Source organism: Patagioenas fasciata, chromosome 2, assembly GCF_037038585.1.
Source record: "Patagioenas fasciata isolate bPatFas1 chromosome 2, bPatFas1.hap1, whole genome shotgun sequence".
Classification (NCBI taxonomy): Eukaryota; Metazoa; Chordata; class Aves; order Columbiformes; family Columbidae; genus Patagioenas; species Patagioenas fasciata.
Genome location: NC_092521.1, coordinates 119,417,724 through 119,487,066, shown reverse-complemented (window position 1 = coordinate 119,487,066; position 69,343 = coordinate 119,417,724). Strand labels below are relative to the sequence as shown.

Genomic DNA, 69,343 nt, shown 5'->3' with positions numbered 1-69,343 from the left:
TTTGCATCCTTGGTTGTGGATAGAAACAAACTCAAAATATTGATTGTTTATATCTAATCAAAAGGAATAAAACACCCAGATATTTTTTAGGACACATTGAAGTGGCACAGGGAAACCAGCAGAAGGCACTTTCAGTCTGAGCAAAACAGCCTCCTAACCTCATCCCAGCAGGACACAGGAGAAACAGAGCAAGGGGTAAACAAGACCCCAGCTGGGTAGCAAAAAGGGACGTACAGGACTGTGAAGGAGATTTCCTGGCCCTACTGCAGGCAGTGGAAATTCTGCCTTTGAGTTCAAAATGAACCAGGATTTCACACAAACACTGTTTAGCTTTTTCTGGGAAAAGTCAGAATTTGGACAAATGTTGTGATATCATTTATGCACTGCTGGGACAGTTGCCTCAGAAGGACAAGAATAAGGTATTTAAAGCAGGGATGTAAAACAGACTGGACACTCCTATCTATTTTGCATGAAAACCAAAGAAAAGAGAGCATTAGATTCAATTAGAAAGGCAATCCCACTTGTAGCAATCACTGTAAATGCAACAATACTGTAAATACAACAAATACCAAATTAGCATATTGGTATTTGGAATTCATTACTCCATGCTAACATTTAATCAGTTTAAATCTTTGTAAACTCTTCAACGCTCAACTGAAAAGAGCAGTACCTGCAGTTACTGTAGCTCTGGATGGGTTTCAGATTTAAAATATCATGATTGCTATATTTGCAGATAAAAAATATCACTGGTGGGATCAGAAATAAATTTCCATTCCCTGCAACATATATCTGTGAATGAATGCCCTGTCATATCTTGCTTTTGGGCCTGTATCCTTTTTCTTCTGCTGACAAAGCCAGCCAAGATCACTCTGCTGGTAAAACAAGAGACTGGGGGGAATGGTCTCTAACCCCCTTGAGGGTGTCAGTTCCCCCCCTTTCCTCTTCCAACAGATGTTCTGTCTTGATGTAAATCTATTCATATGGTACTTTGTATGTAGCAAGTAGGAAGAGAGTAATTTTTCATTTTCACAGTTCAGCACAACGACATTACCAATTGCAAATTTAATCTGCAATGTGGACTGTGTATAGCTCTACAGCTGAGTCACTGTAATGGCTTGGATCTGCTTTTGTAATTTTGAGGTTTTATTGGAAAAAAAAAAAAAAAAGGCAGTGAGAATGAAAAAAAAAATAAATAAAAGGACTAAACTGCCTCATTGGTGCTTGGCAGACACCCGAGTCTTCTTCTCCTGAATGAAGGATTAGTGGGCATTAATCCTTCCTGAAGGCAGTATATTCAACAAATTCCCCTGGGGAACATAGTCCACTGTGGCTATTGAGATGTTCTGCTTCAGAAAAGCTTGACAACTGCACTTGTCTAAATGCCAGGATGCCCGTAGCCAAGCAGCAATGGGCCAGGCTGCCCCCTAGGAGAACCATAGTAAGCGGGACCCCTGGACCCAGGGAAGGAAGGAAAAAAATCTGTTCCCTCCATGGCTCCCTCAGCGATGCTGAAGCTACAACGTCTTTGACCCATCCTCAAGAGACAGCCTGTCTTTGAAAGGACAAACACATGCATCAGCATCTCATGCGTGGGAGTGCAAGCACAGCACCTACAGGAACAACGCAGACTGGTAAGGGTCTCACAACAGTTAACCTATACCAATTTTGCATTCAATTTTCATGTCACTATATTAAGGCCTGAAATTGGAATTCACAAACTAATGGCAAAGTTAAGATTTTTATTTTCTTCTAATTGGAATAGGAAGGTAATATTGTGGGTGTTCAGGGTATTTTTTTATTAACTTCCCTGTGCATCCACATTTAGTTTAAATATATTGCTCCCTCCTCACCTTCAAGCTCAGATGATGGTATTTGTTGTTCAATAAGACAGATGTGGAAATTATTTATTACCTGATGAAATACTGGTGGCTGAGGAAATGCATTCATTAAAATGCTTGAGGGAATTTGTTTACATGCACTCATTCATTGTCAGTGTTAAGCAGACTAAATGTCTTTGACTTTCCTCCCTTTTTTTTTTTTTTTTATTTTCCTAAACAAGACATTTGGAGACATTTTGAAAGTTAATTTAGCATTTCTCAAATGTCACCCAAACTCTGAATGATAAGGTTTATCTAATTTCTTTTTCATCCTCCATCACAACAAACTGTTAGTAATGTACTCAACAATTCTCTGGGCCGTAATCTCTACAAATCGAAGGCATCTGAAAGCATGAGCCACGCTCTTGGTCATGCTAGAATAAATCCCACTTCCTTGGGTTTCTTTGGTTTCTTCAGCTTCATTATTTCCATGGAAGATAGCAACAGGGCAGCCAAATCCACCTACAACTCCATGTACTTACTAAGCAAGGATACTGAAAAAGAAGAGGTGGGCGTCATGTAACACAGCTTTTAGGCCAACATCTTGTTAGGTCATTTGGGTAACAAGTCTCCATGGGGTTTGAAACGAAAGGATTTTCTCACAGCTACTGAAGCCAACCTGAATCTGAGATGCCACGGTCACCAGAAAGATAACTATTTATTTTTGTTAGTGTTGTTTCTAGCCAGATCATTTCTGAGAACCAGTAGTGTTAGCATGCAGGGAGGTGGTGGGGACATACTGTGGAGGATGCAGCGGCTCTGCAGCGGCTCTGACACATCAAATCTGTACCAGGATCACTGCGAAGGTGCACAAATCTATGTGCAAAATTGCCTGCACCCTGGAAAGCCCAATGAGTCACCACTACCCAACACAAAACTGTAAGCACCAGGAGCAACCTCCTCATGCTACCCAAATTCCTGCCTCTCTCACACACAGTGGGTATCCCGTCAAAGTCTCAACCCTGTAGACACACAAAATGAACTGAGATTCAGCTCTGGCCAACCTCCAGAACAGAGTCAGGCCCTAATGCCACTTCGCACTTCCCAGAGTGAGCCATCTCACTTTGCACGGTGTACATCTGTTACTGATCCAATGCACCAGCCATCAAACTAGTTGACGGGTGTACTGCTTTGACCTAACCAAAACATCTCACCATGAATCTTGGAGAATGAATCCAATGCTGATGAACCACCACTGAGGATGAAGAGGTTTGGTCCAGAGATTTGTGAAACCTCTGTGCTGTGCAATGAAACTGTTACCATGCTTGATATTTTACACCTTTCAGTAGTTGAACAACAACAGATCATCACCGTTACAAGAAAAATGTCAGCCTTACCAGGATACACAGTGACCTTCAGCCTACTTCTTCCTCAGCACAGAGTGGGGGAAAAACACATTGTCAGCATCCATCCAAGGTTGTACCCAAGTCAGCCCACCTGAAACAGATGAGGACAGTCTATCAAACTCCATGTTTCAGTTATTTACATATTTGCCAGAAAAACTTGATTCTGAAAACTTTTCCCACAGTGAATTTCCAAACAATATTTCTTTTGTTGCTGAACGTGACTTTGCTTTATTTGGAAATACCAGCCACAGTGAGCGAGCTCTGAAATACCAGAGTGAAACAATAGCAGGAGGAGGCTGGAAAGAAGGGAAGGCATTCAATGTTACAGGAAGGGAAACTGCAATTTTCCAATCAGCTCAAGAACAAGGGTTCATTGACACTGTGACCAACTAGTGTTTCAATCAGCCTGCAAAGACTCTCATATAATTTGCTGATGAGCTCAGGCAAAGCCTTCCTGTTCTCTCAGTTCCTTGGCCTAGTGTTAACCACATGTGTACCTGTAGCTTGTGCTATCCACCTGTGTTCCCCAGGCACTCTCCACCCAAGGACAAGCATGCAGATGATGCCTGTTCTGTGTTTGTGGTGGCAAAGAAACAACCTCTTTTTTTTTAAGTCAGTACTAAGAAGACCAAATATATTCACAAAAATATGAAAGTGATAAAACAGCCTTACCAGGATAAGCGCTTTAGAGGAAAAGAGGCTGATAGTGTCTCTGTAATGATAATTACTTAAATAGGCATTTAAAACAGCAACATAATTATTCATCCATCACTGTAACTGTGCCTTGGAATTTCACAAAACTGATAGAAAGAAAACATCAATTAAGGGGTCATTGCAACATGTGCAGTTTCCACACAATGTAGTCCCTTACCATGCAAAAGGCTGATAAGATGGGCTAAGAAAGATGAAGAATTTGCCAGGGGGAAGTTAGACCTCAGAGGACGTGGATCTGTTCCACAACCCCTGAGCCACTCCTCTCCCAGGTGGAAAACCCTCGAGTTTGACAACTCAGAACTCAAATGACCCTTTTTAAACTCAGTAGAAATCATGGCAGCATGGTTTACACCCTGCTTTCTTGCTTTCCTCAGGTGCCAGGAAGGAAGGGAGAGGAGGAAGAAGCATGAATCACAGAACCACAGAATGTCGGGGATTGGAAGGGACCTCAAAAGATCATTTAGTCCAATCCCCCTGCTGGAGCTGGAACACTTAGTTGAGGCTACACAAGAATGTGTCCAGGCGGGTTTTGAATGTCTCCAGAGTAGGAGACTCCACAACCCGAGCACATTTCCAAGAGGACCATGTTGCTTCTCACTGGCTGCATTTTTCAAAGTAAGCCAAACACAACCCTTCCATGCAGCAGATCGATCTCTACCACCAGCACAGCACTAATTCAGAGGGGTACTTCAAAATATGAATATATTCCACCAATGACCTTTTCTACTAAAGGTCGTGCTACCATCTGGCAGACCTCATCCTTATGGACTCCCTAAGACATTTGCTTCAAGAGGGTAAGGTTTAAAAGGCATGCAGGGAAGCTACCTTAACATGGTGGCATGTGATTAACTGAGCTGTCTGTAACATTAATACCAAAAACATGTTTAAGGGTGTATTTGAATGGAGTCAGGCTGAGCACTGAGATGCCAGTTCAGCCCATTAGTTCCAGGTACAGGAGATCAAGCTGCCTGTGCCAGGGAATCCTTTGCTTGTCCTGCACCCTGCCAGCCCCACAGCCACAGCACGTCCTGCACCCACAGCAAAACAGCCTCCAGAAAGCAAGGGGAACACTAATCCAAGACCATGAGCATAAAGGCAGGAGCAGGGAGATTCCAGGCACCTCACTGAGAAACTCCATGTAGGGCTGAAGGAAAAGGATGACAAGCAGACATCTGCAGAAAATGCTATTGACCACGTCTGCCAGCCACAGTAGATTTTTTTGGTTTGCCACATAGCCTGCAGTTTACACGGGATGCTCAGATTTTCCCCCTCACCTTTCCTTGGGGCAGCAATGGATTTTCCCAGAGGCTTGTCGAGCTCACCAAGTAGCTCACACAGTCACTTGTGTTAATTAAAAGGGTACAGAAAGGGCCACTATCCAAGCTGATGCGCCTTAACCGACAGAGCAAGAGGGTTAGTCCCACTGCCCTCACCTCAGCTGAAAGTAAGTCCCCAGCAACACTGGCAGAAGCATGGCTGTAAAAAGTGAGTTCCTTTACTCAACTTTAAATACTAGATACATTTCTGAAGCAATTTCTGACCTTTTAAAATGTCATTTTTATTCATTCAAGCAATTTTCAATACTAAACTTAAAATGTTATTCAGAGGAATCCTTTGTCCTTTTCAAAATGCTGTTAAATTCGAGACACACAGATTTTTTATTTATATACCTCTTTTAAATTCTATTTTACTGTAGTACTGAAAGCAAAGTGCATAACCTTTGACTACACTTTGAATTTCTCTTTAATTGTATCACTTGAAGACTTCACACTGCATTGAGCTTGCTGTGGGACTCCAAGACCATTTCTTCACCTTCTTTGAAGTGAACTTGTCCAGAGGGAAGAGTCAGTGCTGCACTTCGCAGCCCTATCACAATTCAAACAAGAGCCCTGTGGACCTGAAACATTCCCAGTCATTTTCGATGCTGCAGGAGGTCATGGCAGAGCTGAGCCATCCCTGGGTGTCTGTCTGCTCTCCAGCAGACTGACAGTGCAATACTACGCGAATGCAGATGTGCAGTGTAATATTATGGATGCAAGCATGGCTGTGCAGATGCACGCACAGTGGCTTTTCATCTGTCTGAACAGGTTCCCAAGACCACCCCAATTTGGAGGCATATCTGCCTGAACATTCAGGACCAGCGCTGCTGCAGCTACTTCGCTTTTGACATCTGAGGCACTGAGATAAAAGCTTTATGCCTCTGCTTTTATGCTGGCTGCGATCTTTAAATCCCTGACTGCAGAGTCAATACACTCTCAAGCCTTTAACCATCCCATCCTCATTTGTACACAGGCAGCAACATCACGTCAAGGACCATCACGGTGCTGCAGGTTTCAAGCTTGGCCCTGAATGCTCCCTACCATTCTGGAGAAAAGAGAGGGGGTAAAATGAGCCTAAATCCAAGGAAAAACATAGTAAACTATTTCCAGAATGGTACAATTCCATTATTTTTGCATTTCCATTTAAAGTGAGAATTCTTTTCTGGGTTATATATTAGCATCTCATCTAGTTATGCAGCACACGAAGGACATTGTTTTGACATAGGACCTTTTACACTGAAATAAGCTAAGTTTCTGAAGTTACCTGAGGAAAACATTTAGAGAATATGAAAAGGCGAGAATAGTTGAGCATAATTTTCTAGAGCTCCAGTATGCACAATTATTAGAGATAACAGCATATCAAACATTGAACTGAAAGCAAAGTCCAGACATTTTGGATTATGACTGACTACCCTTTGATTAAAACTGATGATGTGTGTTCAGTCAGTTCTGTATTTCCAAATTCCCCAACAGGCTGAACTTCATTGCCGATTGATTAGAACGAGAGGAAATGCCTTTAAGTTGTGCCAAGGGAGGTTTAGATTGGATATTGGGACAAACTTCTTCACGGAAATGAATTGTCAGACATTGGAACAGGCTGTTCAGGAAAGTGGTGGAGTCACCATCCCTGAAGGTGTTTGAAAGATGCGTAGATGAGATTCTTAAGAACATGGTTTAGTGGTGGACTTGGCAGTGTTAGGTTAATGATTGGACTCAGTGATCTTAAAGGTCTTTTCCAATCAACACAATTCTATGATTAGCAGGTATTGTGCTGTGCTACCAGAGAGCAAACTGATCTCAACATCTTCATGCTCTTTCAGCCAGACCACTGTAATTCAGGATTTTGAAGTGCTGAGTGTCCTGGATGTACAAGGCTCCTTCAAGCCCTTATGTGTCCCTGCAGTGAAACAGGAGGGTACTGGGTCTGGCCCACTCAATTTGGGCTGCTACTGCGTACCAGGTTATGTTCAGTGCATCGGTCGTTATTTTTTCAGCACTTCAATGCGTGGTACAACAACAGCTAAAAGACTACAGAACTCTGGGACTCAGTCAAAACACTCTTTACCCAGGATAGACATTGCTGACCAGTGCCAGGAAGGACAGTCTGGACCCAGTACTTGTCCTTCTCTGTCACAAAGGTGGCATCTACCTACAGCTGTGCTTGCTACAGCAGCCCAACAGAACCAGGTAATGGAATCAAAAGACTTTCTCATACTTCCTACCAATCTTACCCTGAACTCTCTCCAAATCTCTGGCTGTTCAAGCTGAACATGAGCAAACTCAAGAAGAGAACTTTGGTTCTCTTGTGTTTAGCATGGCCCAAACAGTTAAAGGTCTCTCTCTTCCTCCTATGTGCAGACCTATGGAGAAAAGCTCTGAAATACAAGTACTTGCACAAGGTAGCCTTATGAACAATGAAGCCTGTCCTCCTAAGATTCCCCTCCCCTTACCTTTACCAGAAAAAACCCATTTACCCTATATCCTTACTACATCTGCACAGGCAAGAGACAATAGTGTTGTGGTTGGGGCAGGGCTATTCAGGCAGCTGGGGTTCTGCTGGTTTTGCAACAGGGAAGGTAATGCTGATCTCTGTTGCCTTCTTCCTCCTGTCTACTAGTTTCTTTGAGCTCTACCTCTCCAGCAAATTTCTTTGAACTTAGGCAGAAGCTCAAAAGTTTTTTGGTAAGGACTGACAGAGAGGGGACATCCTGGATGTCCAGCGTCATAGACACTTTAAACCAGTGTAAGGTGATCCAGCCACTGAAAAAAGCTGGTGTTGACTGTCTGTGTCTTCCTCCACCATGCCGTTTCTCCTTGGTTGTTCTAAGGTTTCCTGTAGCTGTGTGATGAATGAGATTATGTACTCAGCTGACAGGAAATAATTTTCCAGATGAGTTTCATCTGGACCAATTCCTGATCTGGTTTACTGCACTGACTTGCATGAAAGTTCATGCTAGCAGACTGGGGGAGAATGACTGCTTCAGTAACACTCTAGTTTACACTGGTCTGACACATTGAATTACAGCTTTAGCCAGACCAAATTCTTCCATCATTTAAAAATCACTGAGCCGAGAAAAACCTTAGAAGGTTGCATTTAAAATTCTCATACCTGTATTTTGCATTAGCCAACGAAGTTTCAACCAGTGAAGAGACTGAATCCAACTGCTAACAAAACAAAGCCTGAGGAAAATGGGCTCCTGGGTGCTGGAAAAGTAGACTAAAATCAAAGACAAGCCCCCAAAGTCACTGGAGTGGCACTTGAATGGCATCTGACCTCACGGTGACACGTGCTATAGATAAAATCTGATTGAACATTGGCATGTCAGCTATGCAGGTCAGCATGCTCCATGGGGACAACCCACAGCACAGTATGTGACCTTCCCAATCTTTGAGTGTGACTTTTGTATGGACCTTACTGGTCACCCACTGACATCCACCTCTTCATCACAGTTGTGAATCAGGTAGTCACACAGGAATCAATGAAGTCCATTTACAAAGTCTGCTTCCAAGGATACAAGCAACGTTCAGAAGGATTTGCTGCAATGGGTATCTGCCACTGACTGCACAGAAACAACAGATACAGCAAATGCGCTAAGTGTGAGCCAGCAAGAGAGTTTGGCTCATTTGCCTTCTCCCTTGAAACAGTCTGGCTGCTCACTTATTCTCTGTCAGCTCAGATGCCAATAGCGAGGGGCAGTCTGTAGTCACACTGTGCCATAAGGAAGTAAATATGAAAAGGTATCAAGAGACCAGAAACCAATGGTGTCTATACTGCTCACCCACAGTTGTATTTCCAGAATTTGTGCTTCTCTCATCCTTGGTTCTTCCTGAATGTAATCTGGCCCATCAAAAACAGATCACTATGATTCTGTAACATTGTCAGAAAACACTTTTTGGCTGTTTGGTGACTTTATCAGAGGAAGTTGCCTTGATTTGTGAAGCTTTCAGTAAAACTTGCATGTATATTTTCTCTATTGGCTTGTCACAGATTTGCAGGAGCAAGTTCCAGAAGGGAATGTGGGCATTTACAGAGCGGCAGCAGCATCAAAAACTACATCACTGTGGTTATTTATTTGTGAAATATAAAGAGAGGAGCACAGAGCAGATAACTTTCCTGTAGTGGCTTGCTCCGCACAGGTGGTGTTTAAATCCCTTCAGTTGCACAGAGTGGAGTGTTAGCTAGAACACAAACGCATTGGAGGAAGCACAGTGGTAACAAAAAAAGAGGGAAAACAGTGTGAGGTAATAGGGAACACTGAGGTCCTGTGCCTCACCACACTGACAGCAAAGATGACAACACCCATGTGCTGCCTGGGAGGGTCTAAATGACCTGAAACAATTCAGAAAGCATACCAGTACAAAGATAAATGAAAGAGTTAAGCTGGCAAGCAACAATGCCATGAAATAACAACCCCCACCACAAACAACTCAAATTTTGTGGTTTTAAACCCCCCAGACCTGTTATCTTCTGTTTCAAAAACTCTGAGATCAGTAGGGGTGATTGCATAGATTACACGTTCATTAAGCACAGCTTTCATGAAAATTTTCCAATTGAACTACTTAGCAGAATAACATCCTCCTGCTTCTTCTTCTGTGACTTGTCTCAATGTGCTTTAACAACAGTCTTAGAAAAAAAAAAAGCCTCAGAGCAGGATTATGGCAGCAAAGAACAATGAGCAAACTCTAGTCCTACATTCAAAGCAGAAGAGCAGCTTGAAAAAGTGCTCATTGAGGATCAGATAATTTTTTTAAAACTAATGTTGTGGCAGAGCCCTCCCCGCCGCCACTGCCCTGGGGGGATGGGGTTGTCACCAGCCTGGCTGAGAGGTGAAGCCAGAGACAAAAGAAACTAAAGGAGCACCATTAGAAGGTAACAATGAGTGAGCAATCGGACACACGCGTGCAGAGCTGTGGACAGTACATGCAGCCTATCACGTTATTGTAGAGCACAAGTTACAACCAATCACATTGTTGTAAGGCAAGTGGACAGGGCAGCTTTGCTACAAAGCTAGACTGGTCCGACAATAAAGCGAACTCTGTGAACATCACACTGGTGTGTCAGGTTCCGTGTCTCACATGGAAAAAGCAACAACTAAAAATCCCTTTCTTGAAACACTTCCAAGATCTACTGTAACTACAGATAGCCTGGAGGAAGCTACCAGGTCACTCATTCAAGACCACACAGAAGACAACATGATGTACTGACAGCAGCGATATCTCCACTTCGGTTCCCACCATTAGAGCACAGTATCGCATGCGCTTGGTAGCCTACTGTGGTGAGCACGTGTGCCACAGAAATGAAATACGATCTGCTACGAATAGAATTTGTAGCCAAGAAAGTTATTTTCAGACCCTATGAACAAACACAAATGACATGGGCTTTTTCTTTTCCTCCAACTGTCCTGTTACCTTGCGAGGTCCTGATGACGATAAGTACTCCAGATTTAACCTTGTAATAAGTCCAGGTTATTTTAAACTTAATAATAAATGAATTGCAGAGCAATAGAAAATGATGATAAGACTGCCCTTGTACAGGAACACCAGCTAACACGGACAGCTTCCATCACCTAGTTCATTGGCATAACCAAGAATTTTGATAGCATTTAGAAAAAAGTCACATTTGGAAGACACAACTTCTCGGTTTCAGCTATTCAATTTCACTCAATTCTATCCTGTTCAGTTTTATCCTATTTCCCAGTATTGAAGTGAAACAGCATAAGATGAAATAGAACACAGGAAAAAACCACCAAAACAAAAACAAAACCCAGAAAAAACACATTCCAAATACAGTGTGGTTCTACTGAAACAATGTTTCCTTTCTGCAACCCTGCTGCATCTAGACATTACGAATATTTACATTTTTCAATTTATTTCAATTGGAACTTTATTACTTTGTTACTTCCTCATGTGTAAGGACAATCCTACAAAACAATCAGTGCTGACAGTTTTCTTTCTAAATTCAATTATCAATTGGGTTGCACATTGAGGGTTCAAAGGAAGGTGATACATGCCACAGGCTCCTAATTCAAATATGTCTTTACAGTCCCTTTTTATTTCAGGCAAAACTTGAATGGATGAAAGAAATCTGCAACATTTCAAGTAAATAACCAAGACCTTGTTAGTTGAAAAATTAGTTACAGATTCTGACAGCACCACTTGTTGAGTAACATTTGATTGATTTTAAGTGTCGAGGGTAGTAAACTGTTAAGACTAAAATGCTGAATAAAGAAGTTGTGGAATTCAACTTGCTTTTGATCATCTTGTTATCATTTCTCCCCTCTCAAAATATTTCATCCTTTAAAATTAGGTAGTAACACAAAAATGGCCAAAAAGTATCAAAGCAATGATCTTGTACGCAGCAGCCGGTAGCCTGATAGCTGCAGCTAAATCCAGCAGGGATCTAGTCCAAAGGGTAAAGGTTAAGGAAAACATCTACTCCTAAAACTTTTATACAACTTACATTTTGAGTTGAATAGCCTTTAAAACACTTCATGAATATGAGAATTCCTACTCTGTTCAGCTTCTAAACTTGATTTTTATTATTTTCATAATCAAAAAAAGAAAGCAAAGCAGTTAGTCAAGCACAATCATAAAGCTAATTCAGGGTAAAACAGGAGGCATTCTGTTCTGGGGTAATTTCAGCCTTCGCTACCTTCCTTTAGACAAAAAAAAAAAAAAAAAAAAAAGGTTGATTTTTTAGAATTAGTTAAGTTATAAAAGCCAGTACTTCAGAAGAGGCTAGAACATTTTTTTCCAGAACTCAGGCAGAGCAAAACATTAATTGCCTGCAAATAGTGTTTGCTAACTGCATCCTAAGACACCCTAGGGACTTGTAGTCAAGAGAAGCTGAGCAACCAGTTGCTCAGTAACATAAAGATGATACGGCTCAGGTGTCCAAACACAGTGATAATTAGTAATGAAAGTAAGAATTTTGGGCACTGGCTTTGAAAATAAGCTTGGTCAAGCCTGAAGAATGAACTTGAGTGATTTGTTTCCTTCCAGATGAAGATCAAAAGGACGTTAAGTCTTCCCTTTAGAAGCTGTCGTCTTTCAGCCTCAGTATTATCTTCAAATGAGATCCAATAAGCATTTCCAGATTCTTCAAGCTGAAAGTTAGATCACATCCTTCCCACCAAATAGGCAAAACATGTGCTGCTTGCACTCGAGAATCAATTTATACATTTATAATCTTGATGGGGTAGAAGACCGGTCACAGGGATCCACCATTTGCATCCATTGTACAGAGTGACCAATATCTTCACACCCAACAAGTAAATGAGAAATTTTACATGAAATTAATTCCTGTGCACTTCTGACATGGCCAGGGGGTTCTTTAAGGCTGTAATGCCTGATCCACCATCCAGGGAAGCTGACTCAACATTCTTGCAAAGGCTCAGTTAGCATCGTATGGTATCTGTTTTATGAAATCACTGATCGCTGTTGAAATGCAGGCTGCCCTGCTTGAGTCCCTGGAGAGATACAGAAGCAGTATTATTCATTTATCTTGTAGGTATCTATTAACTCATGATCTATTGGCAGTAAATGTTCTATGCACACTGTAACAGGAAGTAATAAAGTTGTCAGACTAGTACATGATGAACTCACTTGAACAACTGACAATTTCATACATTATATGAATTTCATCAATATGGAGAATTACATCACAGGATCAGAAACAAGCCAACTTCCCAAGAAGGAAGGAGATTCTGCCTAATCCCATAAATCCTTCTACACCAACCCAACAGGTCAACTTAAAGCTCTAATATGTATACGTTACAATGTTTGACTTTGTACTGAAATAAAAGTGCTTATGTTGTATGGCTATAATTGAGAATTTGTTCATCGTAGCACTGAAAGGTGCGATTCCTGCACCGCTGACTGGTTCTCAGATTTAGGAGTTCCACATGCCATTTGGTATAGTTATTCTTTAACATCTGAACACTATTAATATTCAAACAGTAAAGTCTGTCACACCACATCTGCCATCCTACTCTTTCCACACAGTACACCAGTAAAGTTTATATAAAAAAGCACAGCTATCAGTTAGGATTTGGATTCCTTTGTCCAGCCACTGAAACGACTCAGCAGCATCTTATTCTTTTGGGTTTAAAAATATCACATTGGTCTACTGCAGTCCTTCACATTATGTAACTTAAGTGAAACAACAGCATTTATAGAAACAACACAATGTAGTCTGAAAACGCAGGTCCCAACCCATAATTAGTATTCTGTAATTATGTTCAACAATGCTAATTTCTGACAACCCTGTGTTTATACTCTTCCTCACTTATTTACTTTTGCTGAAGGAGTTTTCTTTACCTCACTTGAGGCAAGTCCTGTGTGGTGGAACTCCATGTCTCAATCATGAAAATCCAGGAGGTACTGACAGATTTAGTTTCATATTTAAGCTGAATTGTATTTATTAAATGGTAGATGAGAACGACGAAGCGCAAGGCAGGACTGAATAGGACTCAGCATCTTTGTTTCACAGAGGTGCCTCATTTGGTCTCCATACTATAAATAATACAGTTTGCACAGGTATCAAAAGGTTAATACGGAATTGTATAATAATTGTGTCCATAGTACTGAAGAAATTTATTGCACTCAAAGCAAGCAATATTTCACATTCCAACAGACAAATCTATATGATCCAATATTACTAGAATGTAATATAAACTGTATTCAGGTACAGAAGTATTCCAATCCTGTGCCTAAACTATGTCAAGGCCAGTACATATTAAAAAATGAACTTACTTGATCTACAGATTTATTGATTAAGATCTTACAAAGGGTAAAACACCTTCAATTGAGAGCTAACAAATCTCAAACTTCTGTCTTCTGGTTCAAGATGCAGTGATAAGCGTCATGCTAACATGGTGCTCTGTGTAAAATGTTGTATTATTAAAATTCAAATTCTTTCCTTTGGAATAATGAGAAAATTACTGAGACGACAAGAAATTACTGATATTACAAGAAATTCATAACATGATACAATTTAAGAATTGCCGTGTTTCTTCCCCACAATCATATATTGCATTTTTTTTTTTACTTCAGATTTTCCCATTACTTGATTTTATCTTCTTAACATTAGATGACAATTATTTGGGTTTAAGGCCAGTTCAAAGAGAGATAGCACCTTATTTTTCAACACAAGCTCAAAATTTACAGTGTTTGGCCATGTACTTAGTAACAACAGCCTCCTCATCAAATTGGGAACATTTTTACTAAAGTGTGTCTTTGACCCTTAACTTCTAAATGTTTCTTCATTCTACCAGCATTTGGGTTTCACTCTTGATTACCCACGTTTAAAAACTCAGAACACAGAATAATTTTGAAGTGCCTTCCAAGTTCACATTGCTTGTTAATGGGTATTTGACATTTTCTCACTGTCTTTTCACATATTCCTGCACTGAAACTCCAAATAAAAAGGAGGCCAAAAAGATGTGTATGAGTTCGGTTTAATTATCTGAAGCACTTCTGTGCATTGTTGAGTTGAGAGTTCAGCTTCAATCATATCTGCTGTGACAACCGTATTAAACTTCTTTTTATATAATAGACATAAGAGCAGAAATGTAACACCCATCAGAAACATAAGAACAATTTCCATCTCTTTATTTTTTATTTAACCACATAAGTACATGTCAACAATTGGCATAAACTTCATAAAAATACAGTACCTTTTTGTGCTGTAACACTAGTCACAATGTTTATATAAAGATTTTTTCCCCACTTCCTTGAATTCAATTAACATTTTAAAAAGTGACTTTCCAAAAGCCCTTTTTTTGTGAGTTTCCTTATAGAAATTTTTCCAAAATCTATTCTGTAAAAGTTAAAAAGCTAATGCATTTTCAGCCATTCTCCCTCACCCTATCAATAAAACAGATTTTAAAAAAATAAGTAGTCTTAGAACACCAAACAGTTGTTACACCACTACTTTATCATAGGTTCTAATTTAATTGACACTGTTATTGGCATGTTTCCTATAGCATCTAACATTGCTAGATGCTTCTAGGGCTAAAAAGACCAGTCACATCAATAGACTGATGTCTGAAAAAACCAAAAAGAACAAGTCAAAAAAAACCAAACCAAACCAAAACAAAACCAAAACATGAATTATATACAGAGAAACATTAGACTTTAGAAGTCTTATACTGCAGAATCACAATTACTGTGATACTTCCAATGGAGATAATCATACAAAAAGTCTATCAAGTCAGTAAACAACTAAAGGGTCCTTGCACTGGGTATCTGGGAAAGTGAATTCTCTAAATTGTTTATTACCTGTAATATTGGTGTGACACCAAGATGACAGAAAACTGCAGAACCAGTCTAATATTGTTGGAGCACTTACACCTACACAACTGACTATATCCATATCACAATTGGGTTAAAATTTTATTTTTCTTTAATGCTGATGATAAAATCCAGGCAGGAACTAACACATGGGGAAAGAAAATAGGGCATAAATTTTGAAAGTGATTTCTTATCAAGTTAGGCGCTGAAGGTCTAGTTAAGGCAGTGAAGGATTTCTTTTAGTATCTTTCTAAGGCTATGACAGATTTTTCCTGAATAAAGCATTTTCCCTTAAAAAATTTCATGTATATTATGCCAGCTTATTCTGAATGCGTAAGAATGCTAAAAATCCTTGGACACTGAGAAGCTAAAATATTGCTCACTGCAAATATTACCCTTATTAGTCTTTTTTTTTTCCAATATTAATAAGATTCCAAGAACATGCATCTAATAATGAAGTTTCAAGTCTGCCTACAAACTTTTCCACTTCAAAAGCAAGCTTAAAAGCATGTGTTAAGTGATCCCAAATGATGAACGTTCTTTATTCTCCCAAAGGAAAAAATATATTTCTCTCAGACATGACAAGTGAAACTACATGACTTTTAAGAGTATTTCTAGTATCACCTTGTCCAGAAGGGAGAAGGGTAATGAAAGTGACAGGAGAAATGTGATGCCAGACGCTATAGCACCATTCCTTTGTTCCTAGCTGCTAGCACCAAAGCTTTAAAGAAACTTGCTTTGCTAAGACATTCTGACAGTCCCATTTCACAAGATCATTGGGTTTGAAAATGCAGTTACTTTCCACAGCTACTTTTAACTTTTTTTTTTTGGATCAGTGTTAAATAAAATGTGCAAACATATAATCATTTGCATAGCAAATCTCAAGGGACTGACCCTGAAATAGAAATCCAAACTTTTAGGTTTAAGATTTTTCTATAATCAGAACTCACTTAAAATGGTAAAAAATAAAATACACATTTTTCCATTTTAAGTCTAGTAGAAAAGGTATTTCTGATTTAGAATTCTTACAGTTACGAGTTTAAAAAGCTGAAAGACTTTCCATTCAAATGTTATTCCTTTGGAATCTTCAAGATTCTGTAATTGCTATTTTCAAATACTGTGAAGAAATATGGCCTGGAAACCTTGCTCATCAGGGTACATAAAGGAATTTTGCCACTATTAGCAGGATCTTCAACATCCCAAATTTCAGGCATACTGCAACCGGGCCTAAAAAACATATGAATACAAAAAGAGAAATGAAGAAATGCTAAAAAAACCATACAGCTTGCTGAACTCTGTTTTATAGCCCCCCGTGTATATTTGATGGTGCCATCTACAGTTTTTCAAGTTTGTCTTTACAATAGCAATTCTTATCAGATTATAAAAATCAATAAATATAGTAATAATTTAAAAAATAGTATTGAGAATGAGTAAAATTTGTCTGCTTTTGTGGTTACATAATTATTAAGAATAAATTTGGAGGAGGAAGCATATAAAACTACTCAGATTAAGCAACACACATTACTGAGACCCTTAAACTCCCTATAAAATGAAGGGTGATATTCACGCTCCTAACATTTCTAAAGAAAACTCAGGAAATAAAACCCCTTTTAAAAAAAAAAAAAAAAAGTAATAACTCCTTGCTTTTTATTAAGGCACATAACCAACACCAATTCCCTGTACAGTTATATTTCTAAGTTAGAATTCCTGAGAATTTCCTAATTTTTCAAAGATAATAGCAAAGAAATAGAACAGATTAGTTTCATTTTATTCTAAATGCAAAGAAAATAAAACAAAAAATCCAAACTAACTGTGTTCTAATGGTCAACAAAAGGAAAAAAAAAAAAAAAAAGCATAGCATAATATTTTGGTGTTCAAACTATCTTTTACTCTGCACCTTTTATACATACCAGGCTGTCATTACACACATTCCACACACATCTGCTCTTGCCATCACAGAATCATGACTTGTTTCCTTTGTGAATCTCTTCTGTATTTTACAGTGAAGTTTAAAAATACATACAACACAGCTCCTCAAGTACACAAAGACCACAAGGTTGATAATGTGGGTAAAGTTAATTATACTTATTAATCTCCAGAGACACTGGACAAAAATGTATTTGGGACACTTTTAAAGCACAGACCAACATTTCAAAACTACTACTTGATATGAATCTTAGAATACCTACTTGAGCAGCATATCATTACTCTCAGAAAGAGAGAGGCTACTCACTTTTTTCTGTTTACACACAACGACTCTTCCAGAATGAAGTAATTTACTCCTAGTTTTACCAATTCTCTTTTTACTTCTTTTGCAGGTTTTCGACTGTACATGGAATACACTACTTTAGTTCTGGCCCTTCAAAAAGAGAAACGTAAAAGTTAGCTAGCAACATAGCATGAAAATGTAAGGTTTAACTTTAGATTGGACAGGAAAGCTTTTTATTTCACCAGACAACTAGACTAAAAGTTTACACGAATAGTGCCATTTGCTTTAATGTGATTTCTTCACAAATATGATTCCAAGAACAATGTATACAGTCCTTTGATTTTTCTCCAGCAGAAGACAACTTTGTAACAAGATCAATGGTTAACGTGAACAGAAACTGTAAAGATGTCAAAGCAATGAATTCACCATGTAATATTCACCGCTAGAAACAACCTTGCTTGGAATGGAGGTGTTCAGTAGAAATCATCTGCCCAATCTCCCCACAAAAGGTCATACTCATTACCCTCATTTGGACTTTTTAAAATGCAGAGTGCAAGACCTGATGTTTGCCTATGCTGAATCAAGCAAAATCATCACTTGTAAACCACAATCCTGTTTATATTCCCCAGTAATAACCTCCTTTTATTATGCAAAGCATGACATTGTTAACTCCTGCTCATTTTCTCATACTGTATCATCTCTAGCTTATTTTCCACAAACATGTCCTGTCCTGTCCTGTCCTGTCCTGTCCTGTCCTGTCCTGTCCTGTCCTGTATGAATAGAATAGAATAGAATAGAATAGAATAGAATAGAATAGAATAGAATAGAATAGAATAGAATAGAATAGAATAGAATAGAATAGAATAGAATAGAATAGAATAGAATAGAATAGAATAGAATAGAATAGAATAGAATAGAATAGAATATTTTCAGTTGAAAGGGACCTACAATGATCATCTAGTCCAACTGCCTGACCAATTCAGGGCTGACCAAAAGTGAAAGGCAGTTAATACCAGAAACAGAAGTAAGGACACAAGGCATGTAAAATTAATTCCCTCCTTTTCTCCTTTATCCCTCTTTATCTTGTTTTCTCATTTGGCGTTTTTTGAGTGGTGTTTTTGTTGTTGCTTTTTTGTTTTGGTTGGTTTTGCGTTTGCGCGTGTGTGTATGTGTGTTTGTTTTTTTTAATCAGTTTTACAAAATTACCCCAAAATGATGCTATGACATCAAAACTTTAAAACTAAATCCATGACCTTTACAGAAAAATCAATTTCAATTTAGAAAAATATCTTGATTTTGAAAACAGCAAAGTACAGAACTCAGTAATTCCATTACAAAATTTCAATTTCAACTAGTCTTAATATTTCAATAATTAGATATATTATAATGGAAAAAATGACAACCAATCACAAAAAGCTAATAGGAATAAATAAACTAGCTATCTTGAGAAAAAAAAAATCAAGCCTGTCTACAATGTCAGGAGTAAATAGAATGAAGAAAGAATACTACATATTAATTCAAATCCCATAATTATATTCTGATTTTTTTGGATATAAGTTTGAAGCTATATCTATCCTACACTATATCCTTTTTGATGAAGCCAAATCCTGAAGAAATACTGCATGTGTTTTCAATCTGATTAAAATAACAAATCAAGTTCTCTGGGATTTTAACAAATTTTACAATATAAAGTGATGCCACTCCTACTGTATATTACCAACATTAAGAGAATTAGTAGAAAATAAAAATAAATTCTCAACTTTGAAATTTACCTTAATCCTGCATCTTCATAGTGAGGATGATTTACAATAGGACGAAGTGTAGACAATTTAACACTTGCCATTGTAGGCATTGCTCCTGCAAAAACTGCATCTGAAATACAGAATGAAAGGCATGTTTGAAATGAAGAATCAAGCAGTAAAAGCACAGAAGCAATCTTCAAGTATCTAAACTGTACAAAAACAGAGGGTAGGGTACTCTCCTTGAAAAGGCCTTAAATGTCACCAACAGGAGATGCACTAAAATCACTTTTTTTTTTTTAAACCTGGAACTCAGTATAAGTCATTAGACAACTAAACATCCAAGAATGGAGAATAAATACATCTTATTTTTCTTGAATGGGCAGAATAACATATTCATCATGACAACAAGTTTTTATTTGTAACATCTTACACCACTGTTAAATGAGCAATAAAATCTCAGTCCACTTTGGCTTGAAAGCATTTTCCTGCTAAAAAGGTAACTACTTCTTTTCCAGCTAGTTTTCTGACACTTTTACTCATTTTAGTAAACAGATGAATGCAACCACAACATGCATAGTTTTAATTCTCTTTAGCAAAATGATGGTCATGGACCTATTTTAATTGGATTTTGCAAAACCACTCGTGTTGTAGAAATACTCCACTGGTGGCTAGAACCTCCAGACTGGTAACCTGAGGAACAAAGCAAGCTTTTGGTGGTTTTTTTTGTTTGAGCGTGCTTCTATATGGACAAATATATGTGACTAAACCATGGCTTTAAGATGGTCCCAAGGCAAAGCCATGGACAGTAGCAATACCTCTGCAGTTATTCACATCACGTTCTATAATTACATCTCACAGAAAATGGGGAAGATCATACATTATTAAATAGTTTACCTTGTCTGGTATTGACTTTTATCCACTCTAAAAGTTCCTCCTGTGGCAAATTGCTAAATTCTCCCATGATGTTCCACTGAGTTTGAAGGTTTGCTGATCCCTCTATTGCCATCAATGCTAAAATAGCAAAGACTAATGTTTTGGGCTGGATTTTACAGAAGAGCCATCCAAACAACTGAAACGCAAGAATTGATTAATTTCTAGACAACAATTCTGTAATATTGTACGCAGAACAATTAATTTTTATTTCTCTATAAGGAGCCTAATACATATTACAATATGAAATGTCTCTGCTATTGCTTTTCCGCTAAACTTCAGTGAGACCTCATAAGAAATATTATTGTTTACTGAATATAGGGCATTATATTTGTGATTTTACAATAAAAAGAAAATTAACATCAATGCAGCTTTTAAAGTTGTAGTTCAAATGTCAAATTCTGCAAGTAAAGATGATTCAATAGTGCTAGTTGCACTTTTACAGTATTTTGTCTCCTATTTACATCAAGAGTTTTTAGCTGTAGTATATGGATTAGAGATTGTACTGCGACCTTCTGAAAATACATCAGAAAATCAGACTTTGGTGATATAAAGTTAACGTTGCTTTATATCCCACTCTCCCTTTCTTGAAGTGAAAAAGATGGCCCTGGCATTTTTTCCTAAAGATAGCCTGCTGGAGGCTCTAAGCAAATACTCATAAATATGTGAAAGGGGTAATTAAAGAAGTACCAAATTTGCTATGTTTAGTTTGTGCAAGAACACTTTATCTCATCCATATCTGACCTAAACCATAAATAAGAGAAAGTATGTATTACCTTTCCCCCCGCCCCAAGCTATTGTTAATTAGAAGCCTTCACATTTCAAAAATATTAAACCTTCACTAAATAAATACATTTCATTCAGAGTATCTTAACCCTTTTTTTTTACATTAAAGCATGAAACAATAACAAAATTTTCTGAAACCTCCCACTAGGCTGACTACACCAATTAGGTAGTGTATGCCATCTTTGTTATAAACTAATAGTAAACTACTTTGGATTATTAAAACTCTCAAGCTAACTCTCCAAAAATACAGTGTACACTGCTCCCATCCTCAAAGGCTTCCCAAACACTCTAGCAAGAAGAGCAATACTATCTAGGGAAACTTCATGTACCAAATACACCTGACCACTGTGTAGGCCTGGAAGGATGAAGAGAAATTAATTCATTTTTATGCTGCTCTACATGAATAAACCACCTTCTTAGCAACAGTTGCAAAAAACTCACTTCAAGAACATGCTACAACTTTGGATTCTTTATTGAGTTCCATTGCTCTTCCAATTTACGAAAACCACATTGCTATCATGCTTTTATAAAAACGCATTTAAGTTTGAAGTATCTAAATTTACCACTATTTTCTTTATATAAAGATCCTAGAATGGACGAACATATGTGCAAGGCAAACGAAGCATTTATTTTATGGGATACTGTTCCTTATGTTTTTATATCAATTCACAGGTTTTTATTTATTTTTTTTCCATCAAATTAATGTATTAAGTCTTTCTCCAGCTATTTTTCTTAGTTTTCAGAATGTTCACTCATGACAGTGTAACTCCTCCGAACAGAAAGAGGAAATGTGTGGATGTAAACAATCACTAATTCTATTGTCCATCAGGTGCCACAAGCTGCAACACTGAGGTTACAGAAAGTACACAAACTCATTTAATGGGCTGAAAGAACACAACATACAAAATTCCTTTTCCATGTGCAGAATAATTTTGCCTGTTTGTTCATTTTTTGTGTTGAAAATGTGCATCTCAGCCTGACTGTTCACTAATGAAAGGATATATTTTGAAAAGCATCTGATTAAACACATTATCTATGTATAGCCTCAAAATAAATTAGTAATACTAACATGCCACCACAGATAAACATTCATGGGCTGCTAGAGGACAGTGTTGATTTCAATGACAATGAGATAACTAAATACATTAAATTTGCTTAAATCTTTCTTGCATCTGTAAACATAAATTGCTGCTTACTAACTTATTCTTTATGCAAACATCTGAAACTTACATAATGATAAATGTACTGAGTGTTAATCAATCATTTGGTTGCAAGTCCCATCTTCCCCTTCTTATCTCTCTCCATCTCAGCAATTCTTCTGAATCAGTATCACACATATTTGGCAGGGAAAAATTTAATGAAATATAACAAGGGCAAGTGTAGAGTCTTACATCTGGGTAGCAACAACCCCAGGTTCCAGTATAAGTTGGGGAATGACCTATTAGAGAGCAGCGTAGGGGAAAGGGACCTGGGGGTCCTGGTGGACAGCAGGATGACCATGAGCCAGCACTGTGCCCTTGTGGTCAGGAAGGCCAATGGCATCCTGGGGTGTAATTAGAAGCGGGGTGGTTAGTAAGTCCAGAGAGGTTTTCCTTCCCCTCTACTCTGCCCTGGTGAGACCGCATCTGGAATATTGTGTCCAGTTCTGGGCCCCTCAGTTCCAGAAGGACAGGGAACTGCTGGAGAGAGTCCAGCGCAGGGCGACGAAGATGATTAAGGGAGTGGAGCATCTCCCTTATGACGAAAGGCTGAGGGAGCTGGGTTTCTTTAGCTTGGAGGAGACTGAGGGGTGACCTTATTAATGTTTACAAATAAATAAAGGGTGAGTGTCATGAGGATGGAGCCAGGCTCTTATTGGTGAACAACCAACGGTAGGACAAGGGGTAATGGGTTCAAACTGGAACACAAGAGGTTCCACTTAAATTTGAGAAGAAAGTTCTTCTCAGTAAAGGTATCAGAACACTGGAACAGGCTGCCCAGAGGGGTTGTGGAGTCTCCTTCTCTGCAGACATTCAAAACCCGCCTGGACAAATTCTTGTGTAACTTCATCTAAGTGTTCCTGCTCCGGCAGGGGGATTGGACTGGATGATCTTTTGAGGTCCCTTCCAATTCCTAACGTTCTGTGATACTGTCAGAGTTTTCAACCTCAAAATACTACTTCTGCTTAGCAGCCAGTGGGACACAAAAACCTCCCTAAAACCCATTTGATATTTTCAGAAAAATACAAGAAAATGAGGCTCTTTCTTATCCCTTTGCTTGCTTAAGTCAGAGCAGTCTTAGAAGTGGTCTGATCGATAGCAGCTCAGCTGCCTTATGGACCAGTGCTTCTCTCCCGTGCTGAAGCCAGCCATGCATTCCCTGGAAGATTGCCAGCCACTCCCTACTAAAGAAAGTGTTCATCAGTCAGACCAGAAAAAAATCTGGCTTGTCTTTCACAGGTATCAATCAGCACCAACCTATGGAGTACACCCAACAGGCAAAAGAACTTTCACTGATAACAAGACAAGGGAATTGATCTTATTTTTACTTACACTGTTCATGTAATGTGGGGTACTCTCAAACACAGGTAGGTACTTCTCCTAAGGCCCAAGCCAGGGCCAGGATAATCACAGGCCTCATTATATGGGGCAGCTGGTGATTTATCTTCTGCACAGAACAACTGTCTGAACTGCACTAACCTAAAGCCTTTCCTTCCCTAGCATTCAAGACCTATTTCTTTCAAGCCTCCATGATGCTGCAAAGGAGGAAGAAAAAGTCACTGGACCTCAGCCACCTGGTCCAATAGGGGCAGGACCCAGAAGCGGTTATCATCTGCATTTTTAGCTTCCTAAGAAGCTTACTCTTGCTCTACAACCATAGGAAACACCAGAACAACTACAGGGCCAAAATGCAGTTGGAAACAGAGGAAATATTGATTAAATACTCTGAAACTGTCCTTCTTCCAATATTTACACAGCGGTAATGTGTGGCATCTTCTAAGATCCAAAACGCAACGATTACCAAAAGCACCAGCTTTCATTAAATGGCCTGATGACCTTAGTTGCAGTACTAAAACAAAAACCACAAAGATGCAGGATAAATTACTGTAGTGCTATTACTCAAATGATTTTTAAAAAGAAATTAAAAAAAATCACCAGCTGAAAACTTTTACTAGTTTGCCATGTGGCAGCTAACTTATTACATGGAAAAAAGCAAATGAGGCTACATATTAATAGAAACCATTCCTAGCAGCTCATCTTTGTCATTACCAGTTGCAAGGTACTTTTAATTATTTTTCAGAGATTATTTCTCTCCATACAGCAAAATAAAGCTGTTCAGATTTTTTTGTTTTTCAATACTCAGAAAGCCGAGAGGTCTTTTACTGTAGCGCAAAATACAGAAATAAGTGTAGTTCTAAATTTCAGTCACTGGAAAATTCTATAAAAAAAAAAATTCATAAGGCAGAAAAGTCCATCAATTTTATTCTAGGAACACACAGATAAAATAATAATTAATGACAAATTAACTTTGGACAGAATTAACTCATAATTGTTCTCTAGAAATTGCATGTTAGAAGAAAATAGACTTTCTTTTTCTTTCTTGATTCTTCAACTTGTGAAAAGCACCTTCATTCCAAATTACTCAGAGACACCTTGTGAAAGTTAATTTAGAAAAATTTAACCACAGTGTAACCGCTGTTACTTAAACAGACAGACTACTTAAGAGGACAGCAATACTTCAACAACAACTAAGAAAAAGCTGGGAAATATTATAAGAACACCTTGAAACAGACTGAATATCAAAAGTGTAGAGGAAATTAAATTTCTCTAAAGTCCCAATAGTCAGTTACGAAGTGGATAAAGTTACTTTTTAAAGAGTTTTTGACACATTTTTAGCATTTTATTTGTTCACTGTACAGATTCATTTGATGCTGGCAAACCCTCAGCACTTTTACCTATGACAAATAACAAAACAGGCATCAAGAAAGACAAGCACAACATTTAAGCTGACTGATACTGTGTAGCCTGTCCAGCGTTACCAAGAACTCTCCTTCCCTAAAAGAACGTCTGGGGAAGCAACTCTGCTTTCTGGGAAAAACAATATCAGGCATTATAATCTGTACAATACTGCATTATGCACAAAGCAGCCAGAAAAAGTTGTACATACACCCTCGGTTCTGGCACCCCAGATTTGGAGTACTAAACTTCGAAATGTTATTCTTTTATTTCTTCAGTTTTCAAGAACAGCAAACCTAACGACTCAGGTTTCTTTCTAAAATCCTAATTTTCTTCCCCAGCCATTGCTAGTTTCCCTACTCTATCGGAGAACATTTTTCTCTTTTCATTCCTCTCTATTATGTCTGCAACAATTCTTAGCACTGGATTCTTTCTCCCACTCATGCTCATAGTGATGATCTCCATATAGACATTTTCAAGAGTTCCCATCTCATCTTCCCAATCTGTTTTTGTCTTAGTAAGCCCAGCTCACTATTAATCATAATCTTTTTCTCAATATGGGATACTTAGTTTGTGTAATGTAAATAACACATTCTACAAAAATCACAGCATGGTTGAGGTTGGAAAGGACCTCTGAAGGTCATTTGGTCCAGCACCTCTGCCCAAGCAGGGACACCTAGAGCCAGTTGTCCAGGACCATGTCCAAGGATGAAGACTCCACAAATTCCCTGGGCAACCTGTGTCAGCACTTCGTCACCCTCACAGTGAAAAAGTGTTTCCTGTTCAGACGGAACGTCCCGTGTTTCAGCGTGTGCCCATCGCCTCTGGTCCTGTCACTGTACACCACTGAAGAGTCTAGCTCCATCCTCTTTACACCCTCCCTTCAGGCGTTTTTACACACTGATAAGATTCCCCTGAGCCTTCTCCAGACTGCACAGGCTCAGCTCCCTCAGCCTTTCCTCATATGAGATCTGCTCATTATGGCCCTTTGCTAGACTCTCTCCAGTATGTCCATGTCTCTCTTGTACTGGTGAGCACAGAACTGGATTTTGCTAGACTCTCTCCAGTATGTCCATGCCTCTCTTGTACTGGTGAGCTCAGAACTGGACCCAGCACTCCAGCTGTGGCCTCACCAGTGCTGAACAGAGAAGATTCACATCCCTCGACCTGCTGGCAACACTCCTAATACAGCCCAGGATACTCTAGCCTTCTTTTCAGCAAGGTTACATTGCTGACTCATGTTCAGCTTGGTGTCCACCAGAAGCCCAGGTCCTTTTCTCCAAAGTAGCTCTACAGCTGGTCATCCCCCAGCATGTACTGGTGCCTGCTGTTGTTCCTCCTCAGGTGCAGGGCTCTGGTGCTTCCCTTTGTTGAACTGCATGAAGTTCCTGTGATCCCATTTCTCCAACCTGTTGAGGTCCCTCTGGATGACAGCACAACCATCTGGTGTACCAGCCACTCCTCCCAGTTTTGTAGCAGCAGCAAACTTGCTGAGTACACACTATCCCATCATCCAGACCATCAACAAAGATGTTGAACAGGACTGGACCCAGTATTGACCATTGGGGTACTTTCAAGCTACCTCCCTGCCTCCTTCCCAGACAAAGGACTGCTTATACCCTACTTTTGCTGCAACTGCAAAGCTTCTAAAACAGCTATTTACACAGAAATTCAATCAAGTTCACTTCTCAAAAACACAGACACTGAAAACACGGAAACTCAATTCTAAGGTCTTTTGTATCCAGAGAAAATCTAGTAACTTTTCATGTTGCAGATTATTTCAAGCTAGGAAAATTAAACCTGAGTTATATATATGACTTTCAATCTTTAAGGCTTACATGTTTTCAACATGCAAGACTTCAAAACTATACTTCTGGAAAGAATTCATACACAAGAAATATGCAAGACAATAAGCTCTAAACGGCTGTGAAAACAGTGTAAAAAAAAAAGTCAAACACTGTTTGGGTAACATTAATAGATGATAAAAAACTCACAATGGCATAGAAGTGTTACGGTAAAATCCAGTGCATGTCTCCCTAAGCTCAAGCTCAGTATACAGCATATTAACTCATAATAATGTAACTGGACAAGTCACGTAAAATAAGACATGATTTGCGGAGAGGGAAGAATGGAACTCCTGTTTTCATATTTTTGATGGGCAATATAATCTGGTTTATTTTTTACACTCAGATTCAGCAATTACACACACAGAAAATTGCTTTGGGACAAATATCTGGGTAATGATGTAAGTACTGAGACAGCTACAGGATTGAAAAAAGACCTTACCTGTTTTGAACACACCAAGGAAGCCATAACACACAGATGTGGTGTCAAAAACAGTTTTAGCCTCATGATTAAAATCGCTAGGACACTGTACGCCAACAGCTGCAATGCATGGTATACCAGCTGCAAAAGAAAACACACACAAAAGCGTAATGTTCGCATACTTTTCATTTGTGTCTTAAATGCACAATCTCATTTTCAGTATAACTTAAATGATGAACTTGTCTGAAAGAGTTGAAGCCAAAGTCAAAATAAAGATCTTCACATTTCAGATAGTAATAAGGACTTTCTGTTATCTTTTTTCTCACGTGTATGTAGTATGCTAAGGTACAGAACAACAGGAAATATAAACATTAAAAAGCAAAAGGCATTGAAGAAATGGCTAGCTACGCAAAAGATCCTGAAACATAAACAGGCAATAACAACAAAATTTATTGTATAACTTCTTTATAGAATTGAGGAAACCTTGTTATTTTAACACCGAAATATAGCATGAAATAAGTAAATAAAACCATCCTTAGTACTCACACCACCACAGGCAGCCTGTTTTATTATTCTCCAAAATGGTTAAAAAACAGACGTATCACTCACGACTCCTAACATTAAATCTATGTTACTTGTGGAAGTGCTGTGGTAAGTCCTAGAAGCATTTTTGCAATCAGTGCTTTTATCTAACTGATTATCATATTTTGAATGGCATGAGATTTCTCTCATACCATAAACCAGAAATAAAATGCTATTAAAAAAAGTTTTGCATGTCCCTGCTGTCTTAATTGCAAATAAAGAAAACATGTAAGAAAGCTGCCATTCAATTACATTTTTTGCATAATTTTACTAAAAGAACTATGTGTAGAATTACTTTCATTATAGCGTATTTCAAATCAGAATTTCAACATTATTTATCATGTGAAGCCCCAGTAAAGGAACCAATCTCTTTCTACTTCTCAGTCTATATGGGGAAAATGGAAGGTCCAGCATAAGTTCAGTGCCCTTCTGTACTGCTACAGCAAAAGTCCAAAAGACTCCTCTCTTGCACTACCACCCCACTGTTAATTTGTATATTTTTTTGTTCAACATTCCAGAGCCATTCTGGTGTCGTACAGGATACAATTTAAGATGAGGGAATAAAAGATACAAATACTTACCTTCAAATAAACCATGTAACAGGGTCAAACCACTGTAACCTGTACTTCAATATTGAGTATTCATATTAACACACGAATAAAATTGTGCAGAAAAAAACCCTTACCTCACCATGGTTAAAACGTTCCTCTCTGGAAAAAAAAACACAAACAAAACCAAAACCAAAACAAAACAGAAAATCACATTATTTGTTTATGTACTACAAAAGTACTGGTTTTACTTTGAGGTCATCTATAGGGCTTCTGGACAACAGAACTAATCCAGTAACCATGGGTCAGCACCTGCACAGATTTTTTTTTCACCTCTATAACAAGCTTTGAAATATACTGCAAATCAGTAACTATCCTCCTCAATCCCTACATGTATCTGGAAATCTCAAAATTAATTTTAGTGGTTTTTTAATTACTTCCACGAACTATTTCATATATAGAACATCTTACTTAGAGAATGAAACTTCAGTAACATAGAAGAGGTGGAGTACTAGTACCAAAAAAAGAACCAGTCTTTTATTGAGGTACTACTGGATTCTCAGAATGAAATATAAATGTGAAAAGAGTCAAAATCATGTATGTGGGCCTCCAAAAACATCTGTGAAGACAAGATGCTGAATCCTGCTCACATCTGCTGAATTTCTGATAATGGACATCAGACTATGGAAAGCAGAGACCACTGAAATGATTAGCAATTAAAAAAATTAGGGGGAAATCAAAAAGATCTGTCAGGAAGTGACAACACTCAATTCGACAAATTGACTTGCTCAACAAGTGATGCCAAATGGCTGTGACAGGTAGAGCATGTATTACAGATATTTAGAAAATAAACTGAATACAGTTGGGAACCCTTCCTATAGATTAAACTCATATCTTTATAAGCTGGAAAAAAATAACGAGAAAGAATTTGCATTCACTATTTATAGGAGAAAAGTGAATAGGCACATAAACAAACATTGATTTAGGAACAGACCAGAAAAACAAATAATTAAACAGAAAATTTGGGGGTAAGAGGGTCAAGATGTCTAAAACTACGTTCAGCAGCTAAACTTAGTTTTAGATGACTTATAAAAATACCACATATTATATATCCAAGCCATTCTGTTACTGAACTATACATAATTTACCCTTCAGAAAGGACCAACATAACGCAGAATTCTGAATTATTTAGCGTACAGCAAATCAAATAAACTTCCAGCAGAAAAGTCAGTTTCACATAAAAAAATATATAAAGCAATATTTACCTTCCATTTTGGCCTGCCTTAGATAAGGCCCACATAACATATTTAATTACCTGAAGAAAGTAAGAGCCAACAAACAGTATGAATAAACTTTCAAAAGCATTCTAAAGCATTTTCAACATTTGCTAAATTAAATTACACCTGAATAATCTCATTTTGAGATAATGCTAAGATAAAGACATGCCATGTTTTAGCTAAAAATCCTTTTTGCGGATGTTTAATTACCCAGGCAGTTAGCAGTTATCCCATCTGTTCCTGTGTAAACTGTAAGTTGTTTTTATACAAATTAGACATAATCAAATTTACAAAAACAGTTATAAACTTCACTTATGGTACTCATCAGCTAAGTGACAGAAAATTTTTTGGCACTTAACATCAAAGCAAGTTTTGCCACTGACTCAGGACTGGATCTCTAAAAATCTATGTTAAGGGAATACAGAATTTTAAGCAAATACGTTTGAAAAAAATGTATTTAATCTAACTCTATTGGGTTTATGTGGCAAGGTTTTGGTAGCAGGGGAGCTGCAGGGGTGGCTTGTGTAAGAAGAGACCTTGGGCAACCCCTATGTCAGACAGAGTTTCAAAATAGATCTACCACTGACCAAAGCTGAACGCATCAGAGATGCTGATGACACCTTTGTTAATGAGATGTTTAAGAAAAGGTAAAAACGTTGTGCAGTAGCTTTAAGAGAGGAGTGAGAAAAACAGGAGAGTGACAACCCTGCAGATACCAAGGTCAGGGAAGGAGAAGAAGGAGGTGATCCTGGTGCCAGAGCAGAGATTCCCCCGCAGTTTGTGGAGAAGACCATGGTGATGCAGGTTTTCCCCCCACAGCCCATGGAAGACCATGGTGGAACAGAGATCCACCTGCAGCCCATGGAGGACCCCAAGCCAGAGCAGGTAGATGTGCCCTGAAGGAAGCTGCAACTCATGGAGAGCCCATACAGGAGGAGGATCCTGGCACGAACTGTAGCTCGTGGAGAGGAACCCCCACAGGAGCAGGTTTTCCTGGCAGGAGCTGCAACCTTGAAGGACTGTACCCCATGGAAAGGACCCACACTGGAGCAGTTCTTAAAGAATGACAACCTGTGGGAGGGACCCATTGAGACTGGAAATGAGGGGGTGGGGATAAGGGGAAGGTGTTTTTAGTTTGTGTTTCTCAGAATCCTACTCTATTTTTAACTGACAATAAATTAAATTAATCTTCCCCAAGATCTTGCTCATGACAGTAAAACAGTGAGTGATCTCCCTATCCTTATCTCAAGCTATGAGATTTTTAAACTCCTTTTTCCCCCTACACCAACTTCTTCCCACCTCAAAATAAATAGTGATTCTTTCAAAAAACTTAAAAAGTAAACGCAAGGTAAAGGTGATTCACTAAATCAATCACTTACCCTTTTGATGATCACTCCAAAAACCACCACAACAACTGGTAACAGCAGAGTCTTCGTGTATCTTACTGGAGTCTACAATAGAAATTAATTGCATAAATTGCTTTTCATTCACCTATAATTACTTCAATGGTCAGTTTAAAGAAAAAAAACATAAAAAGTACTAAATGTAAACATTCAACAAGAACAAAGCAAGCTTCAAGAAACTCAAATTTAAACTCCACCCTGCAATCACACTAGAGGTCATAATACTAGGGTCATTAGTAAATTATTTCCAGTCCTTTGGCAAGCCACCCAAAGACAAAAAGTAGATTCTATCTCATCTGAACATGATTATTATGGGTTGAGTAACCTGTTAATATAAACATTCTAAATTCATATCTAGATACTGATGAACTAAAACAAAATATACTAACGCCACATTAAGAAGCTTTGATGTTCTTCTGTAGACTAAATCTATCACACAAAACCCTTGCAGCTCTCAGTACATTTTTACACACAAAACCAGTCACTTAGAGCAACATAAAACCTTAAGTTTGCAGAACTGTAACCTTTCTTTTATCCCTGAGCAAACACTTCTTTAATTCAAGCAAGCACATTTCTTAGACCCAAAATCAAAACAGATTTATTTTTAGTTTACTGAAAAGCAATAAAACCAGTTAAATTTAGCTTGAGTTCATTAATGTCTCTAACTTCACGGGTAAGCACTTGAACTTATGACGCCAGTTGGAGATTATGGCTCCCAAGGTGTTTTAAGTTATAACTTAAGATAAAACAAAAAGTTCCCTCTTCCATAATAATCTATTTTGATCAAATTACCTCTTTTTCCATGAAGTCAAACTCTGCAGCACAGGTATACATTAAGGTATCAAAATCCTTGTAGCCAATAAATTTAGATTTTAATATTTTTCCTATGTGAGCCTGGTAGGATATACAGGAAAAAAAAAAAAATGTAGTAAGCAAAAACTGTTCTGTTTTCCACAACAAAGTAGTTTAAAGGCATATGAAAAATGTTTTTAATTAGAACATTTTCAATGCAGTTATAAGAGCACCAAAAATCTATTTCTGGTACATTAAATGAAATATTTGAGCATAACACAGATCAGACTGTGTTAAATAAAAAGCAGAAAGTAGCAGAAAAAGGGTGCTACCATTGCAGCTGGGTTCAACAAGAGTATAGTTTTGCATACTCATATTGTAAGATATGAGCTTCCCACCTTTTGCCCCTTGACACACATTTGCAGATATGGTTTAATAGCAGAATCTGATGACAAGGGGGTTGAAGTGAAGTGAGGAGCCCTAGCTACAACAAGTATTTCAAAACTGTAATTTTAAAAATTAGATTCAGAAGAAAGCAAACTAAGAAATTGAGTAAATAAAGAAAATATGTAGGTAGAAGACATCCAAAATAAACAAGGATCTATAAATCTACATTTAAAAACAAAGACAGAGCATTTACTAACTCAATAATAAAAACATTTGTCTTTTCACAAAGTTCAGTAATATCTCAAAGTGATAATATATAATGAATGAAAAAGTAAATATGCAACAGCTATACCCCATTTCTGCAAAAGAATTTCAGAAAAGTATGTCATTAAGATGCCAAAAATTGAAATATTAAGAATTAAGAGATTTTTGAAAGACACCAACCAGATACTCAGATATGAGAACTTACATCATCAGCTATTCCAAGCGCTAAAGAAGTTAGGTATTTCAAAGTGACTGTCCCAAATAACCAGGCACATCCTTCAATGACCTTAAAAAATATATTCAGAGTGAAATAAACATGTATTAACAAACTTTTAAATAAACATTTTCTTTTTAAAAAAGGCTTATTAAATTTAGCTACTAGTAACAAACTCTCCTATGTTACCATCAACAAGTACAGTAATTTTAACCAATTACACCTCCCGAATCTCAGTACACTGAGATGTTTTAAGTTCTTGTTTTGTTTTAATTTTCTCTTCTGTTACAGTTAAAATAATTTTGTGCAACTGGTTCACATTATAGCTGTACCACTGCACATGACATTACAGCAGAGGAGGTACCACAGTTAACTTTAAAAAGGGACAGCCTGCCAGTTCCATCTGTTTTGCACACACCAGTATGATTATTTCCCACCAAATGCCTTTCCATATTATCAGGATGTACTACTCTGATAGTTCAAACTTTTGGAAGAATTTAGTGATTTATAGTACATTCTTGGGATAATCTCAGGTTAGAACTTGAAGGAAATATACTTTTTTAGTGTACAATCACTACTTTTAGTTACATCATGTTTATCCCTGTACCAGAAAGATTAAATTCTTGGCAATCTAGCTTACTCTATCTAATTCTTTATAAAACCAGTTCAACTGAATAAAACAACCTGGTTTAGTATTTTTTATCTGGGACCAGCAGCAAATGCTTCCAGATAGAATGTAACAACAAAATGCAAACTGATCTCCACCCTTACATAAGCAGGGTTTTTGTGTGACCATGGCTTGCATTTAATTCTCGCTTTTAATGGTTGCAAGTGAACCTAAATACCTATGAGGTACCTAATCCTTTTCCGAATGCCTCAATTGTTTTCCTTCCACAATGTCTCTTCTCTCTTACAAGCTTATTGCTACTAGCACAAGGGGCATTAAATAAACTATAATTATATCCTACTGCTATATACTGGCTTAACCATATTTACCATTATTTTACAAGATGTAGAATTCTAACCTAATTTAAAAACTCAGCTATTTAGCAATTCTACATCAACAATTATCTTCATACTCTATTTAAATTTGATGGTACTACATTTGGGGTGAAAATTGCATGAAATATTTAGGATGCTGAGCTTATAAAATAAAATATTTGCTATTTTCTCTGCAGTTCCTTCTCCATGATTTCCATCATGTATTTTTCATTTTGATGTCTGCTCCATCATGAATTGATGTGTTCAGAAAACTTTTCATAAGAATACCAAGATTTATCTGCTGAGTGGCAAGCACTTATTTAGGATCAACTATGTTATATACATGCTTAGGGTGGTGGTGGTCTTTTTTTTTTTTTAAACTTACCATTTAATTCTACCCTTTGTTTCTCACCTTTTAATATTCACACCTTATCCCATAGAGCTTATTTTCTTTCTTTTATAGCTCCAGTTCCCCAAAAGAATTCTGAAATTGAAGTGCATTACATTCACCCATGCACCCTTATCTACACCCTTCAAAGAAGTCAAATTACATTTGTGAGACATGAATTGCCTTCATAGAAGCTGTATCAGACCTATCTCATCACACTGTGTGTACATATAGCCTTAAAAACTTCATCACTGTTCAAGTTTTTACTCTTTTACAAAAGTTAGACTTACTGGTTTGCACAAACACCTTGGATTTCCTTTCTAAAAACTGACATGAGATTTGTTTACACTCTAGTTTTCCCTGGTACCACAGCTAACGAGACTGGCAAGTTATACATGCTCTGCAGTTTGTTATAAATATTTTTTATATTCCTTTCTATTCTAATTCCTTTATAGTAACTGTATGAATTCAAACCAGTTTTGCTTAATCCTTAATTTTATAAGAATGTCTGTCTTAATCCAGGGAGTCTGAGTTGGCTACCATTTTAGTTGTTTTTACAAGATAATGTTATATCTTAAGCTGCAAGTTGCTTCTCATGTTTTCTACAGTGATCTGTCATAGTTTTGAGAGTGTCCTTTATATATGGACATGACTTCTACTGCCCTCAAATCCCACTCGCACACCCTGCACTGGTTTAGTCGGACCTGCTTCCTTATGTAACTGCAAGTTGCTTGCTGTCATTAGAAAAAATATCCTAAAAAATTATATAGGACACATTTTAGTGAATACCTAATGAAGCATCCTAATCTCAACTTCTGCAAGCAATGTTAGCCTCTAACTTGCCTTTTCTTAACTTGCCTTTTCTAAAGTCTCTTTTATTTTAAAGGGATTTTCATACTGATCTTAGGTTTTGTAAACATATGTAAGGTGTTAACTTAAAACTAAATGCATTGCAATTTGAAGACTATTTCAATTTTCTTATATAAAAGTATGTTTATGACCTTTTTCTTCAGCAATTTAAGATTAGATTCTGGGAATATGTACAGTCTAAAAAGTAGTTTAGATATACTTCTTGATTTTCAACTATTAAGAAACTAAACCAGAAGTTATTTCTGTATTTCAGTAAAACAAAAAAAGTCATAGTTATATTCTGAAATTCAAAATATATGAAATTCCTTACCCAAATATAGACTTCTCTTCTGCTGTTTTTCAAGACTTTTGGACTCAGTTCTAGAATTCCCTAATAATAAAATGAATGTGCATTTTCAGGTAACACATAGTAACAACAAGATACTCCAGTACCCCAGATGAGGGGTTTTATTTGTTTTGGTAAGCGCCTATTGTACCACACAGCTATTTATTAAAAAAGATGCTCCATAATTAATACAACCCGAAATATGATTGAATATATAATATTGTGACTTCAAGCTGTGCTGGCAAAACATGCCAACGTAAAATCTTACTGCAGTTTATATACAATTAATGGAAGACTATTATTCTCCTTAGCAAGGAAGATTCTGTACTAGACAGTTCCAGGCTTCTTTAAATTAAAGCCAATGGGAAACTGAATTATGTCTGCTTCCATAAATGACAAGAGACATCTGAAGCAATAAATAAATTACTGGCAGCATGATAAAAACAATTTTCAAACAAGGTAACAGAATACCAGGAGTGGGAGGAGTTACTGGCATTTCTGTTTCACATTATGTTCCTCATTTTATGACACAAGGACATCTCATTTTAAGCTAACGTGGACAATGTAATTAAGAAAAACTGAGAATGAGCTGAAAAGCTTTCAGAAACCCAGCCCATAAGTGAGACTAAGGCCACTATAAGTACCCAAATAACAGACAAACAAATATTTTTTCCAAAGCAGAAAACAGGTAAAAAGCTCAATGTACCTGTACTTACTATATAATTACAATAGCTGCTACAAGAAACTGGAGTGGGCTTATGACAAGCAAACTATACTACAGCAAATACCAATAGCTAAGGCAGTTTGTTTTTATAATAAGTGAGGAATTACCAAACTTTTGCTGATGGACAAAATATAAACAGAAGGAAACCAAACCAAACCAAAACAAAACACAAACATAAAACCCAAATAATACTAAGCTCACCCCCCAAGCTTCTAGGAGAGGTGAAAAGAATCACAAATCGAGATGATTTGTAGGATGCTAAACCAGATCTGTTCACATCATCTTATCTCCTATTTCCTATGTACATAAAACCTTTAAGAGACACCATATGGAACTGAAAGAGGTTGAGGGTTGTTTTTACCTATTTAAGGAAAAATTAAGATAGTGAATGATGAGATAATGAGTCCTCAGTGAATATTTTCACTAACATAAGTGGATGACTTAGCAAACAGTCTTAAACAATTTTTATGTATGTTTTAGTCATTTGTTCTAATTTGCAGCTTCACAATTAAGAATTTAAAACTCCTTGCTCATGTCTTTGTTTTACAATTATTCTGGTCAAAAATACATATGTGGTAAATATAATAATTTTTCTAAAAGAAGACAGCTATAAAAACAAGAGAACAGAGCCTTAACTGAATTTATCTTATGAAGAGGTCTCGGTGTAAAACCACAATTTTTAAAATTAGTATTTGCCCATTCTCCAAATGTCTTTAAGGTCTAATTCTGTTTATCATGTAACAGATTTATCAGCTACCTGGTAATGCAGCAGTTTCACATTTTACATGAATACATACATAACTGTACAGCATTACAGTTTCAACATGCCATACGGTTTTTTTTCTTAAACAACTTACCCAGATAACTACTAAAGATGCAGCATAATATGATGTCAATAACATTGAATTACCAAACATCAGAATAAAACACACTACAAGAGATACCTGAAAGAAGAAAATAAAAATCACTAAATTTAAAATAGAAAAGGTAAGAATAGTCCAAGTATTAAAATTACCTTGTGTCAACAGCTTTGAAGACACCTACTGCACAATAAGCACAAGCTGAATACTCAGCTTACAGAATTATCCTGAAAACACTGATTGTAAGGACTTAATGGCAACAGGTAGCCAAGTGTAAATTATGTTAATTTATGTTTTAAAAGTACTTATAGACAAAAAGATTTGGTTACAGCACTAACTCACATTATATTAACAGCTACATTTTTGAAGTTATTCCTAACTTTTTCCACCCTCCCCAAATTGTTGTATTATTTCTGTATCCTGTTTATTATCTTTCAGAATCCTGGACAAACATAAAAACATTGAATAAAATGTTTGTTGTCTTCTTTCTTCCAAACTGAGATTATATTAAAAATATAATCATCAAAGTCAAGGAAGCAGACTTCCGACTGTTCAATCATACCACTTAACCACTTGAGGCTGAAAGTCAATGCCGCAATACCACTTTTATCTGCCATCCCAATCTCCTACCGTGTTTTCTTTTTAACAGAAAGCAAAGCTGAATTACATTCTCTAACTTTGAGAGCAAAATCAATGATCAATCTCTGTTGTCTTCTGTACATGGGAATAAGGAAAAATAATGCAGTTATTTGTAAAACATGCAGGCTTTTGTACTCCCCTCCTCACATATTGAAGATCTTCATTTCCCACAGAAATGTAGGGGGGGAGCAAAAATTGAAAACACCACAAGATGAAGACTGGCAGCTTATCCAGCCTCATTAAGCTTTCTCTGTAGTATAGTGATTGTTTATCTATCTGAAAATAGTATTTTTATGACACTTTGGCACCAAAATTATGATATAGCTATTGACATAAGCCAAAAGGCTTAAGTATTTCATCCTGTTTCTGTCAAAAAATTACTACACCACCATGCTTATCTGCAAATTTTCCTGGCAAATCTGACTGGAAGCAAGCATTTGGTGTCCCAGGTTTATGTTTGAAATGAGCTGCACAGAGCCTACTACTGTCATTAATTTATCATTTATAGTATTTCGAAATACATTTGAAAACATATAAAATACAATTTGCTATAGCTCAAAGCTTCTTTCTTGTGGTAAACATTTTCTTTTTGCCTACTGAGTTTGCATAGCACAATTTTAGCAAAAATATATTTTTAAAGACATTCATGTTTCTTTGAAGAAATTCTTCACGTCTTCTTGTAAATTTAAAACTGTAATCTCACTTCAAAGAGGAAAACTCCTGGTAACAAAATTTGATCATTATCTTAATTTTAAAAATGAAAATTAGATGTTTTATGCAGAAACTTGCATGCCTTTTACTTGTCATCTCCACTCATTTTTGAAAATATAGTTTTTCCTCAAATAGTTTCCTTTGTCTTGCTTCCTAAGCATCTCCCCAAATAGTTAAACCACAACATCTTTGCATGGTCAAGACTACAGTAGTCTGCAAAACCCTATCTTAGTTGGGGTTCTCTTCTCCTTCAACAATACTAAGTCAATATTAGAAAACAGACTTTAACATGTCATTTTTTTATTTCTGCTAACCTATAGCATGAGATAAATGCTGCCTATTCAACTTTTTATTGCTTATCCTCTATTACTTGATATGTTTTCTTATCTGCTTTTTGAGATAGCATCTTCAAGTCCATGGAATGAACAGAGACAGAAAAGAGAGGCAAATATGTCTACAAATCTTTTAGGTCAATAGCATTCTTGAGTTCAAAAATTCCTGTGTGTCACAGGGACCCTAGTTTCTGACACTGTGACCTAAATACACGTAAGACCAAATATTCAAATCCAGGCCCCTCCATCCCTTATTACTGCATTTTTTTCAACCACCTTGCAACTAAGGAAAACACTTCAGACAAATGGCCTCTTTTGATGCTCTGACCAATTTGAGAGGACTGAAGCTTTTTTTAAAAAAGTATTACCATATGAGCAATGAGTATCTTCTGTAATTTGCAGGAGTCAATATAACCCATAATACACACAGCAAATAATGAAGCTATCTAGAATAAAAAATGAAAGAAAAGTTAAAACAATTTGCATTGATATACTTTTTCTAGCAGAAATGCATACAAAAAAAGTGTTTATTCAAACAATCATTAACTTTTACTTCTACTTTTTGCTAAGTACATGCTTGGGTATTTCACAACGGTTTCTTTCAAAAAACCTATTATGGTGCTCTGAATAATAATTATCAATCATACTCAAAACATTTAAGAAATAGGTATTCAGCTTTATGAAAATGCAAGTCATCAAAACACAGTACTAACACAACATCTTTCACTCTTAGTTTAGAAAAAAACCAACCAACCAGCATAACCTTATATTTTCAGCAAAGTATGGGAACATCCATAATTTGCTGATGAGGAAAATGAGATTCATTGATTAGGCAGTTTGCTAAAATTCACATGAGAAACTAAAGAAATTATGAACTGAATCTGCAATTTCAAATTTCAGGCCCAGCATCTTAAGCAGGTTATAGTTAAAAGTTTCTTACAACATTTTTCAGATTGTAATGGTTTCCTCTTCTGGAGTAAGAAAAATGGCATAACACAATACATATTGATTGTTCAAAGCTTTCAACTCAAATCAAGCAACAGCTGCTTCAAGTAAGTCAGACAAGGGAAAAGGTATGGAGACATAGATGGATTTCAATCAGCAGGCTATATTTCAATCAATTTAAACACTAAGAAAGTGGGCTGTATGACAGTATCCATTCTATGATTCTATCCCACTGCTCACATCAGTATTTACTATATTTCAACGCTAAAGTTACTCAACTGTCCAAAATCTCAGACAGTAAGGTTATGCTACTACTCACATGCTCATCAAAATTAAACAGCAAATCATGCAAAATCATGCCAGATACTACAAGCCATGCAAACATTGCTCCATTTAAAAATTTGGAATAGCCTAAAGAGATGCAAGATCAAAGCCTTTTTTATTTTTGTACTTCAATATACAAAGTTTTTTCCTTGTTCTGCAGTTGTTCTAATGTACCAATCTTAAGCTGGAGGCTATTTTTAAGGAAAAAAGTAAATGCTTTAGTCCTGGAAACAGAAGACTTGAGTGGTGTAACTGGTAAATTTTCAAATTTAAGACTAGAAAAAAATGGATGTGATAAATGGTATGAACGTTTCCTGAGAGCCAGAATGAAATCTGGCTAAAAGGAAAGCATTGGTATAGTTGTGAATTCAATAGCTGTCTATACAAAGCAGTCAACTTGCCTACATAAGATAAAGAGGCTGTTTAGAGGTGAATACCGTCTTACCTGTGTTAGAAGAACAAACTGAGCAAACTGCCAGGGAAGCATGAAAAAGATATTAGAAACACACAGTGCAATCAAGCTTCCTGTATTAATATTCGGAATCCTTGGGAAAAAGAGACAGAATAGGCATCAGTAAGTAAAATCACACAGGTATTTGAATATTATTGAAAAGTACAACAGAGAATACAATAAAAACACAGTTACCTTGGAAGTTAGCTAGCAATATTGATCAAGTACAAATAACACTACGTAAATTTAATATCTATTTTCCATCAGTTTCCAAAAACGGTAGTTCTGGTACTTAGTGTTTAACTATTTGATGAGTCACTCATTATCAAATAACTCCTCCTGGCAGCATGGCCAACCTATGTCATTGCAGTGGTCCACTTTCCTCTAACAACTCTACAGTCAGGTCACAACTATTTCCATTTAAGCTGGGATTACAATTATTCTCAGAACAGTCTGCATTTGAAAGTGACTTCACTGTGCTCTCTCACATTTCTTCCATATTTACTTTCTGCAACTTTCTGTCAGCAATCCTGAGGGAGGTTTCAGGGCAGGAGACAATGACAAATACATGAAGCTCATCTTCAACTGAAAACAGCCCATTCTCTATGTCCTGCTATACGTGTTACATATTTAATCCTGTGTTAGCTCTGAGTTCACTTCAGAAATATGTCATGTTTCAAATGTTACTAAATGGCCTCCAACAGATGAAGACACCATCATATTCTGCGGAAAACCCCAAACCCAACAGATTACAGCAGTCTCACCAAATTCTGTAGAATCATCTTCTTTTACAAAGCGTCAAGATTAATTTCTATTGGAGTCATGCTGAGCATGAGTATAATGTTTCAAGTAATACATTATACAAATGTGATAGAAGTGATAGAAATAATGGAGTATTTAAGTTCTAGTCTCTCTTTCAAAGATAGTTCCTATATTTCAATGGAATCCTGCTATACATAAAACTGAGCTGCTCTTGAAGAGAGAATTTAAACTGAGAAATAAAAAGTTAAGATGTTTTATTCCCTTTTTGAAACCTCACTCTGAAATGCTTAGATTAAATACCTTTTTCTAATCAGTAAGCAAGTTCAAGTACTATTTTGTGTACCAAGATTTGAAGAACAGGAGTGAATCTATCTAATCAAGAAGTGTCATAATTATAGGTACAGAATATATGTGTTCTGATAACCCTAACTTAAAGTGTAATTTCCTCACTTTTTGTTTGACCTCACAATTTAGCATTGAACGAACAGGTGTCTTTCTAATATGAAATATAGCAACGACTCTATGAACTGTTCCTCAAAAGAGTTTTCTAGACAGCATATATCTTTTCGTCACCTAAAAGACACAAATTAGTGACAAGCATAAAATATTTTTGGTTTAATCATCAATAACCACAAATCAGTATGACTTAATAAAGGAAAATCTGGGGTTACAGGTACAAAGTTCAGCTAAATCATAAATACACTGCAAATCTGATGCAATGGTGCTGATGGAAAAGCCCTCAAGTATTAACAATCATGCTTATTTTTCAAAATGGAGGCAAGACAGTGACTCCATCATGTTGCAAGCCAGAAACAAGCACTGAAAAGCAGGGCTAATGAACTCAAGAGCATCCCTCCATTAATGTAATTACATCGCTCTAAATCATTGAACTAGGTAATTGGACTAGTTAATTAGTTATAGAAAACTGCAAGAACATAGTAGCTTATGGGTGCCTATAGCATCCCCTGTTGCATAGCACAGGCTTATTCTAAGTGCAACCAACATACCACTCTCCCAGAGGGACAAAACCAATTGACGGAGTGTTAGCTTGTTTCTCATGGGAAGGAAGTGACATCAACGAAAAATTCTGATTTTTAGTTTAGATACTTATTTGGCAACACCATAATTCTGATTTTTAGTTTAATCAAGTCTTCAAGTTGCAAAGTCTTTCCTTTTAATAAGTGAGTAACACGACTGCAGTTGTACTGGTGCAGCGTCTGCAATGTAACAGCCACAGGAAAGTTTCTACGTTAATAATATCATTGCTACAGCACACAGAGGCACTTAAAATAAATATTTAAATAAACACATTTAAATAAATGTCCTGTGACATTCAATTTTTTAAATCACTGTAAAGCACTAAGCATAAATTGAGAGGTACCTGAGAATATAGGTCAAAAGCAACATCTGAAGCACAAGGAATGGGTATGAGAAACTTTCACGAAGAGGTGGAGTCCACATGACACGAGTGCACTAAAAATAAGAACTGGGTTAGATGATAACATTTGCTGCTACATTTCCATAAAACAGTGCATTTGTATTTTAAGATGAGTGACCACAGATACTTCAAAAAAGCAAAAGAACCAAGCTACATGAGATTTTACTCACAAACCTAAAAAATGAAGACAGAAAAGAGAAGGAAGAAGGATGCAGCTTCCAGACTTGAGGTCTATGATGCACTGTTCAATTAAAACAGATCACTGCTTTTCCAAAATTGAATGTGACAGCTAGAGAACATCCCAGAAAAAAAACAGGACAGCAACTTCTCGTCTTTGCTTCTGCTGAAATTAACAACTCATTCAGGTAACTAAAACCATTCTCAAATTCAGGCAGTGACTTGCCACACTTTGATGGAAAAGTGCGTGAGGCTCTGAGGGATAAACCAACACACTCATCATTATGCTAGAGTTCTCTATGTTATAAACATTTCACATTTCTAATAGCAACAGCACAGAAAGTACAAAATTTGAAACTGCCATTCAAAACAGGCCAGTAAAATTGAAATTGTGAAATTAAGCTCTGTAAGAGCTTATACTAACCTATAGACTTCGTTCTTTAACCCTAATAAAGCAAATAGTAATACAATGAAGTCAACAGAATAGCTTTTCATTAATTTCTTGAGGCCCATGGCAAATAGCTCAGTTACAACTGTCATCTCCAATGTTTACGTTCAGCTCTTTATAAAGTGCTTGCAGATGGCACCAACTATAAAAAAAATAATTACAGCTTTACAGGACAACTTTACAAATGGGTTCAGAATAACTATCAATAGATTTGCACTAAAAAATAGACATAGATTATTTACAACTACAGGACAAAAATGTAGTTCATCTTAATATGGACCATAATGAATCTATGGAAGTTTATAGGATGTCGATGCCAGGATGTTCCTTCTCCTTCACTTGCTATAATATTAAAAACATTTTTAAAAATATTTTTTTACCAAATAAGTCACTAGAATCAACATTGTACTTCTTTCTTTTTTTCATGCTATTTCACAAATGTTGCATTAAAAGAGTAAAATAAATGTGTAGAAATAGTGTAAAATAAATGCAAAATACAGAAGCCTATCACCTTAATCACAGTCTTCGCTGTCTAAAAGCATTCTGTAAAAGCAGCACCCCGATTACCATTAAAATAAACTTTTAATAAACATATATACACTTATGTGTTATTTTCAGCTGACTGCACAGGTGTGATTAATTTAAATTATTTTTATTAGCAACAAATATAATAATGATCAGTCTGAAGTAGTGTAGACTTTTTTATTATTTTTTTAAGACTACAGCAACATTTGATTTATCAAATCTTTTGATACTGGAGGAGATGAAGAGAGGTAAGAAGTGATGAACATACACAACCATAAAAAGGACCCATGACCTTAAAAGTGGATTGGCTAATGTAGCCCATGCTATTTTTTCTGTACTTGGAAATGTAATGCTCAACTCAGTCATCTGTGGACGATCTACCAAGGCTGTAAACTAACTTGGCTGCAGGTATAAATATATCAGATCTGTCTAAGCTTGAAATCATTAAAACACAGTGGCACAAGCACAGCACAAATTAAAACATACTGCCTTAGGGTCACTAGCTCAACGCCAGAAGGCTACCCGCTTTTACATGGCATTAGATGGCAGATACCAAGACTTGCAGATCAGGCTTACAACATGTAGCTCAGTCCTGTTCTTCCAGGAAAGAAAATTTTTAGCAACTGGTCTAGATCCACTGTACGTGTGTATTCATGACTTTCCAGTAAAATATATAGCAATTTAAAGAAACTTCCTCCATTTCTGAAGCTTGTTCATATGGTACATGTAGCTCAGCTATGTCTGGAATGGGCACAAAACCAGAATATTTTGATGTTTCAAAACTTGAAGTCATTGTGCTACTAAGATTTTAATCTCAGGACCACTTTACAATAGATTTCCTTTCTGAATTTTTTTTTTTTTTTTTTACTTTTTTTACAGTCTATGGTGACACACTGGATCGTCCTATACACTTTCAAGTCATAGCCTATTTAGCTTTCAATAATGCCTTATTCCCATTAAATTCATCCCCTAATAGATAAGGAACATCACTATATTTAACAAAATAAGAATTAGTTTAATCTTGGGAAAAAAAAAAAAAGAGGAGGGTAGGGAAGGGAGACCTACCTCTCCATGGTTAAAAAAGAAACACATCACGGTAACAAGGCCTCCTAGACGGCTCCCACTGTGAAGAGAACATGAAAAATAGGTACATCAGAATCTCATAATGGTCAATGTTGCTTAAAAAATGTGAGGTAGCACTTATCTACAACTAAGTTTATTTGGGGGAGTGAAGGGTGAATGCTTTCAAGCATCATGGGAAAGCAATCTACAGCATACATACAATATCAAAATACTAGTCAGTCAGCTAATGTTTATTTCAGAGCAGACCACTATTCATATATCCGCTCATTTCTGCAGAACACCAATTTTAACAAAAATAACTTGGAAAACGGTCATTCCATTCCTCACAAACTTTGTTTTGGATCATTACATCTGGTACTTCACCTGCTGTACCCAGAGTTTGATCTTAAAAAGAGCTAAACTTTTTTTTTTTTTTTAAACACCAGGCAATATAAATGGAGTATTTCTTCCACAAGATGTTCAGCAGAAAACTTTAGAATCTGCATGTTCAATCACCCAACAGGGAATTTTGGTCTGAATCTACAACTCTGTTATGGTAATCAAATCAAGCACATTCAAAACACCCATTTAGAAATGTACTCATGACATAGTCAATGCAAGATCCAATTTAATGTTCATGTGAAATACTGTGATGTTAACATGAGAAAGTTTTTTAAGCCCTCGAATTAAGGGGTTTTATATGTTCTAAACCAATCAAATTCACCTGTTAAATAATAAGCACCAGCTTCACCTGTTGAATAATAAGCACACTAAACCCGACAATATTACTTAGATTTATCCCACCTCAAAAGAGCAGTAGATAAGGTTCCTCATTTTTTGACTAGATTTGTAATTATTCATGTCCTGTGACATAAAGCAAAGAACATTTTTGTTCTTTGTTCTACTTTGTTCTACTTTGTTCTACTACTATGAATAACAGAATATACCATTTTTGTTACTAACCAAAGGTACAATCCAGCTCTTAAGATTCTTTAAAAAACCCATACAAACCTCAGATCCTTCACCCATCACTAATATACAAGTCAAACAGAATCAGTGAGTTCAGAGTAAAACATCTCACAACTAAAGAGACAAATTGAGTGTTAATCTCCAGGAATTGCGCTTTCTTGCACATAAAATCCAACCTTTTATCCTACAAATTGTAGAAGTATCAACACTGAAACCCAAAATTATTAAAAGAATGTGCTTAATACTGAAAAATGTTGCTTTTAGAAACAAAGTAAACAAAAATTTGCACTCAAACACCCAAAACCAGAAACAAAATTCACGGTCTATGCTAAAGCTTAGCACTGTGATAAAACTGTGATAAAAGTCTAGAATACAAGATCTTAATTATATTACGAAATCTTTAGAGCTCTAAAAGGGATCATTATTTTATCACATGAGAAAACATCAGTAAATCTGTACCACAGAACAGGAAAATACACCTTATCAGTATGTTTTCCAGAAAAGGAATTGAACAGGGTCTCTTTCAGAGAGGGTTATGTATAGTGTTAGCTCGATTAGTTATCTTCTAACAGTACCGTGCTATCAGGTAGAAGATACAGTAGTTAAGCCTTTCTATGCCAATATAAGAGATTAAGGGTAACTCTTTCCCACTGAAACTCTCATACCATACTACAACTGGCAAAGTACATGCCCTCAAGTTGGAACCTAGTTTGCCCATGTTTAACATAGAACAATTCCAATTTAATAAATAATTTGTAATTTTTAAGGAACTGCAGATGACCTGAACAGTTACACTTTGTCTGGTAGAATCAGCTCTGGAATAATGGAAGAATTAGTCTTTTGTCTCTGAGTACAATAAGCTGAAGCTTAAAAAAAATGTCATCTAGTGAAATGCTATAATTCATTGTTGATTAACATGCAAAAAACAAAATACTGAGAAAGCAGTGTTAGGAGGAGATACGGGAAATTTACTGGTAGGTCCTCAAGACACAGTATTTGACAATCAGCTCAAGTACTCTTGTCCCTTGACTACAAGAATGGAGAAGTGAGGAAGGCTGCAGGGAGGTAGAATCTTACAAATGCACAAAGTACTTATCACCCAAATGCCATTCCTTTGTTCATTAAAAAACCAACCAACCAAACAAAACCCCACAACAACAACAACAAAAAAACACAACTAAAAAAGTTGCATGAGTTCCCTCCATATTGCTGCAGTTATCTTAAAAGAGAATGCCCCAGAGCTTGAGACTAATGTGCATCCTACAATAAGATTCCCAAGTGCCTTTGCATAATCAGGGGCCATAAAAAGAGGGCTAGGGCAGGGACATACTAAGTCTGGTATTTTTCTAACGTTGTGGGGAAATTGGTTAAGGAAGCTAAATAGCAAAAGCTAGTCCTACAAAAGCAACTGGGATTCTGCCAGTTTAACTCTTTGGACAAGCTCATGAAGTACCGTGAGCATAGATACGAGAACACATGCTAGCTTGGAAAATAATAAGAAGGTGGTCTTCCACTATTCTGCCACCTTCCATCACCACTTAAAATTGCAAAGAGACAAAAAGGAAATAAAGGCTGAAAAGAAAAAAAAAAAGATGACACATTCTTTGAACATATAGAGAGGCAATAAAAACCCTAGAAAAAATACCTAGATAAACTGGAGATTATTACTGCCAAAATATTCAAGAATGAAAAGAGAGAAAATAATAGAGGATGGTTTGCCACCATCAAATGGGCCAGGCTACAAAAAAGCCTTTCAAAATGCATAGCAGAAAAAAAAACAGCTTTATGAAGGAGAATTACTCCAGTTCATAAGATTCTGTACTTCAGTGTAGTAGAATTGCATTGCTCCAGATTAATTTATTTTATTTTTCACACGTTATCGAAAAGCCTAAATATCCTGGCTTGCTTTGACTAAGAGGAACCTTGGAACAGCCATAATGGATAAGTAGTCATCTAGATCTGGTCTCCAACTATGAATATTCTTCAGACTAAATAACTAAATAAGATCAAAAATCCTACCTCGCAATCACTTTTTATTTTTAATAATCCCAGATAGCTAGTGGCTTACACCTTGAAATAACTGCACTTACATTTTAGACATCTTGGCTACCTACATTGCATATAATTTCTATTAAAAACTGAATCACTATCAACACTTGATAGTTATTTACATTCAACGCAGCTCAAATCTAAGGAAAACACTGAGAGATTAAGAGCTTACTGGTTTTTCAATAACATTAAGAAATAAAATCTGGTTTTCCGTAAATCTCCTTTAAGAGAAAAACAACAAGTTAACCATAAGAATATTCAAAGTTTATCTACTTCCTCAAAACACCTATGTTAATGAATACAAATGCATATGCTTTACTCTCAAACACCCAACAGTTGCACTAGGGAACTTCCTCTTTTCACTGTCAGCTCCTGCCCTGCACAATTCTTCACTTGAACTATCAGTACATGCCTCAGAGAGCAGGAAAAACCACAAGACCATTAAGCCATTGAACAAGAGGGGAAAACAATCACATCCCTCAGAGGGAAATGTAGCAGCCTTCTGCTTTTTTGCAAAACTGACAAATGAAGATAGAGGTAAATAGAAAAACATTTCCACTTCTGTTTTTCTGCTGAATGTGGAGTCTATTTTTGTATGAAAGTGTGTTACAGTTCCTGAAATTTAAGGACAGATACTGAAAACAGAAATACATAGGAAAAGTGAAGTGTATACATACCTCCAAAAGAATGCATTATCTTAAAAAATACTTTGCCTTGTCGACTAAGTTAAAAGTGAAAGACATACAATATGATTCGAAGCAAAGCACTGGGAAATGTCCACTCTTGGTTAAAAGTATGCTGTCATTCGAACTTTGTTTAAAAATGAGTGACAACGATAATTTTAAGAGCAGAAACCTGAGAAGAGTCATTTAAAACCTGTAGAGCATTTAGTTTTATCCTCAACCCAGTTGTATCAGTGATGTACCATCTCACTGACATTTTCCACAACTTTTTCTGCCTTCATCGTTTATTTTAAGCAAAAAGTTTAACTGTTCAAGTAATTTTTACTGACAGTGTATACGTAATAAAAAGCACTACAACTATATAAACGAACAACATCCCATAATATATTTTAGCATACAATTTTTCAAATGTCATATAAAAACTGACAGCTAGTACCAACTAAATAGCTCAGTCTCAACTGCCTTACCTGAGGTATGTACCATATATGAAGAACAGTGACATCATTAATCCATTCAAAAGAAAAATCACAGCAACATAAAAGGAAGCAGGGTCTCCCAACCCTAACAAACAAACAGTTAACATATTGTCAAACATAGAAGATAATACTGTTTATAAACTACCATACAATTAGCATACTACCTTAATATATCTACAGAAAGAGACAACAAAAAAGTCAATGTCAGCAAGATTATTGTGGAGATTTGATCAGAAGACTAAATTTCTGACCAAAAAACAAAAGAGAGAGGAGGGGTGCACAGAGCATTGGGGCAGTTAGCAACTGAACAAGTGAACAGGGAAGCATTAACTGTAAAGAAAAAACCTGCAATGTATAGAAGGCATAATCCTCACTAAGAACATTCTCTACAAACTACATTTGGACTTCACAGAGCTTTTTAGAGGAGGTTTGTACTCCCTATACTCTCTCTTCCCATCTCTTGCAGGAGTAAATCCATCTTTAAACATATCACACACACTGTTCTTTGCTTTTTTTTGTCTCATTAGAAGCCAAGAGATTTTCCAATTATGCAAGTCTTTCAATGTATTCATTCACAAACGCTTCTGCACTCACAATTCTGTTGTTATTCTCTTTCCCATTATTTCTTTAAACCCTCCTGGCTCTAATCATTTCAGCAGTACAGCATAAAAAGCCTTATTCATTATCGTGAAGGTAGCAAAAGTTCATAGTTTCGTATGCAGAAATTATTATTCACCATTGCTGAAAATACAGCAAGGCAGTTCTCTAAAGTAAGTTTATGCTATGCTCACCAGACATGACAGTCTCAACAGTTGGTGTTTCGGTGATTTGGTTTTTACAAAAAAAATGAATGAAAAGTTATACATCTATTTGCTGTTTATTGCTTCTGACAAAGTTAGAGAAAGTGAGTCATTTAAGCTCTGAAGAAAGTTCTTATAGCCTTTGTGCAAAGGCAAAATATTAATTTGTCACAACACAGAAATTTTAAATGATAAAATGAAACAACTTCAATATCTACCATCTATCACTCAGCTATAACCAACTGCAGAACATCTCAAAAGCACTTCTTGACAAGGTACTTTTGTCACATAATATGTACCTGACAAGCTAATACTTCAAATGTGGAAAAAAGTGTCAGTGTCCAAGCTTTGGTGTCAAATTCAAAGTATGATTGACATTCTTATGCTGAATAGTAGTTCACAAGAGGAAGAAGATTCTTCCCAGCAGACTCACTACACAAGATTTCTCCAAAAGGGAGCCTTGTGGTTACCTTTTTTCCCTTCCTCCCCACTCCTCAGTTTGTAGTTAGGGGAAGAAACAGAGAGAGTAAGGTTTTGAAATGTAGGAACTTGCTATGTATTGGGGATACTACAGAAGCTACAAAAATTTAATACACGTACAGTGGCCTGCAGTTACATCTGGGACATCCTATTCTTTATAACAGTTCAACATTCTGCAGGTCCAGACTACAGCTGTGAAGTTTTGAAGTGTAAGGAATTCAGCCTCAGCAGGAGAAGCTACCTGTTACACAAAGCTCACATTCTCACCCCTGGTGTTCTTAAAGGTATCGTATTTTCACGCTTTTCAGTCATGTGAACCTGTCAAAAAGACAGGCTTAGCCAAATGAAAGCATGTCAGTGATAAAGATACAGGAATATTTATTACTTCTAAAATACAGAAAGCCACAATTATATGCCTCCAGAAAAAAGCTATAATAAAACACAACTCACCTTCACAGCTTTCAACAGGACTAAGCCCTTTTCCTCTGTTTACAGTCCAACATGTCTTTGTTGGTACACCAAGGAAATCCATAAGAGCAGTATATATGCGGTACCAGCTGGCGAGGACCACCTAGGTAGAAAACAGGATTTGAAGTTTCTGAAAAGGAACTTCAAGATTAGCTCAATGCCCAAGGTAACCTCTCATGACAAATGGCCCTCACTCAGCATTTTCTTAAATTCGGAATTTCTCTCTACTACTTGGCATTTTTGAACATAATTTCCTAAAGATATCCAACGTAGACCAAGTGATCATTAATAGACTAAAATTACGCCTGCTTTAGAACAAATAATTTCATCCATCAAAATGAAATATTTGAAAAACTATATATTTCAATATTGTCTGAAAGATTCCCCGTTTAACTATTTTTATCAGATATTAAAATCCCAGATTTTGTTGACAGAAGACATTTAGCTGAATCAAATCCAGTAAAACCAATTAATTTTTTTCCACCTGGCAAGAATATTAATGGACCAAATCTTCAGGGATTTTACTCAGATAAACTTGGACAGGTTAAATTTAAGCATTCATTATAAAAAGTTTCCAGATGCAACATAAGACAGTGTTTCCATTTTCCATGCAAAGGTCATGTTGTTCTTATAACAACCACCACATTAAATCTCAACACCTGACACAGAAAAAAAATCAGTATTTTACACACAGAAAAATGATGACTCATCTCACAGCAAAGTCATCAGTTAGCATTACTGAGCTATTCTGTCAGGATTTAACTGACTTTATGGAGTTCATAAATGAGTAATGTGGCCACTTCAGTTGAGCTGCTTTGAAAGTTATAACCCAGGGGTCCCCAGACTGAAAATCTGTTTCACCATTGCACTATTAGCTATTTTAGCCCTGTATCACAAAAAACATTCCCTCTTTTCTTGCCCCATACAATTAATAAAACTGTTTATGCTGCACAGGCAGGTGAATTGTTCTACTCTTCTTAATGGGTTCAACATCCTGTTTAGTAATTGGATTTCAAGGCTATTTTTGATGCAATTAATTTTGAAATCCACTAAACAAAACAAAAAAAAAGGTATTAAAATTCAGCTTTAATGTTACTATTGGGCTGAAAGAGCTGGAGATATCCTAAAAAAATCAAACAGGAAACTAAACACTTTCCAAAAATATGGCTGGATACCGAGTATCAGAAGGAAAAGTTTCACAGCCAACAAATAAATCCACAAGCATCTTTCTACGACCCAGTCCCAAGTAAAATTAGCTAGATGTGGAGCACGTATTTCAAATGTTAAGTTGGACCTATTAACAATTTTACAAACAGTTATATGGAAATAAGAATACACAAGAAATAAACTTTAAACAAACAAACAAAAAACACAAGCCAAAACCAAAGAAAACCTCACAAACTAACAACCCCCCCCCCCCAAATATTTACAGGAGGGCCATGTATCTAGCAGTAAGTGAATGAAAGGAGCAAAAGAGACTAATTGTCTGCTTTGTATGCCCACACAGCCACAGAAAAGATAAATTAATTCATACCTTATCACCAAGTTCCACGAACCAGTAAGATCTTAGAAAACTGAATGAACAGACAAGCATACACACTTTCCACAGTAATCTGCCTAACACTCTTACAGAGTATCAGCCACTATATCTGATTGCTCTTGTTTTGATTTCATCATCCAATTTGCTTAGTCATCTTTCATGGCGATATTGATGATTTTCTGAGAGCAAGTTCATTTGACCAGTTACCTTTGATTTTTGCAAGTCAATAGCTGAAGTCAATAAATCTTTCTCATCCTAAGAAAATAACTTCATAGTATTCAAACACGGCACACGTTCCTAATGATGCATTTCTAGAACTGAACTGCAATCTCTTTAGAATTAAAAAATAACAAATACAAAAAAAAAACACACCAAAAAAAAACAACTAAAAACCCACAAAAACCAAAAAATAACCAACACTAAAACCACAAAAAAAAATCCATCAACCTCAAACAAACCCCAAACAAGCAAGAGGCTACCAAAAAGCACTCAACTATTCCATCTAGTTCTTACAGAGTAAGGAATTAAGCAGCAAATGAAACCACCATTTGCAAGTTCTAGAAATGCATGCATGCTAAGAACTCTTACACATACAGTTCCTGAAAGCAGCTCTGCTCTAGCAGAGCAGGAGATTAAATATAAATGCTGGTACCCAATTATTAGAACCATCATTAGTCCTTTGTTCTCCAAAAAATAAGTTGTTGCCAACACATGGATTTACAGAAATGTACATTAACCAAAGGAGTTTTTCCTTTGCAAAATATTTGAAACACACTGGCAAAACCACGAGAGAGAGAGAGAGAAGAACAGACATTTCTGTACTTAAAGACATGTTCTTTTTAGTGACAAAAAAGGAGAATCGAAACATAATCTAACCAGAAAACAAGTCTAACATCAAGTACATAGAAAACAACAGTAATCAGTCTTCTACTGAGCAACTTCTTCTGCAACATGTAAGTAAACTATTGCCATTCATGGATTTCAGGGCCACAGTGAACTGTGATGTGACAGTTCATTGTCCTACCCAAAATGCAAGCCAAAATAACCTCTCGGGACCTGCATCACCGCAAACATTATTGTCACATTCTACTGATACTTCATATGTCATATTTCCTGAAATATACAATTGTCAGCAACTTTCAGTTCCTTTTAGTGAAAAGAACAAAAGAAGACAAGAAGGAAGCACAAAATTCAATTACAACTTTAGAGCATGAAATACTAAGATCTAGAAGTATTCACATTTGATTGGACATACTTGAAGTCTGAGAACTGATCACAATCTATGAAGTAACTTTCTTGTTTTAAATCTGGAACTAAAATATAGTACATTTTCCAGAGCAACATTTCTTACAAATTTTAGTCAAATCTGAAGAAACGAAAGATTTATCAGAAGGTATTATTTTTAAAACACAGCTCACCTCTGGGTAAAGATTGAACCTTTTTAAGGTGTTAATCACTAAAGGATATTCAGTTAGTCTGTCATTCATAATTGCCCACACTCCATTCCAAAACGATGGTGCCTCAATAATGGTCTTGAAGTAGGAATAATAAAGACCCTATAGAAGAGCAGAATCATTACTTGTAATTACAGGTCACTTCTGCTTCATGAACTGCCATATACAAGCTTCATTTTCAAAACAAATTTTGACAAAATTATTCAAGATGACTATAAAGTTTTTCAATTCTCTTCTATTAGTTCCACTGAAACAAGTAATGTGGGTTTCCTTCCACCTTGTTGCATAGGCACATTTGGAAATCTCTCATTTAGGCCGGTTATACAATAGCATGGTAGTTCATAATTCTCAGAAGAAAATCAGCCAAAAGGTGCACATGTAGGTAAATATTTATTAATTAAAAAAAAAAAAAAATTTAAAAAGGCTGTATAACAGGACTCTAATTGAAAGTACACTACAAGGTACTTGTAGTTTTGTATTTTAGTTCCTCTAGAATCATACTTTTAAGTTACATTTTAAGTGAACTGTGAAAGGATACATTCATAATGACCAGCTGCAAGACATACAAATGCTCTGCATGTAAAAGTGTAATGTATGTTAGCTGCAATAGATCAATATATTTATTTATCCAGACAGTATTAAGGAATTTTGGAAAGCCCACAATCACAAGATAACAGACAGAAGTTTTCCAATAACTGAATTTTTATTGAAGCACAATCTAACCATTTCAGTGCGAAAAGCCATTTCTCTTTCTAGTGTTGACAGATGAGAAAAATGACGGTCATTTTCAAAAAGAGTTGTTATGTGACACCTGTTAAAAAACAATAATAATTAAAACTGAATGAAGAGTTTTAGAAACTGCACTAAGTCATACATAACAAGGAACAGCTGGCAAAACATTCAGTGAAAACCCAAAGTTTACTTACAAACTGTTATTTTAATTTACTATATAATTATATTAATTATACGAACATTCTCCTCTATTTTTACTATTCTAAATGGAAAAAAAATTAATCCAGAGCATTTATTAAATTCTATTACAGAATTAATTATAATACTCTAATGCATTTTAATTGAGTGCAGAAACACAGAATGATCAAAAGTTTAATGCTAATAAAACTATCAACTCTACATATTAGGAATGGAAGTTCAAATATCTGACAAATGAAAAGAAACACAGATTAAAAACTGGTGAAAATAACAGTGCGCACACAAGTAGTGCATGCTTTTTCCACTAAAATCTTCCCTGAGTTGTACTATAATGCATTTTTCTGCCATTATATATAGATGCGCTTACCATCAAAAGTACATTTAAATATAAATGTGTAACTATAGGGAAAACGGAAGGCAGGAAAAATGCAAATAATTTTGGAGGCAAAACTTGCAATTTCCAAGAGGAGCTTCATCTCAAGAAATGATGGAAAAAAGAAAGAAACAGCGCAGTGCACATGACTCTGCTTTTGAATGGGAATTTGCAAGAAACAAATTACTAAAAATCAATAGTTCTTTTTGAGCTAGGAAACAAAAACAGAGTGGTAGAAGCTGTTACTTTTTATCTCTGCAAAAGCAGCTGGTGAAAATCAGGATAGAAGCCATTCTATTTCAAGTCTGTACTACAAAAGGGAAGGGTGAGGATTAGGATGGAACCTGAATCACAAGGATTACATTGACAAAAAGTAGTTGAAAGGCCATTCCTGTGTACAGAAAGAAACCATTGGCCAGACTTCTCCAAAGAGGTTAGAGAAAATGTGATGTAAAACTAAAAAATAAAAGTAGAATCTAAATAAGAAGAATATAGGAGAAAGTTGAAAGGATTTATCTGGACTTTCAAAACCCACTGAGGGTAATATGGTCTGTTAGTGGAAATATACCTGAATTTGTACAGCTAAGCAACAATTTTCCACCTGGAAAACAGTCTTCACTCTTCGCTGAACAGGCTTAAGAAACCTTTAGTGTCAGCTTCACAAGAACAGAATTATTCATCTTAGAGACAAACATTTGGTTTTCAGGGGGAAGATCTAAATATAAATTATACCAATAGTTTAAATATGTCAAAATGACATTTTTGTTATTTTAAAATAATGATGTTACTCTCCAACAATAAATTTAACCTTACCAATGTAGGACTCCTGCCAAAGCGGCTGTAAAGAAAACAAAAGGTATCAAGTTACTAAAATCTTTAAATCATGGAACATGGAATCATGTTCTTTAATGTAATTACAGTACTACTTCAGAGATGCATAGAAGGTACTCAGCCTCCATAGGAACAGAATAATGGGAACATCTGAATTAACTTTTATGGCCAGCTCTGTGAAAATCTGAAGTTATACTGATTATGCATTCAGCAATAAGCAATGTTCCCACCTACATCCTGCATCATTCAAGTTGATCCGTCAGAATCTAACACACCCATTTCAGCTACCAATAACAAAACTGAATTATAAGCATTTTTTATAATCAGCATAAATATTTTTAACATTTTTAAGATAACTACTGTGACTGTTCACTCAACTCCTGCTCAGATTTTGGCTAACACACAACTCACACTGAGGCCTAATGTCTGCTAGGACCAGTGATGTTAGGCCAAAGCAAGAGCAACACACAGACAGGACCCAGTGGCCAGAAATGGCTGAAGGTCATTATGCAGCTGTTATCACCTGCAGCTTGCTGTCTCCTGCAGCCATAATCCTCACATATTGATTGCCTGGCAGTTTCTTCAGAGTCTGCTAACCCATGGAAATGGTGTAGACTCAACTTCCAAGCTGGAAGGTATAAATACATCTGCTTACTCAGAAAGTTTTTGAAGCAGATCCAGAAACAGCTGGACTGCTGTGGCTTTTGTGCTTCCCGGTGTGATACAAGGGACACCTGCACTGTGATGGAAGAGGAAGGATGAGCACTCCCATCAGCTAGGTAACTATTTTGCTCATAGGTGCAGAAGTTAGGAGTTGTAAGTTGTGAATTAGAGAACTTGAGAGTTAGAAACATCAAGCATTAAGTGATGAATTAGTGAATTGCTGTGTTAGATTAGTCTGTACAAAGTGGACTGAGCCCTTTTTTGTCATGTTTGTTTGTTTTCTTTCCTCATGAGCTCATAAGATAAAGTTTCATTTACAGAGTATATTGTCGTGTAAATTTCAGAGATCCAAACAGGCCATGACAACCGACACAAATCTAAATGAGACTGTAATTGCTAAAAAAGGTAGACTCTGCACATAATAACTGTCCATTCAGAGACTATCTGCACTGTTGTTGGGCAGGTACAAAACCAGGGAGGTAATCTGAAGGACAAAGAGAAAAGACAAATGATGGGTAAAACTGGCCAGCTGTCTAACTTCTTAATCATGACAAGATGCACAGAGAGCAGAAGCCACATCATTTTGCTTGGGCAGCATTCATGACATATTCAGAGATTACCATAGAAGCAAACCCAGCATGAGTAAGGCATAAAGGGTAGGTATTTAAAGGGACCATGGTGCTGCTTCTAGATCGAAGGTCTCTTGATTGCCCTCTAGGCACACAGTTACTCTCTGCCATACAAAGGTCAGGTAGAGCGGTTGCCTTCAATCCAATATAATCTTTATGGTTAATGAAGAGCTCTTTTATCCCCATAGGCCATATGGAGCAAAGAGGGGAGGACAGCCACCCTCCCAGCCTCTACCCAGCTCTGGCCAGCAAGGTGCTGAACCCCGTGTCCCTCTCCATGGTGGTGATCTGCACACACCTACAGCAGCTCACAGCCCTTGCTGCTGCCACCACATGGAATGGGGCAAATTGCTTGCACATAGGTAAAGCATACATTAAATGTCTGAGCATTAATGCAGAATAGAGTTGGAGAGTTAGTGAATGTGCATGTGTTCAGACTGCATGTCACATGCATGTGGTGGCCTGTTTTTTGGAAAGTGGCAGGGCCAAGAGAAAGAAAAACATCTTCGCAAAACCACTAAATTTATGTGGAAAGAGAAAAGGACTGAACATACATTCTATGCCCTAGTATGTATTCCCAAACCACCTGTTCCTACAGCACAGAGCCTGCAAGTGCTGCTGCTAGCAGTACTTGTTACCATTGTCACCACCAACAACTTCACGTAGTAGTTGAGGTTGTAGAATATCATGCTGAAACTTCCTTAAGAGTTTTTCAGCTCCACTGTAGCCACTGAAGTAGTTTTCTCGAAGAGAAGCGTGGATTACACAATGAATACCACAAGCTTTCATCTAAAACTTCACATTTTTACATATCCTTTCTAGGGAAAAAAAAATAAATCACCAAAGGATTGCTCAGTATAGTTCACATTAAGTGGAATTTGATGTCTTAGGAAAGTTCCAGGGACTACAGGGTTGTTTTGTTTTTATACTAAGATGACTTACATTAGCTCTCATGGAGAGCTGCAAATTCCTTTTTCAGAAAAGCAGATATGGATATGATAAGGAATTCAATGTAAGCACATTAGCTATAGCAGCAACACAGCAAACCATATTCCATAAACAAACACATTTTGCAGTAACTGCATGGAAAGAAACAGAGCAGACCATACCTTTCTTAATTATTACTTATTGAGTCTCACGTTTGCACAAGGCATTATTTCATCTCTCAGCAACGTCTTTAAGATTCCCAGTAAAATTAGATGCTGAAATACAATTACACATACGCACACATATCCCAACTATACTTGCTAGGTAAATACAGTGAAGTCAAAATAAATGCATAATAGCTACCAGTACTGTTTATGATCTCACATGAATGTCATTCCAAATAAGCCAAATACATAGTATTTTATTGTTACAAATAAATTATCTTTTAAAATGGAGATTGCATTTCAGATTCAAACATACCACTTATTTCATAGAGAAAACAATATACTCAAATCTGATACTTCCCTTCAGACGACATTTTATTTAAAGTTGCTGCATTAAGTGTAAATACATTCACAGTTATCTTGAAGAATTTCATGTATATTTTTATACAAATTCACAATATCACTTTAAGTCTAAAACAAGCATATTTTATAATCATACAGCAATTCATATAATTACTCACATTTTAAGAGACAATGCACTTAATTCACAGACTTACACTACAAGTCCAGATTGACATTTTTCAACAGACTGCATCCAGACTTACATTAAGCTAGTTTCTGATGGAAAACATGCAGATCAGATCTCCTGAATTACCATCCCTTGATCCCATTAATGTCCTTACTGGGGAGGGAATGAGGGAGAGGACAGGAGAGGAATACTCGAGTCCTGATGCTACAAAGACTCACACAGCTACTACGTACTTGAACTTGCAGATGCCATTTTCTTACCCAAACTAAAAAGCCCTAAAAGCAAAGCATACGATCACATTTTTGCAGACTATGGCTATTATGTAAAATCTGATCATTTACTCTTCAGATTCCTATTTTTGCCTGTGCTCTATTCTAAGAAAAGCAACGTGAATGGCTTATAAAAAGCATTTTAATACTGGAAAATAAATACTGAAGAATAAACCCATAACACACAGAATTCATTTACTGAGAGAACAACAAACACTGAGATCCTGTAATGCAACAGGATGTGAAATGGACTAGAAACTGATTAATAACTCTGCAAGTCTCCCCAGAGTGACTAGGTTGGCATACAGCAGAATTGGAAACAATGAGGAACGTGGAAGCATTGACTACTTCTGCAGCTTAATCAAGATGTTTCATTGTGGAATTCTGTGCAAACTAGAAAGGATGTCTGTAAGAATAAGGCCCCAATTCAATGGTCATTAAAAAAAAATAAAAATAAAAGAGTAACACACAACATAATAGGGCAAAGTGTTGTATAAGAATGTCCTTGAAAATCTGACAACTTTATTGTTACATGTAAATTGGAGAATATTCTTAAGAGGAAAAAAAAAATCCACACCCTATAAGAAAACTAGCTCCGAATGTGGGAGCTAACCTCCTTTTTTAAAATTTGAACCTTAAAGCTTAAGCAGAAAACCAACAAAAATAAAAATACCACCAAAGCTAACCAAATCCCACTATTTCATATTTAATGTGTGTACATTCTTTGCTACTGCAAATTCTGTATGCTGTTACAGGTTTATTCCTATTAAAAATACAAACAGCTCCCTGAAGTTGGTTATCTGAGTTTCACAGTGAAAATCAAACTCCAGAAATTAAAAAGCTCTCTACCTAATCTGCTCTCAAATCTCAAATAAAAGCATTTTTCAATTTCGATCATCAGTTTACATTTCTATGTCAATTAAGTAACTAGTAGTCTCGGAAATGCTGAACAAACAGAGGTGAGCAAAGCAATTCAGGAACAGTTTATTCATCAATTAGTTTGTAAGCTAAGGGTTGTTTCCCTGCTACTATTTTGCAATGCAGTTCATCAAACTGAAGAAACTCCCTCTGGCAACAAGGACTGCTGGTGGTGTGACTAATAGGGCTGGCATCTTTGGAGTACCCTGACAGTCTTTCAATATAATACCTTTAACAATTTATCTAATTGTGCGTCTGACAAATATGCTACTATTTAACATTCGTTAACTTTAGGAATGCATTTCTTATTTAATTTTGCAAATGCTTTAGGTGTTTTTTCTAAGACTTAAGCCATTATACATTTTATTATTTACTCCAAAATATTCCCAAAGATATTATCATCTGAATTTACATCCCCCTGCAGTTGTATATACTTCCACCAGTAATCTTTCCAAAACAAGTTCTTTTGATTACATTACTTAATAAGAGTTGCTTTTATTTTCCTCCTAAAAATAAATGACTGGAAAAATTAATAAATATCTGCACAATTATTTTCGTACAAATGTTCTGATGCTGCTACAATTAACAGGTTTACAAAAGTTACCAGGTAGGAAGTTACTCCCTGTCCCTTTCCAACATAAGCTATGCTTTTCTATTTTGCCAAGTTATATTTCCAAACATATTTTTATACAGTTTACAGTTCCAGAGAAAGAAAGATAAAAAGAACAGTATTTTACCCCAACATATTCCTTCTACTTACCAAGAAGGAAAGTGAGCCATATCTTGCTATCAGCTTTTACGATGAAAGCCCTTCTGTCCTCAACAAATACTGTCAACAGAAAATAAGCATTTTAAGCGTCTATTGAGAACAGCCTCTGTAAAAGGAAATCTGCTTGAACTCTGCAGACTTAGTTTTCTGTAAAAATCTTAACTTCAAAACTGCTGAGAGAAATTGCATACAGCTAGTTGGTAACTACACATAAAAGCATGAAACTTCACAAAAAGACTATTAAGGCAACTGCACAAATCACGTTTTTAATTCCTGCAATATCTTTTACAAAAGAACTTGTCAAAAGAGGATTTGTTCAGAGACACGTTACTGACAAATTTGCGCAAACAGAAAGTCAGACTTTGAAAGGATAAGCAATCCTCTGTCCTCTCAACAAAGTGCTATCAAGAAATAAGCTGGTCACACCAACACCGTAAGCAGAGCGAGTCAACACGATCAGAGGGGCTGTTTTAACAAGTTACACAAACAGCACATTGTCCCATTGCTCCCCCAAAGGATGCTAGAGTGGTAAAAAAACCCCTTTTCCTCTCCCTCACCTCCAATTCTCACCGATACCAGTGTGCGGGGCTTTTTTTTTTTTTTTTTAAACCTCCTCCCGTTGTGACAGGCACGGGCAGAGCAGAAGAGCCACCGGCCACTGCCCCGGGCAGTGCCACACAATCCTCCCGCGGGCACACGCCGGGAGGCCACAGAGGGGACAAGGCGCTTCGCTCCGCTCCCTCCCGCCCCCCGAACGCCTTCCCGGGAAAGGGAGTCCCGGCGCTCCCCTTCCCCAGGTGGCAGCGAAAAGCTACCACCCCGAGTGAGGGGACCTTCCGCGCCGGGCCGGGCAACTCCACCGACACCCGGAAAAAGGGAAGGGAGGCGAGACTGAGACTCATCCCACTTCCCCCGGGCGGAAGGGCTGGCCCCCCAGCGGAGCGGGGGCAGAGGGAGCGTGCAGGGGGCAGGATTTGGAGGAGGGGGGCGGCTCCCTCCCCTCACCCCCTCGCCTCACCTCGGAGCCGGTGCCTACAGACGCCCAGGAGCCTCCAGGGGCCGCGGCCCAGCGTGTCCCGCTCCCCATCAGCCGCGGGCCCCTCCCTGCAGGGTCTCTGGAGGTCGCTCCTGGCTCCCCGCCGGCCGCTGCCTCCCTTCCGCATGGCGCGGGCCCCGCCGGGGACCTGCCCGCCGGGGGAGTGCGGAGGGCGCACGCTGCCGCTCCTGGGGCTGGCGCCCGGCGACTGGTGCTGCTGTTGCCCGGGCTTGAGCGGCGGCGACTCTTTGTTCCTGCCTCGGGTCAGGACCATCTCCGCATAGTCCCCGCCAGCACCGGGGTGCCGCGCCGGAGGGGAGGCGCGGGGGGCGGTGCTCAGCAAGGAGGTTCGCCCACCCCCAGGCAGGGCCTTGAAGCCACGGGGCGGAGACAAAGCCAGCGGGCTCGTACTAGCGGGGCGAAGAGGCGGCCGATGGCCACTCTGCCGGGCTGCGCCGCCACTGCCGCCAGCGCCCGCTCCGCCCGGTTGGCCACGTGGGGGTGGGGGCGGTGCTCGGCGGCGGGGCGGGTAACGGCTCCCGCGGCCCCGCTCCGCCCCGCTGCTCACGCACGCGCCGCCCCGCAGCCCGGCGGCCGCGAGGAGCCGTTGCTCCCTCCTCCTCCGCCGCCGCGCCGCACGTGCTGCCTGCCCCGCACGCGCGGAGCTCCCGCCGCTCCGCGGCCTTCCGCAGGGGGCGCGCGAACCGGGCTGTTCCCGCTCATCTCCCCCCGAGGGTCGGCTGGCGTTCTCCCGCCGACCCCCGTTGCCTCTGCTTGTGCCCTTGCTGCGGTGTTGCTCTCGGTTGCTTTTCGCGTTCATGAGGAGAGACGGAGAGAGCTGAGTCTATTCAGTCCGGAGAAGAGAAGGCTGAGAGGGGATCTCATCAATGTTTATAAATTTCTCAAGGGTGGGTGTCAAAAGAATGGGACCAGACTGCTTTCAGTGGTGCCCGACGATAGGATGAGGGGCAACAGGCACAGACTGAAACAGAGGAGGTTCCATCTGAACATGAGGAGAAACTTCTGTACTTTGAGGGTGCCAGAGCACGCGAACAGGCTGCCCAGAGAGGCTGTGGAGTCTCCTCTGGACACATTCCTGTGTGATCTGCTCTGGGTGACCCTGCTTTAGCAGGTGGGTTGGACTAGGTGATCTCCAGAGGTCCCTTCCAACCCTAACCACTTTGTGATTCTGTTTCTAAACCGTTTGGCTTTGTAAGGATCATCTTAATTAAATCAAACCCTACCCAGAAAGACAGGAGATCTCTGTGGAATGCTGCTACCTTCAAATCCCTGAATTTTAACTGCCAGAAGGTGTCTGAGGGGACATCCTGGCCACAGAAAACACCTCTCTCTCTTCTTCCTCCTCCTCGTTTTTGGAGTTGAAACAGGGGTTTGCCTTATCGTGTGCCAGCAATGCAACAACACCCGAGTGGCCTCGGCCACAGGCAGGAGAGCTCAGCAGAGCTTCCCACAGCACCAGGCTCCGGCAAAACAAGGGCTGTGAGCAATGCGCAGTTCCAGCCAAAACCACCTTTCTGCGTTCAGGGCTTAAAAGGTCTTGTTACACAGAGGTCCTGTGTTATACGGACCCCTGAGGTCTGAAATGTTGTTTTGTGACTTTACAGAGACCCGAAATATTCTTTTGTGACTTTTCTAGAGCAGTGACTTATCTTCAGCACCTCACTGCAGCAATTATTGTAGCTCCTACACTAACAGCTGTAATTACTGTTCTTTTAAGGGTTGTGAACATACAACACAACTCCCAGTCCCAGCTACACAAGCCCTAGCTACAGCAATACTACCTTTCCTCTTCCTGTGCCTGCTTTTTTTGCTCAGCACACAACAGTGATCAGTGACTCATCTGATAGGGGTACATTAATTACCACTTTTTAATAATGTTGATACAATGTAGCAGAGTATAACCTCTTAATCAGCTCCAAACAGATCAATTTCACTTTCCTCTCTGTCCCCTTATTAATTTTTTCTGCTGAAAGTTCTTTCTTGACTGTACATATTCCTTGCCTCCCATTGCTGTCTTCAGGCTTTTCTTCGACCCTGCTCGCTATTTCTATGTTTCTGCTCCCAAGTTTTCTACATGTTTGAGTTTTCTTTGCATCATCTTTCCACTCAACTCTTTGCTTACTTTCCCCGACCTTTCCACCCCTTTCCTCTGACATAACAGACACATGGCTCTTGCTAAAATGTTTGCAACTTCAGTTATTTGTTTTCACCTCCTTTTCCTAATTATTTTTTAGGAATCTTATCCTGTGAAACTCAAGGTTTGAGTATTATGCAGCAAATACCATACTAAGTATTTAAAAAATATGCTTAATAAATATATAGCTGGCGTATCGTTAGCACAGGACAGTAATTTTGGTCCAGATTCAGCTGCCAAGGTAAAAAATTTCTGAGAAAAGGATGGCCTTTGCTGTCTTTGTGGTAGTAGGAGGGTTGTTACCACAATAAGAGTATGAAAAGACAAACTGATACAGCTGGATAAAAGAAGTCTGTGGGACTGACAGAGGGCCTGTGTGTCCACAACTGCTTTTGGTTCCACATTTCTTCACTTGTTGAGAGAAAATCATCCTTCTACTCCCATCTGTTTTGGGGAGATAATTACAAAAGGGATGTGTTACATTGATCTCAAAAATGAGCAAGGAAGAAGTAGTATTTTTCATTGGACTAACTTACCTAGTTATATAAAACAGCCTATTTCCTGACCATGCAGGCCCTTCTTCCAATGTGAATTACCTGTAGCAGTTGAATATTTCAATAAATACTTATCTGTGCTTATTATGTACTAAATATAAATAAAAGTGTAAAAGGAACACCGCTTGTATGTTTGAAGACTACAGACTATTTTCCAACCCGCTTTCCTAGAGAAAAAGTTCCACAATCTGCTCTTTTTTATATTTGACTTTTATCATGCTGCCTTGTCATAAATTTAGTAATGAAAGGAGTCTATTGTTGCTGGCTGAGTGATTGAAATGTATAGACTCCAGATAGTTAAGGAGTTCTGCATGTAACTGGCATAGAAAAAGAGTAAGATGATATGTTCTGCTCTTTTTAACTCCTGAAAGCTATTTTCAGTTTTTGCCAAAATCAATAGTCATGGAACACTAAGGAACTTGAAGGGTTGAGATTATTAAGGTTCAAATGATAGCTGTGGGATGGCTCGACCATTGAGATTAACTGGGCCTGCTCCAACTTGCAGCAAATCAATTACCTTCAGGCTGTTTTCTTTTATTAAATCTCTTCAGGCAATTTATTTCAAAAGGTACCACCCACAAAACCTGATTGAAAAGGCACGTACTACTGAACTAAACAGCTCTAAAGATTTTAAAAGTTATTGTAAGAGTGCGAAGACAAAACATCACATTCTTAAATATAAAGGTGCCCATATTCACCAGCTATGAATTGCTAAAGAAAACTGCCAGTGCTGCTTCAAAAGAGCTGCAGTAGAGCAGTACACCTCTAAAAATAAAATGACACTTCCCTCAATCTGCAACAGACACAAGTAGTAAGAAATAAACCTTGAGTTTATATCATCACAGGAGTAGCATATTTATCCAGAAGTGCTCTGTTTATTTCCAACATCATGTTTCATACAGAGTAGCTCATCACTGATCCTGTACATCTCAGTGAAAAGAGTGATCCCAGTAAGGCAGCTGTTTATAACAAAAAGAGGTGAAGGAAATGTGATAACTCTGAAAGTAAATCTGATTTCTCTCAACCCTTGAGGGTGCTGAAGGATATGTACAGGCCACGGGAGAGAGATCACCTTTATCAACTTATCCTAACTTATTTTGTCCAGGGACAGTAAAATCCATAAGATGTTGCTCCACAGTTTTCTGCTGTCCCAGCACAAAGTACATCCTGGACCACAGCCTTCCAGTTTCTGCTAGGTCTGCCCTATCTCTCTGACCACACATTGTCCAAGATCACTGGGCCATCTCTTCATATTTCCAAATCCCTCTGCCAGATATCAGCAGCCTCAGGATGCTGAGATGTTTGGTGGTTGTGACAAACTGTCAATGAAGATAACTGGCAGTCCTCAGGTATCAGGTCCTGCAAGTAAAACACATTCCCTTGGCAGTTCCTGCATATCCTCTAGCAGCGTTAATTCCTCAGGACATTGGATAGGCACACCTCAGTACGAAGTAGTCCAGAGATTGCTTTCTTTTCCTCCACTCATTCTCATCTTCTGTACTGTTTCTTGCTATCAGTTCTCCCACTCTTCATCTTGCCTCAAGCGAGACACTCACTTTGCGGTTTATTACCAATACCAACCCCTTTTGTCTCCCAAGGTGATCTGAATAAGAGTACTTGTAGAGAATTTAATTTTTTAATCTATAATAATGTTTCTTGTACTGCTTTGCTTTGTTCCAGTGGCACTGCCTCAGAGCATATTCTGCAGATTTTGTGGCAAGGCTCCTTTTGCCACCTACCACAGGGCTTTGCTTCTGTGAAGTGTGTGTTGATCCCCCACACTTTCACACATTCAGCAGCAAACTTAATAATAGCAGGACTGCATTGTAGCAAGTTAGGGAACTTCAGGCTCCCTTTCCTTGTTGTGTTTTTTTGTTTTTGGTTTTTTTTTTTTTTAATCCAAGGTTATAATGCAGTAGAAGACATAATCTGGGAAGTATGTCTCTTCAGCAAATAGTTTTGTGGCTGCTTCCTGGTTAGATGTACTCAACCTAGCATTGAACTAGCCATTTTGAGTGTTGACAGCAACATAGATGGGCAATATGTAGCTCAGAGCCTCAGCTAACTAGCCAGGCAGTTAGAGCATTTTGAGCTCCGTACCATATGGCCATATCTGACTTAACTCATTGTTAGGATCTACTTGAGCTTCAGCCACAGGGAAATTCTTACCTAAGGAAGTAACTTTATGAAAACAGAAATAGATGGAACCTCTTCTTGTGAGGACTGGGCTGAACAGAAGTGCAGAAGGCTCTGGAGTCTCTTAAGGCAGAAGAAACAAGATTGCCATTGGCGTTTGCATGTGGAGGAATCTGCCAGCAAAACCCAGCAGATTGTAGTGGCAAACAAGTTATAGTGTGTACCTGGTCCTATTTAACAACTTTGTGAGGCCAGTTCTCTTTCTGCAGGACATGAATATCCCCCGCTTGAATTAACTCCTTTAAACATACGTTGTCTGTATCCTGAAGAGGGAAAAATTATGCTCCTGGTGAGTTAGTAATACTGCAATCTGATCTCTACTTGCACATCTCTTTTCACATCTCTCTTCTCTCACTTTAAAAATTGTGGTTGCATTTTAACTATATATATGTAACTATTTAAAACTGGAGCATCTATGTCTGTATAGCTAACTTCTCATACAAGCAAAAGCTTTTTTCTACTAGAAATAAACAACAACGATTTACCCAGCTCGCCTACCCTGGCAACAAAAAAAAAAAGCACATTTTTAGAATGAGAGGTCCTGAAGACCCTACTTTCTTTGACACAGAAACTACCTCCTTCATTTCTATAAAGATGATTGTAAGTCTCAAACTACCTGCTGCCAGAATAATGCCAAACAACATTAGTGATTCAGAAAATGCAATTACTCTTCACCGGACGTTTTCCGATTTCTAGGCTTACAGTTTCCACTACCATTTTCATGCTATCTTAAATGCTTCCCTGCAGCTCTGAAAAAAAAAAAAAAATAGTTAAAGAAAAAGGAATGGGAAAAAAAAAAAAAAAGAAAAGCTGTACTGGCAATCTCATAGGTCTAACAATTCTCCAGTTACCTACGCTTCCTTGCTGCAGACAGAATGATCGAAGCAGCACAGCTGACCATTTGCCCTGTTGAGCAACTGATTTGGGAGTTTTGCCAGTGCCCCTTCTTATACCATGGAGTGCAACCATGTCCTCCCAACTGGGGTCTGGAATGTTTCTGTAATTCTTCACCGTTCTGAGGACTTTTAACTCCTCTGCACAATATAATCTCCTTACAGCTTTCAAAATGAAGATCTCTTGCTGTACGCTCCATGTTCTTACTGCGTAGCATTTGGTCACAGCAAGTAGTCATGCTAATTTGGCATAGATGCTGTGATTCACAGCCACAGCAACTGCATCTTGTTATGCTTCTATTTTGAGTAGCAAATTACAAAGCAAGTTATCTGAGGACCACAGAATGCACTGTTACAAGCAGAAGTGATGGATCCAGTTTACCCTAACCTGATTTACCATCCACCATGGTTTTGCTCCATTTTTTGCAGAGTTGGTGTTTATCTGGTGTGTCTCTAAGTAGCTGTTGCCAAAAGATGCATCAGAGAAGTTAGAGGAAACAGCTTGCAGCAACAAGCAGGAGCTAAGTGACAACAACAGAACAGGATCATTTGAACGTGAGCTGAGCTATGACTATATTTCATGGCAGATGCCCTCCATGCAAGATTGAGACACCATTTATGGTGGAAATAGAGGAAGGTCAGCAATGGACTCAGAAAAGAAACATGAGAAAAGCAATGATCTGGAAGTGCTTACAAAATGGCTTTTCAGTTAACAACTGGCAGAGCAGCCAGAGGTGAGAAACAGTAAGGCTCTGCAAATACATTTTTGTATCAAAGTCAATAAACCTGCACTGCTGGAGATGTACTGGGAAATCTACTTTGGCAAAAGAGTGAAGGTAGCTTGTGGGCCACTGTGAAATACTTACAGACAGCTGTATCAGAAACAGCGGTAGGATGTAAGTTTGCCTGTTTAGATGTTACCATGTTTATTTCTGTTTCGCCCTTTGCCTACCCTGATAGTTATTTCAGTATATCCTTTAATTAAAGTAGAGAAGAGGCAGATTAATTACCCACAGACAGTGGCAGAAAGTATCTTTGGCAAACTAAGCAAACGGCAGACCAGACCAAAGGCAAGATGATCCTGCACATTAAACACCCCTTAAATGACAAAGCCATGACTTGGGAATGTTGTTTGCTTCCTGTATATGACTGAGAAAATGTGAATTCTTTGTGACAAACTGAAGTGACTAACATGGTCACTTGGGGGACCACAAGGCTTACTACATTGGTAAATCTGGTCTTTTCACCAGAGACTTTATCAAGGGGAGAAAAAACAATGATGAGGCTACAAACCCTTTAATTTATACTCACAGAAAACTAAAAATGTAATGCAAATTTTACACACAAAAAAGTTTAAAATCCCATATGGAGTCCTTGTAGGTGACTGACAGCAGCAGTTTATGTCTTCCTCATCTCCTTCCTCACCTTTTAACCTTTTTGATTATCTGTCTCAAATCATGATCCTGACTATTTGTGTGCTTTCATTATAGATTGTGAGACCTTGCTAATAACAGCACCCAAATCAGGCTTTAAAAACTGTGTTCCCAAAACATTAAGATGTGCCACAGTATCAGACAGCTTGATGGAATTGATCACTTTCTTTTGATTTCCCAAGGCGGAGATATAGTTCATTTATAGGCATCATGGCTATACACTACATATTGGTCTGTCGTCCCCCCTTACTTTTTCACATCACTACTCTATTCTCTTGAACTGCTTGGGAAACAAATAGAGCTCCCTTTC

General features: G+C 37.7%; 1 protein-coding gene across 1 annotated transcript; it reads right to left on the bottom strand.

The window, feature by feature from the left end:
* Positions 1-14,851: 14,851 nt before the first annotated feature.
* DPY19L1 (dpy-19 like C-mannosyltransferase 1) lies at positions 14,852-62,291 on the bottom strand. The gene is made up of 23 exons (XM_065831504.2): positions 61,785-62,291; positions 60,758-60,826; positions 55,881-55,905; positions 54,488-54,575; positions 53,729-53,866; positions 50,753-50,873; positions 49,014-49,107; positions 44,849-44,906; positions 42,577-42,668; positions 40,428-40,527; positions 39,082-39,159; positions 37,029-37,115; positions 35,433-35,492; positions 32,875-32,955; positions 32,019-32,120; positions 31,203-31,274; positions 29,812-29,861; positions 28,684-28,708; positions 27,438-27,557; positions 20,395-20,569; positions 19,531-19,630; positions 17,783-17,908; positions 14,852-16,776 (listed from the first exon to the last, which is right to left on the bottom strand). Exons 1-23 carry the CDS (start codon positions 62,074-62,076, stop codon positions 16,620-16,622), a joined length of 2,310 nt encoding a protein of 769 aa, XP_065687576.1. The 5' UTR covers positions 62,077-62,291; the 3' UTR covers positions 14,852-16,619.
* Between the last annotated feature and the right edge of the window lie 7,052 nt (positions 62,292-69,343).

What these genes read in the sequence shown, in the direction of transcription:
- DPY19L1 (XM_065831504.2), bottom strand. Translation starts at nt 62,076, where the DNA reads ATGGTCCTGACCCGAGGCAGGAACAAAGAGTCGCCGCCGCTCAAGCCC. An exon ending in AGTTTGTTCTTCTAACACAG is followed by an intron (nt 39,160 to 40,427) that starts GTAAGACGGTAT and finishes TTTTTATTCTAG; the next exon opens with ATAGCTTCATTATTTGCTGT. An exon ending in TTGGAGTGATCATCAAAAGG is followed by an intron (nt 29,862 to 31,202) that starts GTAAGTGATTGA and finishes TACTTTCTTCAG; the next exon opens with GTAATTAAATATGTTATGTG.